General features: G+C 36.9%; 1 long non-coding RNA gene across 1 annotated transcript; it reads right to left on the bottom strand.

Moving 5' to 3' along the window:
• Positions 1 to 53,616: 53,616 nt before the first annotated feature.
• On the bottom strand, positions 53,617 to 58,960 carry LOC148131127 (uncharacterized). Its single transcript, XR_015748323.1, has 4 exons — positions 58,873 to 58,960; positions 56,713 to 56,813; positions 55,335 to 55,413; positions 53,617 to 54,173 (listed from the first exon to the last, which is right to left on the bottom strand). It is a non-coding gene; the product is annotated as an uncharacterized LOC148131127 (long non-coding RNA).
• Positions 58,961 to 72,089: the final 13,129 nt, after the last annotated feature.

The raw sequence follows: 72,089 nt of genomic DNA, 5'->3' as shown, positions 1-72,089 counted from the left end.
GGTCTAATCTGTTAACTGATCTTTTGTGAAAAAAGCAATAAAACCTGTCCAGTAACTGGAAACTGTGAATCTAAACATTGGCACATCAGTGCTCATAAGTAAGGGCAAGACCTTTCTGTCAATGTTCATGTACAGAACAAATGCTCGGGGGAGTATTCTCTGAGGAGCTGTAAATATTCCCATTGTACTAATGTAATGGGAATTGTTGCTCTGGGCTGCTGCCTGTTTTTAATTGGAATGCTATATTAGTGAAGTCAGAATGAACCAAACACCATCCCAAATATTTAATATATTTGATTATCATGTTAACAATGGGCTTGTTTTTCCTGTCACTGTTTTACAATAAAAATACAATTTGGACATTCATTGGTGGTTTCTTTTGACCCAAAGGGAAGAACTGTATTAAGATTAAGTAATTCTATAAAACTACCTGGAGATTTAAAGAGACAGGTTTACAGCATGCAATATGTTTTGACTTGCAGGTATTTTTAAAAGCGAAAATCATGTGCTTACACGAGGGAGAAGGCAAGTGGGTTTCTTGAAATTTTTTTGAATTACACGAGGCAGAAGGCCACAGGAAACCCTCCTGAAAATAGTACTCATATTTTTTCTAATAAAGAAAATAACATATGAACATAATAAACAAAAATATTCTTATAGAATCACAGGGCTAACAATTAACAACACACTTTGGTTTAAGATTATAGCATGTCTGAAAATAGTATTTCTCTAGTCTCTCCCAAATTAAGTGCAGTTTGGAGGCAGAGTGACTATACTTTCCATAATTCTCAGCCTTCTTGGTTAAAGCTACCAATTTTATAAAATGCTGTCTGTCAGTCTTTTCCACCCTTCCTTCCAAGCAGATTTCACTCATTCTACTTTGTCCCCATACAAATATCTATTCCCCACACAAATACAATATATCTATCTCACTATCTCATGCTTCTCTTTTGTAAATTTAAAACCTTAACCTATTTCCCCTTCCCACAGTTATTTTCCTGAACTTTTTTGAACACCGTGCTAGCAGATTTTAGCACAGTGATGTACAAACAACAGTGTTGTTTAAAAAAAAAAGACCAGAAGTTCCAGTGCTTATAAACAAAAATCCCACTTCGAAACTATAATGGGCTCATCAAGATTGCATGGATAACTTTCTAGCATGCAAAAGAGCTTGCAAATCTACTCTGCAGTACGCTCTGGGAGAGAGAAAAAAAACCCTGCAAAGATAGAGGAGGTATTGCTCAGCCAAGCTAATCCAGAGCATGTACCTGGACAGCTGGTACTTTTCATAGTGCCTTCATTGTAAAGCTATCCATCATGCGCTACGGAGGACAGCCGGGCCCTGAATTGCAGAACTAGTACCTTGGGAGTGTTCAGCTGTGAAACCTGAGTTGGCAGCACATATTTGCCATATGAAAAATGTTCTAAGCAGTCTTCTCCCCCACCCAACCCCCTGCCCCCAACCCCCTGTGAAAAAAAAAAGACTTCACAGGCTTCCAGAGAAAAGCCAAAGAAATGTACTTTTTGGCAAACACAGCCGGATGGTTGTATAGCCCAGCTGACCTCAACAGTTCTCACTATTAACTTTGAACTGTAAGGTTGGAAAGCTTATGGAGGTCAATAGAAGTGATGAAAGGGTTGCTGTTCACATTATTTTTTATGCTTGGAGCTTGGTGTGAGACTATGAAAGGAGGAATGACGAAATAAATCCCAGTTTAGTATACCTGCTTCTTCAATGAGAATCAACCTTGCTATTGCGCTCTCTATCCATTATTTTTTTCCTACTCAGCAGTAAATTCTTGTCCCTCAATCAGCATTAATAGCTTATTTAATCCATGCTTAATAGCAATTATGATTTATTTTAGATTTTAAAGAAATTTGCCAAGATGTTTTAGTATGAAAGTGGAACCTCACTATGAGTTTGCATTAAATCAAGTAAACCTTAAATGATTACTTAATTTTTCAATAGGCTTTTTTTTAGACATTCATTTATTTATCTATTTATTTATTTCACCTGTATGCCACCCATTTCACCTAGAGGTGACTCTGGGCAGTTTACAAACATTAAAAGCCAACAAAACTTTAAACAATAATAATAATAATTTACAATTAAAAAGAGGGGGAGGAAAGTAGTGGTGCTGGTAGGAATTTGGGATTGTCTTAATCTGTCAGCCATCTGATTTAACACTATTCCTTCTGGAACAGAGGTTTTCATGAATAATACTAAACCCTTGTTCACAAAGAATCCAAATCTCAACTATCATAAACAGACAATTAGATGTGTCTTTGAATGCCTTATTCTCTTTTATTTTATAATGTAAGAGTTGAATTGAGTTCAAATAAAGTTTTTTTTTAAAAGAAAGAAACCATGCAAAATATCTAAACCAGAGCAGGCAGTTGGACTACTTTTGAACACTGATTTAATACCATTTTAGAACAGATTAGGCTTAGAAGCATTATGAACGACAGACATCAAGTGAAGGGAGAATTGCGTTTTGAAGCAAAGGAAACAGAGCCAGCTGTCTGTCCAATGTCACCATGCAATCTCCAGTACTATCACTTGTCACTCCTGTTCAAACAGATCTCAGGATTCCAAGTCAGTGATGGGTTTGACGATCTAATAGTTTCAGGGGAGGACGCTGAAAGACCCAGGCTCTCCCATATGCCTAAGCTAAAGAGTTTTGATAGACAGGGTTCAAGGATCAGAGGGGACAGTGCATGCTTTCATCAGTCTAAAACGGCCAATAGGTAGAGGGCTAATACCAACCCATAGGAATTACTTGAAACCTTGACCACACCACTGATGAAATATGTATGATTGCAGCTGTGGCAAAATTGGATTGCTGTCTACTTGAAAAGGAAAATGCTAAGAGTAGAATAGCTAACAATATGTTACTTCAGGTCTTGGTTTGAGATGAGATAAAGACAACTTCACGAGGACATGGCATATCAAGAGTTACTAGGGCATGTTTATAGTATGTCGATGTGCAAGTGGGAAACAGCTCTAAGAAAAAAAGAGAAGATTGGTGTAGTGAAAAAAAGAAGAGACAAAGAGGCAAATAATCACATTGCACTATGTGGTCATAATTTTTGACTGTAATGAGTGAACCCAGACTATTGTTAGTCAAGAAACCGTACCTAAAGAAGCCATAAACCATCGTTAAAGAAACCAGTGGTGGGATTCTACCAGTTTCCCTACCGGTTTGATGGTCTTGCATTTCGTGTGTGCATGCGCACACCTAATGTGCACACGCATGCAACTTTCCAAACACCAGCTGAGGCTCTGCCGTGCCAATCAGCTGAGAGGAGAAAAAACAGAAAAGCACAAGGGCACTTTTTTCTCCTCTCAGATGATCGTCGGAGCTTTTTTTTTTTTTTTTTTTTTAACTACCGATTTGGCTACCGGTTCAGCCGAACTGGGCCGAACCGGTAGCATTTCACCACTGAAAGAAACCATGACTTAGCATCCTATGTGAACTTGCCTCTATCCTATCCTATCCTATCCTATCCTATCCTATCCTATCCTATCCTATCCTATCCTAGCCTAGCCTATCCTATCCTAGCCTAGCCTAGCCTAGCCTAGCCTAGCCTAGCCTAGCCTAGCCTAGCCTAGCCTAGCCTAGCCTAGCCAGGGCAGCACAGTGGTTAGAATGCAGTATTTTGGGTTAACATGCTGACCTGTGTAAACTGCTTAGAGCAGGGATGTCAAACTGGCAGCTCACAGGCCAGATGCATCATGTGCAGGCCACGCCCATCCCAGATCCGCAAATGGGAAAAATGTTGTGAAATGTCACACGATGGCAACATGACATGGTGAGTTTGACACCCATGACTTAGAGAGTGCTGTAAAGCACTGTGGAGTACTATGTAAGTCTATATGATATTGCTACCGCTATTCTATTGCTCATTGCTGCAATTGGAAATTTGGAGATCAAAGTCCAGTTTGGAATGATTTTAAATGTGTAAGTGCCTGATCTAGCATCCAAGTGCTGATAGTAGTGGTAATTAGAATTCTCTCTTCTATTTACCCTTCTCATGCCTCTTGGAATGGAAAGTGTCTTTTTTCAAACAGGAGATTGTTCTCTGAAAGCTTTTAAACAGGATAAATTCTTCTTTGAAATAACTTCCACTTCTGGTAATATTAGGAGCCCCTCTGTGGTGTTCTTAGGAAAAAATGGTTTGTTATTGGCTTTTTTCATTTTCCAGTCAAGTCAATATTTGTTTAATAACCTTGTGTTAGAGTTGTCCTATGCTTTAGATTTGGTGCAAAAAAGAGGTTTCAGGATGCCTTTAGGAATTCATACAGCACGTGTCTACAGCTGCTTAAAGCACTTATTGGGTACACTTGTTAGGGCTCAAAGGCTAAGTAGGATTGGGTCCACTTAAGACTTGAGTGTGAGACCTTCAGAGATTATCCGAGCTGTAAATTGCACTGGGAAGTATAAAACAATCCCAGAAGAATACAAAGAGACAAGTCTTCTGTAATCTTGCAAGAATGGGTTTGCCCATGAAGTCATCAGGAGTTTAATTAGACTTTAAAGGAGACTTTATTTTAAAACCTGGAATGGGTGATTTGCTGCAGCTCAGTTTAGATGACTAAACTCTAAATTGCAATTCCTGGTTCTTTTTGCTTCCATTAAGAATTTTAAAAAGTAAAGTTAGTCACATTTTTAAAAAGACCTTGATTCATATCACTTGTACCCGATTAAGTGTCATCAAATTGTTTCTTACTCCCAGGGACCAAATAGATATATTTTATGCATGATGATATATCCTTAAAGTGTTATTCAGGTCTCCAAAAGATGTACTTATTTACACTGTAGCTGAGTCCATCCATCTTTCTGTTGCTAATTCTTTTCTTCACTTTCCTTCATCTTTCCCAATATCAGAGCCTTCTCCAGTGAGCTAGGTCTTCACATAATATGTCCAAAGTAGAATAATTTGAGTTTGTACACATCCCATATAACCTGGCCTTAAACTTCTGTAAAACACACAAATGTTTATCCTTTTGTTCAGAGAGCCATCTGGAAAGCTTCAATCCCCACCCTGTTGTATGTCCCCCTTACTGACCAAGGAAACCAACTGTGTATCAAGGAAGCTGTCAGCTAAGGATTACTGTTGTTAAATCCCTCAATGTGTCTGAACTGGTAATTCTGCTTTAATCAGAATCCCCCATTCTGTAAATCCATGGGTAAATAAAATGGCAGCTATAGTTTATCATTTATTTATAAACCTATTTGTGACTCATGTTTTGTATATTAATTGCAGGTTCTCCGTGTAGTAATTTTGGAAAGAAAAAAAAAAGGAAAGAGAAACCTAAACCACAGCTCTTTTCTCACTGTGTGACTTTGCTTGCCCCTGGATAATAGGCCAAAAATTAGATTAGAAATAGCCTTATGAATAAATTAACCCATCCCATATCATGTATATATTTCAGTGAAGGTGCCTCTGGAGAACGTTGGAAAAAGCCACCACACTCTGGTTCCATCAGCCAGCCAATACCCAGGTGGTGACAGCACTTCTTGTTTAATTGGGAAAGTACCATTGAGCACCTGACATAAGGAAGACAGCTGAAGATGGTCTCTATTGCAAGAGAGGATTGAGAAAAGGAGACCCTGTTTTGAAAACAGCGTGGGTGTGAACCAGGAATTCTACATTTGCTCTTCTCCCCTTCAAAGTAAGTGGAACACCTAAAGAAATAATAAGCAAGGCATAGAAATTTTTTAGATCAAAAATTGAATGTAATTTATGTATTGTGCTACTATTCCCCTTGTCTTCTAAGGAGTGAAAGAGAACATACACGGGATTGTCCTAATTTTATCTTCACAATAATAACACTGCAGTGTCTGCATGTTAAAAAAAAAAAAGGCAAGATGGTGGCTGTGACCTTGTTATAAAAACTCCGATTTCTTTTAATGCATTTCATGTATTATATATTAAAAAGGGGCAGACTTTTGGTCATGGTGATCATATTCATTTTTTTGAAATTGCTAGACACCGCCCCCCTCAGATGCTTCAGAGTAATAGAAAGCTATTGGCCAAGTTAACCAGTGTCTCCATGGCCAAACCATAAGCTTCAACAACCTTGATGACCCTCCTTCCAAGGTCGGTAAAATGAAAACCCAGATATGCTGACTCTGAAAACTGCTTTGAGAGGGCTGTAAAGCACTGTGAAGCGATATACAAATCTAAGTACTATTGCTGTTGCTATTGCTATCTGTATCAGAAGATGTGCTTCTTTTTCCAGTGGAAATGGATTTGATAGACTGTTGTGTTTCATAAGGGAATTAGCTAACTTAGTAACAGAAATGGATCAGGGCCATTGAAAGGAATTCAGACTAATGTTGTCTGATTCAGGTAGCCAATTACAGCAACACAGAAAATGAAATGTTGCTGAGAATAGCTGCCTCTAAGACAAAGTTGCATTATTACTAAAAAAAAGAACTAATTTTATTTTGTTTGGGCTAAATTTGGAAAGAACACAGATGCTTTTTCAAGTCTAATTATAAAGTGCCTGCAATGCTGAGCTATTATTTTAAACAGGCTACTTCAGCAGAATTGCTAAGATTGGGATCCCAGCCACTATGAGATTGCTTGTCTTGTGGACTTGGCTTACATGTTTATATTGTAGATTAAAATGCACAATATTGCAATATGAACTCCACAAACTGCACAACATTATGCTAAGAGAGGAATATTGGCTCAGAAAGTCATGCCCTGCTGTTAATGTGTGCCATTCTCTTCAAACACATCACAGTGCCTCGGTTCAAGATTTCTTAATTGCTTTAGTCTTGGCTAAAGATTTAGCCTTTAGGTTAGGGAATATTGCCTAACCTGCCAAATCTTTGAATCTAATAGTAATTAATTAAAGTCAACAAGGTATAGAAAAATGAAGCATTTAATTTGAAACAAATTGGTGGGAAAATAATTCCTGAAGAAATTCATATTTGCATACATGCTTCCCTTTTTGAATATTGTAGAGAATGAGGGATAAGCAAACATGTTCTCCCTATTATGTCTCATTTTAAAAAAATCCACTAATGTTCTTATCTACAAGCTTCCCTATTGTCTAGCTTTTATCAGGACAATGCAGAGTGATCGCCACTGGGTTCTCAGTGAGAATATCTCTCATGATGTGAAGATAAATTCTATGCTTGAAATTAAATCTAGGCCCTTTGCATAAAATTAAATGTACATTTATTAAATATATATGTGCTACCATATTAATATTATTTCTGTTTAATACATAACCAATATTGTATAATTAGTTTAGGATGAAAGGCTGGAGGAAGGCTATAATGGCTCTACCGGATTACATTTACAAGAATAAATGGGTGCTCACTGCTGGAGCACCCCGAGCCAGCTGGTTTCGGGGCTAAGCCACCTCGTAGAGGTGGTGAAGAGCGGGGAGACTGCCAGCAGGGTTGAGGAGAGCCGCATCTCTCCTCCCCAGCTGGCCATTACTCCCTTTCCTGAAGGTGGTTGTAGCGGTGGTCAGAAATGGCTACCATAAAGAAGAACTCAACCGGAAAAGAATGTGCAGGAGGAAGATAAGAGAAGGTTTTGGTTGACCGGGTCAAACAGCAAAAGCAACAAATAAGGTACCCTGGAATCGAAACTGTTAAAAAACAATAGGGAACAATTGTTCCCTAAGAAGATTTTTAAGCTGCGAAGGAGAGAGAAAAGGGAAAAGATTGGGTTTTCTCCTTTTCCTGTACTGACAGCTAAGAGACTTAAGCAAGAAATTGGAAAAAAATCCACTTTGACATCAATAGGCATTTAATGCTGAAAATAAAAAGTCAAAGGGATAATAAAGATTTCTGGATAATTAAAAGCTTTTGAAAACAGGAAAGGAGAGAAAAAGAATAAAAGGGTAGGATCTGGAAGGGAGGAGACTGCCTGGAATTAAAAAAACAACTTACAGCAAAATCTCAACAAGACTTCCAAAAGATACATTCTAACTGAAATATCGCAACAAAAACCCCAGGAAGAGAAAGTTGAAAAAGAAATAAAAAGATATACCTCAGGACTATCTGGATTACTTGATGATTTCTGGATTCTTGGTTATTGTTTTGAATGACTAAAATCAATTGGGTGGTTGTTTAAAACTGTTTAAAATGGCTCCACTTTTAGAAGAACTGAAAATGGAACTTAAAAAGTACAAAGAAGATGCACAAGAAGGGAGAGGTTCTTTTGGCTTCATATTTCAGTTTTTAGAAATGGAGATTTGGAATTATGAGAAACAACAAGAAATGCCTGCAGAACAAGAAGATTGTGACAAAGAAGAAGCCATCTTTAATGAACAAGTAATCTTAGATGGGGGAAAAAAAGGAAAGAGGGGGAAAGAGAACGGAATGTTAAAGATTGGGAAAAACAAGTCCAAAAAAAAAAAAAAAATAGAGTGAAAAGTAAGTATAAAATCAGAAAGCAACAGAAGAGGGAAATGCAGAAGAGAGAATTAGAACTAGAGAGACAAGGGGGTTAAAAGGGGAGGGAGGAGATGAGAGGGAAGAAAGAAAGGAAAAGAAGTTATAAAGGACAGAAGCAAAATATAGAGAAACAGGGCCTATTTAGAGATAATGGGTGAAAACTTAATGGAAAAAGGGATTCTGCAAAGGTACATAAGATAGTATGGTTATATTAGAAGCAGAAATAATTTTAGAAAATATGAAACAATGTATGATTAAAATGTCTGATAAAATAGCTATCATAATTCAGTGGAATGCTTGTCAATAAATAAATGTAACAAAAGGTATATTTAATGATTTATCAAACATATGTGAAGGGAAAATTAATTATGGAGATTATATGTGTTTTTAAGGAAGTATGATATTTAATTGAAAAGAAGTGTTAAAGATGTTAAGATTTTAATGATTATTAATGATAGATCTGAACTGGAATGGAATGAGGGTTTATAATTACATATATTTACAATCTTTCTTTCTTTTTTTTTTAAAAGAATATAGTGCATATTATAAGAATGTACCAAGCAGAATTTGATTGGAAGTTATGTATTATGTATTATATTGAAGGTCATAACCTTAAGGTATATATTGAAGTTTAAATAAGAGTTGAATGGATGTAATTAAAAGATATAAAGGTGTCATACTCCAATTAGTAACTACAGGAGAAAATTTGTTTAATGAGAAAAGATAATATGAAATTGAAACAGAACAGACAAAAGTATAAATATAATGATTTGAATTGAGATGAGATAATCAAAATAAAATTGAGAAAATTAAAAGAGGGGAAAAACTATATAGAAAATGTAAAATAGTATAAGATATGGAATAGAATACAAAAAGGAGCATGAAATTGAATTTTGTGTCTGTATAAAGAAGTTCAACCTGGGACCATGCTATTTTCAAAAAAGATGTTTTACTTGTATTTTGTATGTGTGAAAACCCAAATAAAACTTTATTAAAATAAAAAAAGAATAAATGAATGTACATTTCACTTTTTGTTTGTTTCTTGAAGTAACTGAATGAGTACCTGTAATGGGTCTGACCCAAAATAGTTCCTCTGATTCTCTTTCTGGTTCTTGGATTGCCTATTAAGTCACATTAAATCCAGCAAGACTTATTTTTATGTAGAGTTATGTGGGACTGCATAATACTTGTGAACATTAGATTATTAACTGGAGTTTCAATTATTGTGCCTTCCACATAACGTTGCCATATGAATTGAAGAAATATGAGCTGTAGGAAATGTGTTTTTATTTCAAAAGTCATCGGGATTTTAGTTTCAGTCTCCTTTAGTAAACTGCTGGGGAGGGAGGTGGTAAAGATAAAAATGTGTGCCTGCCTGCCTTCATATTTGCAGGCATTTGTTATGGTTCCCAGGTTTGAAGTTTTGTTACAAGCACAGGCAAAGCCAATGCATCTGAGAAATTGCCTGCTGTTAGGTGCCAACAACTCTTGAATATATGAGCTAATTTTGGGCTGCTGAAATGTTGAGAACAATGTGATTTCTTGAAAGGTGGGAAGTGCTGGCTGGTCATGCACCTTTGCCTATGTTAGGAGTTTTACTGCTTGTTACCAGCTCCCCAGGTACCAGCTTTCACTCCTCTGTCAACATCTCCTAGAAATAATTACTTAAATGTTTTAAAAGGATCTTACTGTGTTAGGGAATAAAGAAAGAAAAACTCTTTTTAGTTTGATGTAAATAATTCCTTATTTTTAAGAATTGAAGACAGGTAGAAAGAACATCTGATGCCCAGAATAAGGGCATTCATTCCAATCATGAAAAGGTTTATAATCTACATTTACAGTATTGGATATACTCCTGTTGGCTGTGCTTAAGACTGGATTGGTAGTGATTGTCACAAAAGAGAAAAAGCTCGCTAAAAATGCAGAACTGTCCATAGAGATAATATGAAGTACCAACTCAATGTTACTAGTAACTATTGGGAAAAGACCTACAACTAAAACAGTAGTTTAGTTCGAAAACTAATGTTTAATTTTTGCCAATCACATTGGGTGTTTTAAAAAAGTTGTACATATTGAATGCATATCTGTTGTAATTATGTGTGATTGAGCAATCTAAAACAGGAGCAACTGATTTTGAATGAAACACAATAGAGCATGGAACAGATTTTTTCCCCTCCCTATATCCATATATGCATACGTATTAGATAGACAGGTTTATCAAATTATTTGAATCAGTCAAATAATACTAACAGATCAGAATGGATAATAAAGTTGCTAGACAGCAGGAAGTTTGACAAAAGAAAATATTTTTTAAATGTGGTACATAATTAAACCTTTCACTTCACTGCCATAACAATTTTCTGATGGCTACTATATTAAATGCTTTTTAAAAAGAATTACTATAAATTCATGGACGTTAGTGGTACTGGGAAAGTACCAGCCAGGCAAGGAGGAAGGATCAAGTGAGGAATTAGCCTTGAGTCATGCAGCTATAAGAGACCTAGGGCAGCCTCCCACCAAATTCCATGGGACCTTATATATTTGTTTCCAAGGGAATGCAAGCATTCTGTGGAGATTCTTGTTATAGGCAGGATGCAATAAAGTTGTCAGTTTGAACCCTACATGTGTAGATCTGTTGCTTGCCCTGACATGTAGATAGCATTTAGCTTTGGCGTCTGAAGGAACTTTGCATATCGAAGAGCAGTACACCTATAAGTATCAGATGCTGTGGACTAGAAAGAGACTGGTCTATTTATCTTCATGTTGCATTTGTGACTCAATGGATTTTGATCTGATCTACAAAGTGGTTTTGGGTTTGTGTTTTGAAATTTCTACATTCACTACAGGAATCAATGTACTATATTCTAGGAATAATATGGAGGCAGGCATTAGTTTCCTTTTTTAATGGATCACTTAGAAAATAAGTGGCACTTTAAGTGTCCATTAACTCTCATTTAACTAATGCTAAATTGCATTTGGGCACCTATGGACACACTTGCGAAAGCCATATTAGTACCTGATGAATTCATTAGGAACAGGGCTATTACTTCCAGTAGTAAATGAATTCATAATGATGGGAAATCTGAAATAAAGTGTTACCAAAAAAATAATCCATAGCATGTTAAGTGTCTATTAAGTACAGGGAAATGGCTCTCAAATGCCTGTGTGAAATATTGTACAAACATAACTGCCTCGAATAAGAGTCGTCTCACAGAATTATACAATACTTGTCTTCAGGAAGCAGGGAGTCATTCTTGACCTTCTATGCATGTTTCTAAGTTGCAGCAAGCCAAAGGAATCTGACTTTTAAAGGATTCTTATGATTTTTATTGATGTGTGAAAGGGTCAAAAGTGGGGACATATGATAACCTTGTGTTTTAAGATGAGAGACAGACCAAATATTAAAGAGGCTATTTTGAACCTGATAGGCAGGAATAAAATACTGTGAAGAAAGAGATAAAGTCTGTTCAGTCAATGTTATCACTTGTCTTGCTCCCATATGACCAGAACTGAGGAGCTCTTCCTCTGTATAAAATGGGACATAGAAGTACGGTGGGATTCTCTGCATCACAAAAGTAACCTTGACCCCTACATTGAAATCTTTCCTTGCTCATTTTTGAAGTCATCGCCCATATTTGCAGCACTTAAACTGGATCATTGTCTACTTATTCTCCTCCATAATATATGGGAATGACTTTGGGAGATGAGGGAAAAGACATACTGTCAACTAGGGAACAGTCAGATAAGAGAGGGCATAGCTCACAGCTACGCAATATGGACAAAGAGGCTCAGCAACCCCTCCCCCACAAGTTATCAGACAGTGACAGAGATGGTAGGAGTATTTTCATACATGCAACATTCTATTAATGTATCCTTACATAAAAGTAAAACGAACTTATCACGTCATGTTCCCTGGCTGGTCCACCCTGGAAAATTGACACATGGTTACTGCATGGGAAAGCAATCTAAGCCCTTAAAATGTTAACTTAAACCACATGTCCCAAGGGTTCTTTTTCAAGAGGCAACTGGCCTTACTGGGTTTTTTTGAAGACATTTTGCTTCTCATCCAAGAAACTTCTTCAGAAAGTCCAGTTGCCTCTTGAAAAAGCATCTTTGGGACAACGATGACCTGGATAACTGAGAATCTCCATAAACACTAAAACCACGTGATAATGATGAAAAAGGATAATGCTATAGCCCACATGCTTCCCCTGTCATGTCTTCTGATAGATAAGGGAGATAATTAGGGGGAGTGTAATTGTTTGACTGAATATCTTCTTCTTGTGCCATATCTGTCATCGGACATTAGCAATCATGTTGGCAATCCTATTTTTAGCATCAGATGCATGAAAAAGTGCTGCTGAGTTGTCCAAACCAGTCCCTTAGATTTTGAAGCCATGATGTTCTTCTGCCTGGACCTCATCTGCTTTCAATCTTTCCTTGGAGGATTAATCAGGACACCAAAAGCCCTAATCACACAAGGTTCAGTTTTATAAATAACTGTAACCATGTTTGCCTTGGACAATTCCATGCTCTCTATACAGTGGATCTTCCCTGAAAACAGAGGAAGGTAACAAGTAGAAACAAGCAGGGTTGTTGGATATGTATTTATTGCTCTATTAATGCCTTTAAAAAAACACCTGAAGATAATTTGTCCTTTTAGTAATCAAAATGATCAAATTCAGCATCAAATTCTGAATCATTTTGATATTTACATGTTCTGCTATCTTAAAAAGACCCCAAATTTCTGGTGACACCTGCATCTCATATGGGCAGGCTTGCAGAATACTGTATGTCTGTGTAATATACTTAAGGCACAATAAGAAACTGCTTACTTGAAAATAAAGAGGTCAGTTAGGCTGTCTTTTAATAATAGCACTATGAACGGAAGGGAATGCACTTAATCTTATATTTCATTTTAAAATAATGAATACTTGTGGGTAGACTCTACTTAGGTATTTTTAAAGTGCAATCATCCAAGTGTCAATCTTTATCCATATCTCACTAAGTCACCCCATGGGGATTTTCTGATATAGGATATGGGGATTATAGAAATGGAGGCTTCTACTTTTTTTTTTTTTAATGGGAATTGAGGAGTTTTTTTTTTTTAAAAAAATAAGAATCAAAATATTTTGATAAGATTCCGAATTGGTTGTTCTATGAAGCAACATTTTAAGCATCATTTCTATATGTCTTAAACGGTGATGTACCCTTATAATAACATAACCTATTCAAAGAAGAATCAAAATCATTTCGTTATAATAACATTTTTAAAAACCCTTCTTTTATAGCATATTTATGTTGTCCAGCATATTTATGGGGTGTGTGTGTGTGTGTGTGTGTGTGTGTGTGTGTGTAAATGCACTAAAATCTCCATTTCACAGGCTTATATCAAGTATTGTTTTGATCCAGAGATCCTCATAAAACAACCCATTTAATCCTGTACATATATAAACTGTCACTGGAAAGTTGGGAGGTGGGGTGGAAAGGTGGAAAGTTTGGCACCAACATAGGATGTTCCAGAGAAAATTGGGGCTAGAGAGGAAGATTAGGCACTTGGTAAAGAAGAATTGGGTTATATTTCATCTGTCTATCAGCCACATGGATTGGGAGATATACAAGAAATGAGTGCCTTGGCTGCAAGAAACTGCTACTGTTTCCATAACAGAAGTGGGGATGAGTGAATATGGATGTTAAATGACAAGGTATCTATAGCACTTATCCCAATCAGTTTGAAAGAACATGCATATACACTTACAGAACCATAACTTTTCAGATTTAATGGACACAGTTTTAATGGACTTCTTTCCCTGCAACGGTCTGCAATTAAGCCAATAAGGTTTAATTTTACCATATGGACTATCCTTACCCCATGGATAATTAAGGGCTAAGAATGTATATTTGTCTTGTAACCACTAGAAAGCTAAATAGCATGCAGTCCATTTTGTCATTTTTATCAGCAATAATAAATATAGAATGAATGACTGTTGGACATAAAGAACCCAATTTCTACAAATTTATCATTTTTTATGCATATAGAAACCATTTTGATGGACGTCTCTTTGGAATCTATATTTTGTTTTCCCAAAATGTTGCTGTGCATCACAATGAGCTGAGAAAAATTCTGGAAAAACAAAAATAGAAATAGAAACAATCCTTATAAGCTGCTATTAAATCCCAGAGCAATGCAATTTGATTTTTTGATTTATGCAGAATATACCATGAAGTAGAAGCCTTTTATCTAATTGCTTGTTTTCATATGCATTTTGTTGGGAAGAGTGGCTTCTTTGGCCAAGCTACGTCCCATTTGGGAGTCTGAGAAACATTGCTAGTACTCGGAACATGGACATTTTCTTTTAGGGTCTGTATTGCTAATGAGATTATTATTTTTTTCCTTGGCTGGCCAAAGAGACATAGCACCAGCTTGCAGTGACATAATGAGCTCCATCTTCCGTCTATGCTTCTCAAAGATGGTACCTAACATATTACTCTGCTTACTTGCTATTTCTCTTTCTTTCAATAGTACAGTGATGACATAAACTAGTCAAGATTGCCTTTTTCAAAGCACCACCCCTTATGGAATCAACCCTAGTTATTAATAAACAATAAAGTAATAAATGCCAATAAACTTTCTTGATAAAGGGCAAGCACTTCTGTCCTTTAGTTCTGAAATTAATTGTTTGGTATTATGCAAGAATGGAGCAGTGAACAAAGGAAAAATGTATGGAAATCATTGAGATGAGTTAGTGTGGATCCTTTCCAGTATACAGTTTTATTTAATTCTGCTGTAGTTCTTAATTTTCATCTCTGTCTATCCTGGGATGTCATCCAGTTTGTATATTGCAGTGTAGCTTTATTCTTGCTTCAGCATAATCATGGATTTGATTTAAGACTAGCTATCAGATACGTTCATCTGCCAACAAGGCATTCCACTGTAACTTATTTCATTATTCAAGATTTGGAAGAAGGGGCGGGTTTGCAATGCCCATCATTCCTTAGGAGTTTCTTTGTGATGTTGTGGCATGTGGCAGATGCAATTACTTATGAAGCTGAAGTTTCCCAGGCTCTCCACTATGGGCTTAAGCAGCTGTAAAAGAGAGACTAGAAAAGAATGTGTTGCATATATTGCAAAAATTCACACACACACACACACACACACACAGAGAGAGAGAGAGAGAGAGAGAGAGAGAGAGACGGATACACACACACACACACACACACAAACACACACACATGGACATGGACACACACACACACACACACACGGACACACACGGACACGGAAAAGAAAGCTAAAGTAAAAGTATGAACTCTCCCAGATATTAAAAGAAACCTCTGCTGCAAGAAACATAAATATAGTCTACCTAATATTATTTTTATTCTGAAACTTTGATAATGCATCTGATAGCGGAATATATGCAGTAAAGCCTGGGGGAGGTCACTGGGTAAGATCTGTAAAGTGTTAATCGCCTATTGAAACTGCAAGCTATGTACACCTGGATCTAAGTTATTGACATGCCTCCTATTTATTCCAGCCTACAAAAGCCAAGCTCTTTAGAACTGGGCTCTAATCAGTCATGCTTTACTGATCTCATCAAGAAACCCCAGTCGATAAAGGTGCTTTGCATCTTAACCTTTTGAAGTATGTAAACTTACAAGCAGGATTGATTCAGAGAAGATTCTTGAGGATAGGAAACCTTTAGATGTAGAAGCTCTTTTGAGTGTGTGGCATCCATTCAGAAAGTGCCAGTAATGAATATGGACAGAAACATAGTTGCATGTAAACTTGAGAAAGCTTTTTTACATTTGGGACTCAAGGGTCTAGTCATTTCAGTTTGTGTGCCTTCTGTGTATTTGTTGAAAAATTATCACGATAAGAATGGGTAATGTAGACATTCATTCCCAGAGTGACAGTTATCTTGGGGCTTGGTCTATCAGGAAAGTATATTTGCTAACCCCCAATCCTGTGGCTCAAGATCCATTAAAATGATTTACTCCTTAACACACTTTAAACAATCTGCTGCATTATTAATTGTGAGGAGGGGGTGAAGTACAATAAAAGGGTAAATATTCCCCAGCATTTCAAAGCCTGCTTAAGGACCATACAGGAATTTTCTCCCAAAGCTGCTGAGTTTAGAATATAAAAGATTAGATCTGGAAGTTTGTTCTGATTTTTTTTCCAGAAGTTCAGATAAATACCGTATATACTCGAGTATAAGTCGACCCAAATATAAGCCGAGGCACCTAATTTTACACAAAAAACTGGGAAAACTTATTGACTCGAGTATAAGCCGAGGGTGGGAAATGCAGCAGCTACTGGTAAATTTCAAAAATAAAAATAATTAATTTGGGAAACGATCTCACTATCATGAAAGGTTTAATTGATTCACTAACCCAAAAGAAGAAGATGATGATGACAGCGGGAGGCAGGAGTCACTCTCTTCCCTCCCTCGGAAGCCCCTGAGTCAGGAGTCACTACCGCCGGCGCGGCCCCAGTCCCGCCGCCTCGGGAAGGGAAAGGCAAAGCGCTTTTTGCCTTTCCCTTCCCGGCTGGGGCTGTTGGGAGTCGCTGCCGCCGGAGGCCGCGACTCCACACCATTTTTTTTTCAGAGGGGAATCTGACTCGAGTATAAGCCGAGGGGGATTTTTTCAGCACAAAAAATGGGCTGAAAAACTAGGCTTATACTCGAGTATATACAGTAGTTTTTGATTGTAGAGGGAGTGATATTAAGATTCATGAGATAGTTATCAGTGTCATCATCTGTAGCAGTGAGTTTCTGCGGGTCCCAGGAAAATGTTAATGGGAGTCCAGAACCAAGAGGAAAGACACAATGTACATCTAATCAATCAAAAATTCCCAAGCAGGATTAAGAGGTTATATACAGTATTTTCCCAATCAAAAAAGATGGTTGAATGCGTAGGGTTGCACTTGTCCATTCTTGTATGCTTCAGTAAGTAGATGGGGAATCCTCGGAATTTTGTCCTGCAGTAGGATTCAAGGAAGAGTGAAACATCTGGAGACCAATGTATATTTTGGAAGTTTTGCTTCTGCTCTTCTGCTGTAAAGTTACCTCAAAAGCAATAAACCCAGTGGAGGTGATGACAATCTTTCCTTCACATGATGGTTTTCTTTCACAAATTTTCTGCAGCTCTACAATCTCTGAGGCTTTCCAATAATGCCATCATATCTGGAATCTCAGGAGAACATATTTTGGAAGGAACAATGGAAGTATAGAAGTCTGGTTGTAACATTCAACACAGTATGGCAATCAGTTGGGTCCTATTTTCTTTAACTGTTTTGCGGGCTCCTGATTATAGTAATCATTTGTAAATGTACAGGCATGCATATAAATTAGCAAATGAACATCCACATCATCTTTAACTTCTTCTTGGTGACATCCTTTTCATAGCCATCTGTATCTTGCCATCTTCTGATCCTGAATAGTGGAAAGGAATGAAGACAAGGAGCATATGTCTCAGTCATCCCTTTAACACAAATTTCAAGGTATCTTTTTCTTTAGCTTTTTCTTTTCATACTGTGGCACAGATGTCCTATTTACCCAGGGCTAAACTCTTTTTAGTACAGAGAGAAGTGAAATTCTGAGAAAATGCACATGGGATCATGCAGTAAATCATCCTGATTAATATCCTTCAACTCTTATTTCATCAGGTGCATTTGTAGAATAAACATGTGAACAGTGGGAAGTCATTTCTGAAGTGCCAGATCACCCTCAAGGGCATGACTTAGAATATTCTGAGTATCTGCTTCAACTGTTTTCCATAACTGCTGGCATTATACAAAAATCTCTGGTAACAATTACATCTGTCTCACCACATTTCTGCACAAATTGGAAGATCTGTGTCCCTGAATAATCTAGCTGGTGATACACAAAGAGCTATGATAATACAGAGTCATTGCAAGGCTAAACTTAACTCTCACAGATTAGTACAGTATGTTCCAATCCAGGACTGCTTCATTTCAGTTAATGGCAGGAACAAAACAACACCAATTGGTTCCCAAGATTCAGGCTTAGCAGGATTTTGTTTAAAATATTTATTTTAAAGATCTGTATACTGTTTCCATTAAAAAATTAAAGGGGAATGATGAATATTTTAAATGTCTACTATGCTATGCTTCTCTTAGACTGCAATACTTATTTACCAGCTAGACATGTATTTGAGATATATATTAAAAGTTCTTCTTTGCATAATATCAGTGAAAATTTCTTACAAGGAGTACAAACAACTTCTGGAGGCAAGTTGTTCAGTAGAGTCTGAAGTTTTTAAGAAGATATTGGACAATCATTTGTCTGAAATGGTATAGGATTTCCTGCCTGAGTTGGACGAGAAGACCTCCAAGGTCCCTTCTAACTCTGTTATTCTGTTCTATTCTTTATGTCACCTGAGCAATTAAAAATTCAGGGAATCAAAAAATTAGATAAAAAAGTAGGAACAAATTATCAGAAAAAAACAGATTGTATAATTGCATATGCATTCAACAAAAAACGGCAAGAATTATCTTATACTGTATTGCAGAATTTTTGAATACTTTAGGCTAGTAGATAAATTGGACATTTTGTGATTCTGTCATGGATGCTTGCATAAAATTGTTGCCGTAATGAATATGAACTATCACGAAACACTTACCAAGATGTTCACAAGAGAGGAAAAAAAGAAAACTCAAGATGGCAGCCATAACTGCATGATTAAAATCTTGCCCCCACTTCTTAGACAAGGATTTCTATCTTCTCTCTCTCTTTCCTTCCCTCCCTCCCTCTGTCTCTCTCTGACTCCTCTATCCTCTATCCTCTATCATTGTCTGTCTATCTAACTGTCTATCTCAGCAATTAATTATTTTAATTTGTTATCAGATTTCATCACTGTATAAATGAATTAGTACTTTATGTCAATATGCATAATTTCTCCCTTATTTAACTGTTGTTTCAACAGCCTTTTCATAGCTTTGAAAGATCTTGTAGAACTCTTCACTGCTTTGAGTAACTTAAGTAATTTGATTTTTATCCATTGAATAGCTTCATTACTTCCCTCAACTCCAGATCATTTGTGAAATAAAAATGATATACAGATTCGTAGGGAACATTACTGTCTGTATTCCTCAATTTCAAGAACTACTTAACCTTTTGAACTACTGAGTCATTTATGAGGAATTTATAAAATAGTTGCCAAGGTAGGTACAGCTTGTTATAGAACACCAAAAAGCAAGCAAAGTGAGGGAATTAATTTTAAGTATTTTTATGACTAATTCTCCATTACCCATCTCTTGAATAGAAAACCTATTTTAGGAATTAGCTATATGCATTCGCTGAACATTGAGATACCTAAAATGAGACACATATCCAAGTGTAATTAAACAATATAAAATACTTTAAAATTATACTGACTAACTATAAAGGTTAGATTAAGCTATGAAGCTTTAACAGCCTAATAGTTATATTCCCTTGCTATAAATAGTCATGGATAAAAGACATTAAAATAAGGCATATTGGCATGACTTATGCATCAAACCACAGGGGAAAAAATCCCGAATCATTCTTAAATATACCAAGCAATAGGCCACCCAAAATATATACAGGGCTCATCTAATGGGATGTATATTGATAAGGACATCTATGAGCAGCAGTCTAAAAATAGTAATGGCTACAGTTAGCATTAAGCATATTCAAGAAAAGTGATTCATTTTGTGATGAACAGAACCTGTTGACCAAAGAAGATACTGAAAGTTTCTACATCTAGATAATTGCCAACATCTTGCAAAGAAGAAATCATATGGAAATACAATTGCATTCTAAAAGTGCATGTTTATAGAAAGGATTAATAAAGAATGAAGAATTATATTAAATAAAAGATAAAATTTATCTTTAAATGGTTAAAATACAATTTTATAATGTTAAAACCCATGCCTAATTAAAAGCTCAAACCTAACCAAGAAGTAGAGACTGGAAGGAATGAAGTGTCAAAATTAGCATTCAAGCATATCCAGGATATGCTTGGGATGTGAGCCTTCACCACAACATCTGGGCATTGATCATGAGGCCTATCTATCTTAAGCACATGGCCTATGGGCTGCCAACCTCAACAGCCAAAGGAAAACAAAATATTATAGCTCCTAAGTCTAAATCAAAATACCCCCAGGAACAAAAAGAACAGACATATGTAACACTACATACAACAGAAGACATAAGGAGTGTTGTTGTTGTATGTAGGGCTTCACTCCTCCATTTGCTGACTATATCAACAAATAACTATGAATAGGTTTAACATAGAAAAACACAGTCACCATTGTTGTTGCTTTCTTTCTGTGGCCATATCTATGTAAGAGAAGCAAGAAACATACAGTATAAAATTTATGGAAAAGAAAATAAATCAGAGCAGAGAAACTTAATGTTGGAGGTCAAATTGTATATAAATTGCAAGCAGAAGGCTAAGTCTATGTGGGATTTGTAAGGTTGCCTTTTTGATGGGGAAATATGATGCCTTATTTTTTTAAAAAACCGTTCTATTTCTCCCACTCCCCAATGTTTACAGACTCTTGATATGGCCACTAGAGAGCAGACTTAACCTAGTAACAAGAACTAATTAGTCTGTGGCCTCTTCATTTCTGTAGCCTTTCACCTATCTCTTCTGTTCCCCCACCCACCTCTACAGCCTTCTTACCTTTGTGTTCTCTCTCTCTCTCTCTCTCTCTCTCTCTCTAATATATAGACAAAAGGCATTTAGATGGTTCTTGGTTCTGTGTCTGATATTGCAGTAGTCTTAGGTCTAATTAAAACGCCACAGATGGCCTGAACTCCACATGAAAGTTTGATGGGGAATTGATCAGCTAAACAAACAAGAAATTTAGCTGGGTGAGTGAAGGTAATGTTTGTTCAAATATGTAATGAGTTCCATAGGGAATATTTATGGGACCACAGTGATGGCATGAGTGCTTTGATTTCCTTGATTTTCGTCTTGCTTACTTGCCTCTCCTTGTGAGGACAATATTCATAAAGGAAATACCAGGATGGCATCAAAGGGCTTGTGGATGTTGAGGAATTTGTCATTTCTAGCACATGTCACCACAGAGAAAGTGATTGAAGGATTTAAAATCAAACCAAATGGGGCATTAGTTAAAATAGAGCAATAGCTAGGAATATTACATTGATCTTTCACTGCATATGCTTTGTGATTTTTGCATATCTCCCGCATGTATCTGGACTGCTTCTTTTATACTTTATTTATTTATTTACTTATTTCATGTCACATCCGGGCTAGATTCATATTCCATTTCAGTCCTAAAGAGAACTGGATTGACAGTGTGTGTTGTGGAAATGTTTTTAAAAGGCAGGAAGAACATATTTTTCCTGTCCTTAATCCATTACTTAGCAAATGTGTAAACAAAGAATCCCAAGAGTACTAAGATGGTAATGATGGAGATGATGCAATATAATAACTCTATAAAGGGGTATGATGGCTCAGTGGTTAAAGACACTAAGTTTGACAGCCCAGGTTTGAGACCTGAACACTGCATGACAGGGTGAGCCCAGTTTCTGTCCACCTAGCAGTTCAAAAGCATGCAAATGGGAGTAAATAAATAGGTACCATTTCAGTGGGAAGGTAACAGTTTTCTGGGTGGCTCGAAGTATAGTTATGCTGCCAACATAACCATGGAAATGTCTCAGGACAACATTGTCTCCCTCGGCTAAGAAATGGAGGTAAGCACTGCCCCCAGGACACAACTGGACAGGGGAAACCTTTGGCTTTAATAACTCTGTAGAATACATTATTTGATTAAATATGTATATCAGTGATCCCCAACCTTTTTGATGCCACGGCCCGGTACCGGCATCAGCTGGGCGCCGTGGCCCGGTACCGGAATCAGCTGGGCGCCGCCATCTTTTTTTGATGAAAACGTGCTTCCGGTGAGCTTTCTACCCGGAAAAGCTCACGGAAGCACTTTTTCATGAGAAAAAGATGGCGGCGCCCAGCAAGCCGCGGCCCGGTAGGAGTTGTTCCGCGGACCGGTACTGGTCCGCAGACCGGTGGTTGGGGACCCCTGATGTATATTATTCGGAAACTACAATAATTGCTGTTGCGAATGCAAAGTATGTATTTTTCAGGTTGATTTGGGTGAATTGATAAACTTGGATTGAGTCCAGGCAATTTTTTTTTTTAATAAAGGTAAAAATGCATATGTTTATTTATTTTAGCTTTTTATGCTATTTTAGTCACAGATGATTGTAAGCAATATCATATCAGTAAAAAGAATTAAAATAATACACCACAGTATATATATACTAGCATCATCAATTGTATGGCATTGATGACAACACTGACAACAATATAAATAATGACCTACTATAGAGAGAGGTCATACTCAATAGCAGTGAGCGAAATGTTCTTGGAACAACAAGGTCTTCAAGGCTTTCCAGAATCCCAGCAGGATTGGAAGTGCTCTAATCCTAAAGCAATTGCTGTCCTAGAGAAGTGAATAGCAGCAATGGAGAATGCTATCTTTAAAGCCTTTGAAAGTGATGCTTCCTCAGAATGGGGAACGAAAGATTGACCTCCTTTTCAGATCTTACTGGATGAGCTGATTCTGTACTGCTGGGAACAGGAAATTATAATGATGCCCAGATCTTAAATTATGTAGGACTTTAAGGGTGAAACCAAATCTTGAGTTGCACCCAGAAGCTTTCAACCAATATATTTCTTGATGTTGTGAAGTTACCTGAGTGAAATGAACAGCCATAACTATTCAAATTAATCAATCTGCACCTGCTATAACTTCTGGATGGTGTTCAGAGCAACCTGTTATAAAAGAGAACAACTGAGAGGTGACCAAGACATGCATAACTTTGAGAAGGCTTCTAATCCAGGCATGATCATAACTGGTGCACCATATGGAATTGGCAAAAGTGTCCACCTGCCTTTGAAGTAGGAGCTATAAATCTGGGAGGATCTATAGATTATCAAGTTTCTGTGAGAATGTTTGAGAATCTGGCTGTGAACAAATGATTTATTATATTATGGAAGAAATACTAATGTACTCAACCATTAACCCAAGATGTTTTGAATTCTTACTATTCCTAGCTAAAAATAGCTAGTGGGATTCTGAGACTTGTGTTCAAAATGTACCATGATGCCATCCATGCCCTTCTATAGAATTGTAATTCTTTTGACATTTTCATTTTGCCATAATTCACTTATACAAAATGCCTCTACTTCCCCTCTAAGATGGAAAAAAAAATCCTAAAAGGGAATATTATGTGAAGTGTCATCTAAGCAACACTCTCTCTCTCTCTCTCTCTCTCTCTCTCTCTCTCTCTCTCTCTCTCTGTGTGTGTGTGTGTGTGTGTGTGGTGCACTCCCAGAAAAGGATAATGTGGCAGATTAAAATCCACCTGCTCAACTTTTGTTGGACTAAACAAACAGTAGGCAAACAAAACATAGAATGAGATAGGAAAATCTTACATTTATGGGATGAGAAGTGTTGACATTTAAGCAGCTTGGAAATTGTGTCCTTTGGTAGCAAGATCCTATCAATCAAATGGCAAAGAGGAAATTCTGTGATCCCATAATTTTTTTCTGGCATTTGGTTTGCAAAACAGATACTTCATTTCCAAACTCTGCTTTAGACCATGACACATGTTGGTTTTGGAGATGCATCTCAAAATAAAAAAAATCTGATAAATTAGCAACATTCAGAGTAGTTGTAATGATGTACCTGGATATCTAACAGAATATCTTCTGCTCTAAATAAGGTCTAGTGTGGACAATCTCTAGAGTTTGCACATTACCAGCAATTCACTATATGATGGACTATGTCAGATCTGCTGTCACATCGCTTCATCCCTGCTTCACTTTGATGACATCCTACCACAAAAAGGGATATAGGTTGGGGAGATGACAGGATGACAGAACCAGAGGTGCTAGCCCAAAATAAGAGACAACTGTTGGCAGATCTAAAGAAACAAGCATGGGAATGCAAATGCCCACCAAAGAGGTGTCAAACTAGGTGTCACCAAAACACCTAGTTTGAATAACATTGGACATTTATTAAAGGACCAATGGGGGAGAGGAGGGTCCAGGAAAATGGAAAATCACTGGGTTTACATAGGAATATTCAGTTCTGGCTTTGCTTTCACTGTAACCAGTTGGCTTTAGTAAAAATATACCTTAGGATCATTCTTTCTTAAATGTCTAAGCTGGGACAGCCTGAAATCCTTAGAAATTCTTGATGCAAGTTTCTACCTGTCTGGATACAATTGGTGCTAAGCTTTATAAACTATCTGCATCAGATACGTCCCATATTAAGCTGGAGCTGCTATTCATGTTTGTTTATTTTCATGAAGACTTGCATTTTAGTCTTTTATTTATTTACTTAAGAAATTTATACGCCACCCATTTCCTTAATAAGGCAACTTTGAGATATTTATGGTTTACTTTTGTTACTTTTAAAAATTGAAATTTCTTTTGTTTCTAATTATTTTTAATTGCTGATGAATTGTTTTTGAATCATTATCAATTACTGAATAATCAATTAATAGACTATAAAACTGTATAAACAAAAATATTTATTTAGTTAACAGATGGCAATAAACAAAAGTAAACATGTATTTTACATTTCAGGCAGCCACGTTCAAAACAGTGACAAATCTTTATTTGACTTAGAAAGTATGAATTAATCTTTAAGCAGTCCTTATACTGCTTAAAAGTGATTGAGTATAGTAATGGATGTAAAATATTTTTTAGAAGTAGAATTGGTTCCAATTCAATTGCTGTTATGATCTTTTAACACTATGACTGTCATAAGCATTAATTTTCCATTTAAAGGCAAGTTAAAGGCTCTCCAGCATCCCTTTAAACTCTCTAATAACTTGTACTGTCCATGTACCTTTAGGCTCATGAGAAGTTTTTTAAAAATCTGCCAGTAACCAAAGGATTTTTGAAGAAAAGAGTTTTAGTTTTAGTTTCTTTTTTGCCCTAAAAGTGATCTGACTGAAGCACTAAGAAATTGCCATCACCAATAGTTAACTATAAGCATGTTTAATGACAGGCCAGAAAAGATCAGCCCAAGGGCAGTTTCTGTCACTGCTGCCCCAAAGCATCGCAGTTTAAATTAATAAGCTTTTCATGCACCAGTTTTCAATTAGAGGAACGTATATCTTTCAGATTTGAAATCAGATCAGGCAGAGACATGTGGTAGTCACATAACAGCTCTCAGTTTGTAATTAAGACAGAGCAGTCCTTACACTATCAGATGTTCCCAAATAAATCTGCACAGTTATGTCTGTTGTATTAAAATAAGGTGAGAATGACCATGTGTCTTATTTTATAGAGGACAGTCATCTTTTAATAGCATTGCCCATTTCAAAAACTACAGGTCAAATGTTAATTTAGTAAACCTTAAGAAGGAAGACCAGAAACCTTGACAACAGATGTGTTTACCATTCAATAGAGGCAATCCAGTATCTGCTAGTCAGTTCCTATACTATGTATTCTTATTTTCATTTTAAAATGAATTATAATTTAGATATACTTCTCTTATTCAAACAAGCCCCTTCCCAGGGGTGGGATTTTACCAGTTCACACCTATTCGTTGTTAACATTCTAAGCAGTTTGGAGAACCAGTTGTTAGAAGAAATTACTGGCCTAATCCTGTAAGGAAGGCAGGAAGGAAACATTCTGGTGTTGCTTACAGAAACTGCCTCTCTATTAACCCTTATTACATTCTTGGCAGGACTAGACTTCCTGTCTCAGGAGTTTTTTTCCCCTCCTTTGCTGGTACTTTGCCTGTGTGGAGTGACCATTCAAAGTTACAATGGCACTGAAAAAAGAGACTTATGACCATTTTTCACACTTACAACTGTTGCAGCATCCCCACAGTCATGAGAGGCCAGGGGAGGTCATGCGTGCCTTGATGTGAGTGATAATGCCCACGCCCAGCCAATAACATGATCACCAAGCCATGCCCACCAACTAAGCCACGCCCACAGAACCGGTTGTTAAAAAAATTGAACCCCACCCCTGCCCCTTCCTGCCTTCCCTCTTTTTTTGGTGACATACTTAATTTAAATATAAGTCCTTTAAACTTGCATGACAATCCAACATTAGAATTTAAGTTGAATGTGGCTTTTAATTATGTTAAATAAAATAGAGAGAGATTGATTCTTGAACTAGCACAAGGTATGACTCTTACTCTTATGCATAAGTTCAAGTCCCAAAGGTGCTTTTTTGAAAAAGGCACTTGGACTTTTTCTTAAAGTCATTTTGCTTCTCGTACAAGAAGTTTCTTCAGTTCTGACTGAATTTAGAGAAGGATTTATATTCCTTGCAGTCCTGTAGTCATTAGTCCTGTTTCTGAGAGTTGTACTTGGAGGTTTATTTGTGCCTTCAGGGTCACAGAGTCACCCGAAGGTACAGATAAACCTCCAAGTGGCCTCAACAACTCCCAGAAAGAGGGCTAACGATCATATGACTGCAAGAATACAAATCCTCCCATTCTCCACTTAGTCAGAACTGAAGAAGCTTCTTGGATGAGAAGCAAAACATCTTCAAGCAAAATAAGAAAGTCCAGATGCCTTTAGGACAACTGTAACCTGAACAACTGAGAATCTTCATAGACATAAATTGAAGAAATCTCCAGGAAAATTTCTTGGCTTCTTGCTAATATAGTGATAGCTTTGCCATTAGTCAAGGTGCAGGGGAGAAGATCTTTAGCTCAGACACACCTCTTTTTATAAATAACATATTTGATAGTCAACCCACTAAAACTAATAATGAATTACAGTATAGGTCATTTCTTCTATCATTTTTAAGAATTCAAAGCAAGCTGCATGTCAGAATGAAAAGAAATCTCCTATACCAATGACAATGAAGCTAACTTTACAAAGCTCGATAGCCCCAGCATTACATCTAATTGATAATTTTGATGAAGAGTTGTTGTTATCAAGATTTGCAGCAAAGCAAATTTCATATTCCAAAACTTTCCTTTTTTAGACTATAATGGCAATCATAAATGTGTTGGGTTTTTTTTACGAAGAACCTTCACCTGCCTTGGAAGGACTCATCACTCAGAAAGTCTCAAGAGCCCACTTTTTGAAGCTCTTTGAGAGAGTTCTTCAGGATCCCCCAAAAGGTAAGGATATTTTTTGTATGAGTTGTCTGTCATTGCTTCAGGTTCATTCCTGATATGAAGCCACAAGGGCCCCATTCATAAAGCATTTGCAGATCATGATAGTATATGTCCTCTGTTCTGTAGACATTTCCAGGTGGCAATAAACCTATGCAAGAAAAAAAAGTCATTGTAACTTTCTAACTTGTGAATTTCTCGGTATCAGCTGCTTACATATTCTCCAGATGTGAATACCTATAAATAAATTTCAAAAAGGACACAGTGCAGTAAAGAACTTGTTCTAGTAGTTTTTTAAAAGGTTTTAAAAAATCAGATCTCAAAACAAAAATAATGAAAAGTGGATGGAGAATTGTATAGTTCAGTAGGTATATTGCTGAGATTTGACCAAGCAATGATAGGCATATAGCCCTATTGGAAATTTGCCTGGCTGGATTGCCATAGCCAGGTCCTGCAGCAGCCTAAACAACAAAGATATGGTGCTGTGATTGCTCATGAAACCTGAATGGCCATTAGGAGGAGATTGCCTCAGTCATAACTGGTTGAAAGTGTGTAGATATGGCTAGATCAACAGATTGGGGCTATTTATGCTATACTGATAATGTAATTATTCAGCAGTGGCCCTTTAGGAGATCATCTCACTATTGGTGTTGTAGTTCCCAAGACCTTTAATTTTCAACACCTATGCCCTAAGTGGGGGTTCTAATGTTTCCTAATATAGTTTCTATGGCAACTGTGAGACTGGTTGCAAGTGACTGTAGTTCCAACAGTTATGTATGCGCATGTGCTTGAGCGGGTCTTCATTTTGGAGGAGATGAGACATGATCTAAAATGATAGATATTAACACCTAAATTAACATTTAGCATTTACTGTAGATTGCTTCCTTCTACAGAAGCACTGAATCTTTGAAAGTGTGGTGGAAACTTAAAACAACTTCATCCCAGCTACCTAATAGAAGTTCCAAAAGTTCTTGAGGAATATCCCAATAATTTGGCAGGTAATTTGGTCTTGTGCTTTGAACACCAGTCCACTGAAAGGGATTGCTCTGATGCAATCTGCTCTGCTTTTTGGGACTATCATATACTCAACTTTGAGACCTTCTCCTCACCTCACATCCCCCTCGTCTTTTGCATTTCAAAATGTTTCAAATAGTGCCTTCACTGGAATAAAAGTTCATTTGATCTTCTGTACTGTTTTCTAGTGTCTCCTTAAATGCTATTGAAAAAGAAGGAAGGAAGGAAGGAAGGAAGGAAGATCTGCAAGGAAGATCTGCAAATGAAATCATTTTTCATAGTTTATAGCTGTTAATAAGCATTCTTCATAAAAGGAACATTTCTTTGAAATTGAGTTCTACTTCTAGTGACTACCTGGATATGTTATTTTGGTAACAATATAGACAGGGTTTGCTACTGTCATCTTCTAAGATGTTTTTGACTTGTATCTTCTTCTTAGCTATGGGAAGCAATAATGTCTGTGCAAGGTATCTCCAGCTGATGTTCCTCTGCTGTATGAGTGATGAAATATGAGCTAGACAACATAAGCTGCATGTATCTCATAGGCTGCAAATTTGAGACCCCCAAATTTGAGAAAGCGTATGTGTCCATGCAATGATACAATACTTCACCATATGATTGTTTTTACTTTCGTAAGCTACGTGATTTTTCTCAACAGTACAATAAAGAACAATATAACATAGAATCCTACAAATAACTCATGTTGCGGTGCAAGACTCGGAATAAACTAACACCACTGACACTCTCCAAGTTCCAAGAGCACAGAATAATAGAGAAATGTTTGATCTGTCAAACAAGAGAATCAAATAAAAGATGGCATTTTGGTTCTAGGGCTTTCCTCAGGCAACAGAAAAACAGGATTCCATTGAATTTGGCTATGTCCTAGTTTCTCAATGGCCTGAGGAAGACCCCCAAGCTGAAACATTACTTCTAATTGTTCTACAAATGACCTTTTTTTCTGCTCTGTTGCTCCAGATGCCACCTAAACAATTCCTTTTGCATTCCAGCTATATTCCAAACAGCCGCTAGACTTAATATATAGTATATCCCCTGATGTTCGAGAGATTTATCTAATTTTTCCACAGACTCCAAAGGTTATACTCAGAGAATTGGATAATAAGTAATTCTCTGAATAAAAGGAAAACTCTTCGTTAGTATATACTCTAAGCTCATATGTTTCTAATCTCCCTACCTCCATAATTTCATTCCACAATGAACAGATTCCTTTGATCTGCCTATCTTACCATGAATTGGATAAGGAGCTGGGTATTTATCTAATTACAGTCATAAAGTCTCTCTGACCAAACCTTTTGGTGAGGAAAGGCAAATTGATGTCTCATGGACAACATGAGACGTTATGGCTGAAAACTGTTGAATGCTGGATATAAGGTGCTGAAAACTCAATCCTGAGCAAGGAGAAACCTTGAGATCATACATTGGCTCTCCACACACCTATTTTTGTGTGTGAGTAGGTGGCCGAAACTGATGTTTTCAGAGTCCCTTACAAACAGATGGAAATTGTGGGACCAAGTTCAGAAATAATATTATTACTATTATTACTATTACTATTGTTATTACTATTACTACTACTACATCATCATCATATAGCATTATTACATTAGCCAGGAGACTACAATGCTAATGTAGAGTAGTAATTTGGCTGCCAGTTTACTAGTTCTGTTGTGGTACATGCTCACTCACTTCCCAAGATGCACCACAGGAGGACGAGCTAGCTTTGCACCAGATAGAAGAGCAGCTCTTCCTGTAGTGTCATTCAAGGCCCATCCTCCACTGGAGCCACCTCACAAATGGACATTGCAACTGAGAAGGTTCAAAGCTAGCAGGAATTGGACCACTTGCACAAAGCACCAGCTTGTCTCCCCACAAAAATGATACCTATTTATCTACTTGCAAAGAACATGCTTTTGAACAGCTAGGTGGGCAGAAGCTGAGGAAAGTGACAGGTGCTCATTTCATCATGCAGTGTTACAGTTTGAACTGTTGGAGCAAAGACCATCTTCTGTGTCATTAAGCCACCAAGCCACTGCACCTCTTATTGTGTTAAGGTTTGAACTAACATCTTCTATTTAATCACTTTGGAGTTTACTTTTTTACCCCTTTTACTACTTATTAAAGATTGAAAACCTTCAGAACCTCAAGTCTGGTTGTAGTGACTGGGTGAATTTTCCTTCTATCTGTTAAGAATGAAATTACAAAATTAAAATTTTGTAAGAACTTTCTTTTTTCAGAATATAGAGGGAAAGAATGATTACAGCTTTGATTTTAGAATGCTTTAAACAGATTTAAGGGCTCAAATGGATTTGAATTAAAGACAGACTTTGAAGTTAGTTAAAAGGACATTTTTTCATGGGAAATGTCTTTGTTTATACCTAAGTGTTGTCAAATCATGTATCATAAATCATGACAATAGTATGATGTTTGCAGTTTTATTTTTTCTTCTTGCTGATGTCGATATGGAATTTAACTCTTTAGATCATTTGATGCAAATCAGTCTTTTCAATGAGTTACCCATTAAATTATCCAACACAAGCATCTTTCTTTAGATAGTTATCAGACTTCATCATGAAATTCGGACTTTCAGTTGCATGAGCATAATTTTAATTTGCTTGTTAAAGCACATTTGCTAATTTAATAGTCATTTATTGACCATTTCACTGTTTCTTCCAATTTTAAGCAATCAAAATAATTTAGTGTCATCCATGAACAGTTATTTAATTGTCTTATTTCAACTGTAGATCATTTATGAAAACAGAAAGCATTCATTATAGGTTTTTGGGGAATTTTGGGGAATTTCCCTTCATTTCTTTTTTTTCTCTTGACACTTAATTCTGTACAGGCAATAGATTTTGTCAAACATTTTATATGTTCTGTATCACTCCTGTATCACTATTTCCTGTTTGCTAACATGTTGAAAGAACTTTAAACAGTTCTATTTGGTGGATAAGAGAAAACATGCTGATTCTCCTGTGGTAAAATTTGCCTTTCTATACATTTGATAACTTTATCTTTTATTAATATTTTCCACCAATTTACTCATGACTGACTTTAATTCAGAATCCCTGAAAAACAGTAATTCTAACACATCTTCTGAAGTGAAGACAGTCACAATTCTGTTATTTTACAATACTACTAGTTGCCTTCCCCAAACATTTCAGTTCTGACATCAATGGGAGTACCTTTTATCAGTTTAAACTGATATGCTAGACATGACTCTAAAACCAGGTCTCAATTACACATTCTTCAGTAATTTTCCAGTTGGATTAATTGCAATATATTTTATACAGACCTACCTTTGAAAATGATTTGGAAAATTATGTTTCTCTGAAACAAAGCCAGTAGATTATTAACTGGTAATGGTAAGGTCAGTAATGGCTCTCCTAGGTAAGGTACAGTGACTCCCAATCCATTTCCAGACTGCTCAAAATGTTGATGTTGACCTTTAAAATTTAAATGGCTTGGAGCCACTGAATCCATATGTAGTTGCCGGGACCCTTAAGTCATCTTCAGAGGTTCTTCTCTGGGGGTCCTGACAAATGAAATTAGGCAGATAGCTACAAGAAAGAAGGTCTTATCAGCAACTCCATCCATGGAATGCCCTCTCAGGGATTTCAATCCTAGATTTACAGCAAATTTTAATGCCTTTGGTTAAAATGTCTATTTTCATACATTTTATATTTCTTATCCTGATTGTTGTTGCATTTTACTATCTGTGGGGTTTTCTTCCTCTGATCTTCCCAGATATACTTTATTATTGAATTGACAAACAAAAGAACTAATATTAGGTGCATATTTATTAAGCTTTTATGAGGCTATTATTATGCTATGAGGAATATTATGAGAATTATGAGAGAATTATGTTAATACATGCAAATCAACTACCACTGTTGCCTGACCTTAACATGTTTTAACATTTTTAAAAAGACTTTGTAATGAAGGAAATGTCGTATCTACAAATCCTTGGTAATGGAAAAGTTGGAGACTATTATTTTTATTTTTTCAGTCCTTTTCTTTTGCTTTTTCCAAATTTTTCCACAGCAGCTTGTAATGACTTCATCTATATTTATGAACAAATTACTTTCCAGGTAATTTCTGCCAGTAAGAGTTTGGAAGAACACATTTCTTTCTTTTGCTTTCCTTATCAATATTTGCTGCAGAATACAGAGAACAGAGCAAGGTATTCTGCTGTTATTTGATTGGTTCCTGATTTAGTCCAGCCCTCACGTTATTTGTTACTTACTTCATTTTGGAAGGCTCAGAGTGGAAAAGTCAGAGAACATTTGATTACCTTACACCTGTTACAGTAAAACATAAGACATCCATAAATTTAACATCTGTTCTTTCCTCTGGTGGATCATCCATAATTCTTCCAATTATTTATACTAAATCAAGTTGCAAGGAACAATAGACCAAAGGTCTGGGAAGAGTATGAGGTCCAACTCACTATATTTAAGAAGTCCTCAATAAATAATTAGTTTCATGTAATTAACTCCCACTTGTTCTTTATTTCAAGATACTTAAGTAAGGCCGAGTATATATTATTGTGGGAGATGTCTGCAAAATTAGAACCATGCAACCCATCCAGAGAGTTGAGATAAGGTCTATTTGTGAAATGTATGGATTGAGAATAGGATCTGCTTTCAGCCAAATAAACAAACAAAAACTCTAAAGCCAAGATTCTTTCAAAAGGATCTAAAAAAACAAAAAACAAATTACCCATAATAATAAGGAAACTTCAATTAAAAATAAAAGATTGCTATGGCGTAAAAACAAAGCTAGTTACGTAGCAAACTTTAAAAACCAATACAACACCCTATGCCGACAGATAATGGCAGAATGAACAAATTACCATTGCAAGCAAGAGGAAAACCTCCTACATACAAAATCCACCCGCACCTTCTACAATTTTGTTAACACCAAACTTAAAGACTCAAGAACCATCCCACCCCTAAAAAGGACCAAATGGGAAAGACTGCAATGATGAAACTGTTAAGGCCAATCTCTTCAACACATTCATCAGTTCAGTCTTTGTAAACAGCAATGGTTCATGCCCCACTTTTCCTAGGTGTACCACAACTAACTGTAATGACCTACTACATATTGACTTTACAGAAGATAATGTAGAAAAGGCACTATGTAACCTAAAACCATCCCTATCTATTGGCTCTGATGGATTATGTGCATACTTCTTAAAAAAGCTTTCCTCTGCCATAGCAGAACCCCTAAGCATTATATATGAGATATAATTCAGAACCAGCTCCTTACCAAACCTATGGTTCTTAGCTACAGTCATCCCTATCTTCAAAAAGGTGACCCCAGCCTGGTTGAAAACTACAAACCAATATCACTGTGTTGTGTCACGTGCAAAGTCATGGAATCAATCATTAACCAATACATCACTCTCCACTTAGAGTCAAACAACCTACTCTCGAAAAAACAATTTGGTTTCAGGAAAAAATTGTCCTGCAATCTTCAACTCCTACATTGCAAAAACATATGGACTACTCTACTTGACCAGGGTAAAGCTATAGACACAATTTACATAGACTTCTGCAAAGCCTTTGATTCAGTGGTACATGACAAACTACTGTTAAAATTAAACTCTTATGGCATTTCCAGATCCCTTCATAAGTGGATTACTGCATTCCTGTCAAACAGGCAACAAATAGTAAAAATAGGGAGAGCTCTATCAAACCCTGCTCCAGTTAACAGCAGTGTCCCCCAAGGCAGCGTTCTAGGACCCACCCTCTTTATACTCTATACCAGGGGTCCCCAACCACCGGTCCGCGGACCGGTACCGGTCCGCGGAACAAGTCCTACCGGGCCTCTGGTTGCTGGGCGCCGCCATCTTTTTTTGATGGTGAGCTTCCGGTGAGCTTTTCCGGGTAGAAAGCTCACCGAAGCACTTTTTCATCAAAAAGATGGCGGCGCATCGCTTCGGTGAGCTTTTCCGGTAGAAAGACATTTCTACCCGGAAAAGCTCACGAGGAAGCACTGGCGCCGCCATCTTTTTGATGAAAAAGTGCTTCCCGGTGAGGTCACTGGAAGCACTTTTTCATAAAAAAAAGATGGCGTCACCCAGCTGATGCCGGTACCGGGCCACGGCATAAAAAAGGTTGGGGATCACTGCTCTATACAAATGACCTTTGTGATCACTTTATAAGCAACTGTGGAATCTGACATAAAACTATTCAACACCACCAATAATGCTACTATCCTTCAAAGCGACCTTGATTATGTGTCTGTGTTAGGAATCTATCCACCAATTAGTTGGGTTGGCAATATATAAACCAACAATGTATGTTTGTAGCTTTAAGACAAAATCACTGTATTGATTTATACTATATTCCAGTTGGTTGATTATATTGCAAATTACCATAAGAGGGAGCTAGAGATCATAGCTTGCTCTCTCTGACATTCTGTTGCTATCTAAGGTTCTCTGTTGCATTTATGCTGTGCTTATACTTTGATATTTTTGTTTACTGCAAATGACAAAGGCAACCGGTAAGAAGACTTTGTAATTGGATATTCTTTGGACTGTAAAACGTATATGACCTGGACCATTTATTGGACTGTGCTATTTCTTAAAGTAAACTTTAACTCAGTTTAGTGTATCTGTGTGTGGCTGAATAATTATTCTTAACTACTCTCATAAACATTTCCATGTACATATCCTTGTTACTCAAGAGTTATTCTGTACATATCATAACAGTCTGAATGGTCAAACATCTGGCAATTCCAAATCTCGACCAACAAATGCTCTGTCCTACAAATTGGTAAAAGAAATCAGTACACCAAATACAAACTAGGTGGATATGACCTCGTTGATGATCTTCACTCTGTCAAGGACCTTGGAGTTCTCATATCAAATGACCTAAGTGCCAGAGCTCACTGTAACAGCATTGCCAAAAAGGCATTAAGAGTTGTAAATCTAATCTTATGAAGCTTCTCCACCAGAAATATTGAATTGCTAACTAGGGCATACAAAACCTTTGCTAGGCCAATACTCAAATACAGCTCATCAATCTGGAATTTGCACTGCATATCAGATGTTAATATACAGAGCAAGTCCAGAAGTATTTCACAAGAAGAGTACTACACTCCTCTGCTTGCAACAGAATATCACCCTATATCACCAGGCTTGAGATTTTGGGCTTGGACAACCTTGAACTACGCCGCCTATGGTTAGACTTAAGCGTAGCACACAAAATTATCTTCTACAATGTCCTAACAGTCAATGACTACTTCAGCTTTAACCACAACAATACAAGAGCACACAACAGATACAAACTCAATGTAAACCTCTTCAAACTCAATTGCAAAAAGTACAACTTCAGCAACAGAGTGGTCAATGCCTGGAATGCACTACCTGACTCTGTTGTTACATCCTCTAAACCCCACTCCTTTAACCTCAAACTATCCACTATTGACCTTACCCCATTCCTAAGAGGTCTGTAAGGGGCATACATAAGTGCACCATTATGCCTACCGTCCCTGTCCTATTGTCCCCATTTATTTGTACCTATTTCCTGTATTCTTACTCATGTTTATACTTATACCTATTATCTTGTAAGTGATTGACAAATCAAATAAATAAATAAAAAATAAAATAAAATATGTATTTATGAGATATATATGGATAAGGGCTAAGGACAGTCTTAAAGTCTATCACCATCTCTTTTTCAGGTAGATCAAACATGGGAATTGACTGGGAGGATTTGGATGAGTAGGAGAATCTCAAATGATAAAATCTGTATCATGCATATGATGTGATCTATGCCTTTGTGTGAGATGTTGAGACTCAAACATGTAATGGCAGCCTTTACATGATGATGCCATGGTATGCATGTTGTTAGTATAGTATCTTCATCATTTAGTGTGGACTTCGCTGCAATTAGCTCTAATACTTTCTTAATTGGTAATTTTAATTATCAGTGAGAATATGCTCCTCTTCCCCAATTCTATTGATGTGCAGGGGGATAGGAAGGGGAATCTCTCTTGAAATACCTCTTCTAAACTGTAGTTCTAAGCTTGCTACAAATCAATCACTTCATTACCAATTGCATAGAATTGCACTGTTATACTCTAATTTTCAGTCTGGTAATCTAGAAGAGTAGGAGGGCAACGAACTCTTCTTCTTGGCTTTGTTGCTCTTCATATCTTTCCAATTACTTGTGTATTCAATTGTTCCAATAAGAGTCTTTTTGTTTTGCTTTAAGCTCTAAAGTGCACCGCTACTATTGTTGCCATTACTCGAGATGAATAAGTTAAATCAAACAATTGACTGAGCCGAAAATGCATAATGTTCTGCTGTGAATATTGCCAAACCTAGTTCTGGCTACACTCCAGTCAGAACACATTCCAAAATTGTGAAGACCTTTTGCTGATACCTAAGCTGCCAATCCTTTCTGTGCATAGAGTAGCTATTTGCAAAGTGCTTAGGAATGTAAATACAGGGTCTTTGGGAAATGCTGACTATAAAACATTATCATAGATGGTATAATGAACTCCCTGTGCACAGTGAATTTGGCAACTGATTTTACTGCCTTGTGTTAGTTCTATTTTTATCTTTATCACTGTGATAGATAAATGAATACATAAAGTAGGAGGAAAGGAATAAAAATGAGGTTCTGGCTGTAACATTTATATTTGGAATTGGCACATTCTCACACTGTGTTTGGCTGAATACCAAGTGGTTTCTCTGATAAAGAGAAATCCCTTCAATATAGTGTTAGAATTACTCACTGGCTGTAATCTGGAACCATCATAGACCTGGTCAATTTTATGGGCAATCAAAATAGGGTTATGGGTTTTCAACATGGAGCCTGTAGTCTGCCAAGTATCCATGGACTTATGCCTTGGAATCTTCTCACCCGATTTGATTTACAATTTTTAAAAATATAACCAAGATGCTAATATGCTGCAAGGCAAAATAGCAATAGCAATAGCTAAGTGCTTATATCCCACTTCACAGTGTTTTATAGCCCTCTCTAAGTGGTTTACAGATACAGTGGTTTACAGCATATTGTTTAGTTTAGTTTAGTTTAGTTTACTTTATTGTCATTTTACCTCGTACAATGAAATCAAACACCATCTTCAGTGCACATCATGACCATGACCATGAAAATAAACACAAACACACATCCTTCACCCTTCATAAATTGAAACGGAAACCCCTGACATCACACCAACACTGCACTGTACAGCAGAATTCAAAAAAGCTACTGCCCTAGGATAGAAGCTGTTTTTTCAGCCTATTTGTCCTTGTTTTTATTATTCTGTACCGTCTGCCAGATGGTAATAGTTCAAAAAAAAAAAAAAAAAAAGGTTCCCAGGATGAGATGGATCTTTGAGAATGTTTTGAATTTTCTTAAGGCAGCGGGAGCTATAAAGCTCTTCCAAAGAGCGGAGAGGGCAACCAGTGATCTGCTGGGCAATGATATTAACCCTCTGGAGTGCTTTCCTATCTGCCACTGTGCAATTGGCAAACCATACAGAGGTGCAATATGTTAAAATGCTCTCTATGGTGCAGCGGTAGAAAGTCACCAGCAGTTTCTCATTCAGTTGTTTTATTGCCCCAATAATCTGGGTCCTCATTTTACTGACCTTAGAAGGATGGAAGGCTGAGTCAACCTTGAGCCTGGTGAGATTCGAACTGCCAAATTGCAGTCAGCCAGCAGTCAGCAGAAGTTACCTGCAGTACTGCATTCTAACAACTGCGCAACCACAGCATTGCTCTATAAATATATCCTGGAGGCATTCTTAAAGCATAAAAACCATAGGCATGGAGACCAGTGCTTTGACTGAAACTATCATCCACCAAGAAAAAAAAAAGAGAAGTAAGTTGAGATGGTAGAGAGCAAACTTTGGGGAAATTTTTTCCTTTATTACCTAAAACTACTTATCAGAAAGTTTTATGAAACTTTCTATACCCTATACAGAAAAATAGCTCAGAAAAATTCCTTGGGCAACTTACAGGAAGCCATATTTGTCTGTCAATCTCTCTCTTTCTACCACCATCTAATCTAATCTAATCTAATCTAATCTAATCTAATCTAATCTAATCTATCCATCCATCCATCATGTAGCAAGGAAGACCATCTGAATAAGCATGTATTCTCTTCCAGAAAGCAAATAAGTTACATTCAATTGCAAAGCCTTTTTAAACTCAGGCTTCTACAAGAAGAAAAAGGAGTGTCAGAGGAAATGGCCTTTGCTTTATCCAATTGCAAAAAAATCTTGCTAATTTTGGAAAACAACCAAAAAGCCCTACATGGCAGGGATCCAGGTTATCTGAGGAGGTGTCTCTCCCCATGGGACTAGCCCTCCCCATTTGTACCAGCAGAAAGGCCTGCTACACCTTCTGCCAAGGAATACAGATTCAAGGGGAAGAGCCTTTTCTGCTATGACCCCATCCCTGTGGAAAACTCTACCACTGGAAATGAAAACTGATCTCACACTTTGGGACTCTAAAAGGGTATTAAAACATGGCTTTGCCAATTGGTCTGGAGTCCTGAGTGGCATGCACATTAATCTTAATCTGCGTAGTTTTAATGTTTTAATATTTTAATTATTTTTCTAACTTGTAAGCTGCCTAAAATCATCTTATAGGGGAGATGGATGGCATAAAAACAAATAAATAAATAAATGGAATGTGCTTGAGATCAACAGCATGCTGGTTGCTTTCTATGGTTGTTTTAATGAAACAAACAAAAAAAACTACAGGATTTTCTCCTTCTGTGGGCTGAGATATTTTTTTCATGATGGTTGTCTAGCCTGCAGTTCTTCCTCCTGTCTCCCAAGTTCATTCTCACACACAAAGACACACTCACTCATGTAGGCATTCTTAAAATGTACTTTGCTTAGCAATGTAGATTCCATGTCCATGGAAGGAAATTTCAAAATCATTCAAATTGATGAATTTAGGGCACTCTTTCAATTGTGAGGTGTTGCCTACTGCTCATATGCTTGCTTCAGACATGCAATACCACTTATGACTTTTTCACACTCACCCACAATAAAGTCCTGAATCCATTTCTTCTTCTTGTAGCCTAAAGATAATTCATTGAAGCTGTTCCCTCTCCCCTTTTTGATCTACCTCTCCACCTTCTAACACTTTCCCCCCTAAAAACACCATCAATATTTCATAAATGTACAGTGACAAATGCATTTTAATGTGGCCCACAGAGGACCTGAGATTGATTGGCCTCTCAGAAATATGACATCTTTCAAAGTAGGATATTCATGCAGTGTTTTAGTGCCTACATTAGTCAGAGGGAAGCGGCACCAAAATTTATCACACTTATGGCTTTCCTGGTATCTATTTTCTTTTTAGCTCTTGACAGCAAATATCTGAATGATCCTTATTGATTGGCTTTGTGACTGGGTCTTTGAAATGTAAAGGCTGTGGGAGGTTTTCAGATCAAATTAAATTCTTGCTTCCTGCAGCCTTTAGGTAAATGTAAGCAAACTAATTTCATTCACACTGGCTTTCATTCACAAGGATAGCAGTGTAAAGAGGGAGAGTGGTTATTACCTGGTAACACTATAAGTGAACTTGTTTCTTCCTGTTCAAAGTGAACTTTAACATTTCCAAGGAAGACAATACCGAGAGTGCTAATGGCTTCTGTTGTGATGCACATACAATTAGTTAATGGATACTTGATGGAAAATCAGAGACAGTGGAACTTTCAATTTCCTACTCCAAGTCATTAATATTCATGCACAACATTGTAATGTAACTGGTTTGCCAGTTTTGTCACTGGAAAGAATGTAATTGTAAGTACAGGCAATTTGTACAGAGAGTGTAATTTTCTTGAGAACTCTGGGGCTTGGAGAACCTAATTCTCTATGGCCGTCTTACAAATGAAGGACTCTGCCATCTTGGATTTCAGCACCATCCCTACCCTGCCAATTTAAGAGAGGGAGATGTGTCAAGGAGTCAGCAGATATCTACCAATGCCTGTTGATAAGAAAGACCCAAAGTGACCATTGTAGTATCTGGAGATAGCAGAAGAGAAGAGAAAAAGCTGGAGAAAAATAACAAAATACAAAGATCTGGAAATAAAGGCACAAGTACAACAACTGTAGCAAAAGAAAGCAAAAATAATACCAATAGTAATAGGCACCTTGGGTGCAATTCCAAAACGGCTAGAATACCACTTGAATACCATCGGCATTGACAAAATCACCATCAATCAATTACAAAAGGCAGCTTTACTTGAAACAGCTCACATTCTCAGCAGAGGTGGTATTCAGCAGGATCTGACCAGTTCTGGAGAATCGGTAGCGGAAATTTTGTGTAGTTTGGAGAACCGGCAAATACCACCTCTGACTGGAGATTTTACAGTATCCTTACTCTGCCACGCCCACCAAGTCACGCCCACAGAACCAGTAGTAAAAAAAATTGAATTTCACCACTGATTCTGAGACAGTATATCTTTACCACTATCAAACAACATCTGCCTATACCAGATTCTTGGGAAGGACTTGATAGCTGGATAAAAATGCCAATTCTAATCTAGACATCTGGCTGACTGTGTGACAGATCAACCATAATAAAATAGTATGCCTGATTTCTAACAACTCTGCAATTCCATTTTATGGCCACCTCCAACTCTAAATCCTGAAAAGCCCACCATATTAAAATGAGAAAAATAATTGTTGTTTCATTATTTCTCCAACATCATCTCTGGAGTTTTCTAAAAATTTTCACCTTACTTATATTTAGAGGTTTAGAACTTCTAAAGAGCAGCTGCCCATGAGAACACGAAGTGCTGAATTGGAAGAATGAGCAAACTGATTCATATTAAAACTGCTTGCAGATATTCTTAATAGAAGGTTATTAGTTTCAGATTTTAAAAACAGTATTAATTTAGTGTAAAGGCAAAGTATAATGATAAAAGGATGCTGACAATGAATTTAGGCATGGAAGAAAATACAAATATGTACACTTTAGTACTGTATATGGCTACTATATTGAAGGTGTAAAAATCTGGATGGCCACTATATGACAGCAAATGTGTGGAATAACATTTTCTTTATTCTAGTGATGGCCTAGATTTCTGCAGTCCCATATGGTTGCCTACTGAAGCATGTAGTACACACAGAAAAATGTAGTTCACCTGGTTGAGCAGAGAGCAGTTATGTGCTTACAGCTGTGTTATTTTACCCAGTCACACATCAAGAATCTATCATTTCCTTTGTGTCATGTACTATTTGCTTTCCCAATCAAAAGAAATAGCTCAGAGCACTCAACTGTATTTTAAATGAGATTTCTGTAAAAAAGACCCTGCCAAACACTTTATCTAAACCTGCTGCACAAAGCATACACATAGAATTTATTTCATGGAGCATTTGTTTTTTGTGAGTTATATCTAACATTTAGCAGGATGATATGACATGTCCACAGCATCCTGAGGAAATTGCACAGTTGGGAACCTATTTTACAGTAGCTAAAATAGTGAGTTAATGAGAAGACCCCAGTTTTAGATTAAGTGGTCTCTGACAGATTTAGTAAGCCGACTTAATAAAATCTGTTTGGAATTCTGTATATCAACTTTTTTTTTCTTATATCCCACTCTTTTTCCCCCCTTCCTCCTTATCCTTTCTTTGGAAAAGGTAGTTAAATAAAGTTTTCTGATGTATTCCCAACCTGCAAATTAAGAGAATAAGGCTTGTTTAGGATTTAACGTTGTTAATTATAGCTTGTACTACAATGGGTAACCTGGAGCAATATTAAGTTATCAGCTTTAGATCTTCTAATTTAATCTTCTCTTTTTTCTCTCTGCATCCCTAGAACCTGTTCAAAACTTCTCTGGAAGATCCTTAATCTTTACAAGGGGGTGTAATAGAATTCAGGACAAAGGATGAATAGTTCCCAACAGTAGAAAGCCAATCCTAGATTTCATCTTATTCTAATACCTAGAAAGACCAATTTGGGGGAAATGGCCAAGTCATTGTGAATGTAGCAGGAAAAGCATAGAACAAATGTTTGATTGGTTCTGCATATGAGTGTAAACATTAGCCATAGTACCAACTTGCATTCTAACATCTGATTAAAATGGTGCATAGGTGTGAGAATGAACTTCACTATGGATGTCTTGAATTTGCTAGGTGGAATTTTACTTGTAGTAAAGTCTTTCTGGATTCTTAGCTCATTAGAGATTTGAAAGGTAGAGAGTATAATGCTGTTTTGTTAGCATCAATATATATTGGGATAATTTCCAATCAGAAAACCATTATGGCTTAGAATTTAGGAAGTTGTGCTCTCAATATATATAAAGAGAATGCTGTGTTATGGAAAGTGAAAATAGAAGGACAGCGGTTTTATTTCTAACGCTTATTCTAACCCTTCTTTCCTAGGTTGCAATCTGCAAAGAAGGATTGAATAGTTCTTACTAGAAATTTGAAATGATCTCTTCTGTAAGAAATTGAAATAGAAGAGACACTAGTGGGTGGCTTTAGAAAATGATTAAGTTAATAAATCAGTCAGTCAATGATCCTATGAAATAAGTCCATAGGCTATAAGAAGTGCAAGTCACTTTCCCCTTATAAATATCCCTGGGCCACTGCTTGTCCAACAGAGGATAAATCCATACTGCTGTTCCTTCAGATCAATCTCACTGAGGTCACTTCTGGATTTATGTACTTCTTGCCCTGTCATCAGAAGTGACCAGCAAACGTTTCTGGAGAGCAGAAATGGATGTCACCCTCTATCGATCTGCCACTCAGCCCAAAAGCAACTTCCATTTGCATTTCTCAGCTCCACTAAAACTGCCCTTTTCCTCCCTACGTCAGTTTGAGCATTCCTGTCTGTTGGGGACAGAGGGCTTCAGTTTGCTGCAGGCTAACTGCAATAGTTCAGAAGCTACTTTGCAGAGGAAAAGTATCTACTGAGCTGATACTCTCTAGGCCTCTCCTTGCCAGCAATAAGGCCATGGCTGAATGTTTTGCTGACCTGAATTAATGTTGCCAATTCAAAACCCGCAGAACATTTATTTTAATGTTACTATTTTTTCTGGAGTATCCAGATGGCATTGTCATCATCTTTTTTAAAAAAAGTCTAAGGCCTTTATTTTTTTACCATTTTTCTAGTCCCCTAGAAAGGTTTCACCTAACCTTCCAAATAGTACAAACAAACCTATTGAAGGTCAAAGGGGACAGTTTCCGGAATGAGAATTATGAGATCATAACTGTGTCCTGTATGTACTTGAATGTCCTATATGTATTTGTGTGCAACCAAAAAAAAGATAACATTTGTGTGATGACTTCCTGTTTTGTTATATTGGGACCTTTATCTGGACCTGTTCTCAGTAAAATGGTGCTGTGAGTGTGGGAGATTTAGGAATACAACAGCCTCACTCGTTTACATTCTTCTGAATTTTAGGCAGTAACATGTGAACCTGGGAACTGGGAGAGCAAATTTCCCAGACATCTCTGCAAACTACAGTAAAAACAAAACACAAAAATATGGCAGCCATGATGGTTCAATATAACTCTTCTTGTTTTTATTTGTCATGAGTATGAAACAAATTAAAAGGTAGAGCTTTGATCACACCATTATGGCCGCCATTTTTTTAACTATACCCTGCAGACACCCCGAAAATGACAAAGAGATGAGTGAAATATATGAACAACATCTTCTCTATTATTCTATAAGCGAAATCCATCTTCTTCTTTAGATCATATATAAGTTAATCCAAAGTATTAGTGCAGTCTCTTCAGATAGATGCAACATCTTGAAAGCTGATCGATAATTTGGTTTTGCGAGATTACAACTAGTAGTGTAAATATTTTCACTTTCTATTCATTGTGACATTTTAGATCATCTTCTGCCTCTCACCCCCAACTGCATGTAACATATACATGCATACAACTCCACTTCTTCAAACTTAAAAAAGCTAGTACAACCAAGCAGGAAGAGCTATAGATAATGTGGGTCAGTTAAGCACTGGTTCTGCACATTAATTCTCAGTATCTCTTATTTATCGGATGGGAAGTGTTTCTTAATCATGCAACAAATGAAGTGATATTATTTTGACATTTTGCCAGATGGCAATATTTCTCCTTTCGATTGTTGCTGTGTTGCATGGAGTTTGGTTCAGGAGAAACTGAGAGGAAGGGTAGATCAAATAGGCTGAAACACTTAAAATCTGCATATGCTTGCCTGTTATCCATACATTTCCCCCCCCCCCCTCTGGCTGTCAGACAGGAAAGTGTGTATGGGAGCATGACAGAGTTGTGTTAAATGTCACTCATCTCCAGAGCGTGCAACAATAAAGTAGGTTTAAGTTAGAAGATTTGGAGGGGGGGAAGATGATTTTCATGTAGTCTTAAATAATTCATACACATTCACCTATTTTCCTATTCTCTGCATTTCAAGCGCGATCCAAACTGCTTTTGTAAGCACATTTTTTTCTTGTTGCAACAGGAAAGAAATAATCATTAAATTTAGTACTGCAAATTAGAATTATAAGCAAATTCTGATTGAATTAGAATTTGTGTTGAAATTTGAGATTTGCATCACTTTGTTATTAGTGTTAATTTTATGATCATCATAGAAGTAGCTTACTTTGGATAAGTATAATGCAACTTGAATTCTAGAGAATGACCATTCTATTAGATGTCAATGAACAAAAAAGCAGTACTAAGAAAGTCCCTCTGCAGTATAAAACTACAAAGCCAATGATGCAGTATTCAAGAAATAAATTTACATACATCTTTAAAAAAAAAAAAAGAATGTGAATCAATCAACTTTATTATGGTGAAAAAAGAAATTGATAGGTTTTGCATGCCATTTCTTCAAATATTCCAGCTAATTCCATTATTATTAATAATTAATTAATGATCCATCTGACAGAATTGTTAATCAAACTGATGGAACTACTATCCAAAATATCTGTTATTGTGAGATTGTGAAAATGGAATTTTAAATGTTTGATATTCCAGCAGGGATACAATCAAGTTGTTTTTATTATTCTGCCATTAGTTTTACCAGTGCTTGTTAGGCACTGACACTGAAGGGAAATTAAGAAGAAAATACTGCATTAGACTGCTTTGACGATTATTGAATAAACTATGGTTGTTAGCCAGATTTGCAGAACACTTATTAAACTCTAAACTGATTTACTAGCAACAGTGGCTAGGTTTGTGTCACATGCTCAGCCACAAACAAATCACTTTGTAGTTTAGCATTTTCTATGAAGATTCAGTTTGAAATAAAAATGCAGCAAAATAACAGTAAAACCCAACCAAGAAAGCAGATAAAGTAATATGCATTTTGGAGATGAAATAGATGAACAACAGTCCATATTCCCAGCAGAGGGCTGCTATTGCCAAACAGAATGCCTTGTACTGAAATACTGTACCTACAATGAAAGACAACCCTGCTTTCAATCCAACTATTAGATTGGTGGCAGAATTTATTGTGCAGTTTTCTTCTGCAGTTTAGTGTAATTGCAAATATGTGAATTCCACAAAGGCAATCAAACTTTAATTTCTTTTTCTTGGATGAGAGTCAATAGACAATTTCTAATTGTCTCAGAAATTGAAAATGTACGATGTAGAGAATATAGCTAGATTTTATTTGAATAAAGATTTAAATATAGACAATATAGATTTTATTATTTTTTCAAAAAAATATTCCTAAGGGTAACAAAGACATCTTAATGTTGATAAGAGGAAAAGAAGAAAAAAAACCCTCTGCATTTCTGGAGATCGATCTGTCTGTCTGTCTGTCTATCTATCTATCTATCTATCTATCTATCTATCTATCTATCTATCTATCTATCTATCTATCTATCTATCACCTATCCAATTCATATGGCTGCTCATCTGTACAAACAATCTGAAAATAAATGATATTAAAAGCAAAAAAGAAACTCAACTGAAGTGTCAACTGACACTTCTACAAAAATCTCAATCCCCACTAATCATATAGACCAGGTCTGTCAAACTCAATTTCATTGAGGGCCACATTAAGGTTGTGTTTTACCTTGTTAACATCAATGAGATCAAGTAGATCTGATAAAATGATGTTAAGATAACTCTTGTGAGTTATCAAAAGTTAATATTGTTGAATTTCTACAAAAACTGTTCTACACAACTTTCTGGGAACATACTTTTAATTCAGGAGTCCTTGGCTCTTCTTTTGTTGTATCTGTTTATTTTCTCATTCCCTTATCTTCATGGGGCATTGAGAGTGAGGAGATATACATTCATATAGAAGTCCCCTTATAGAAAGGGAACAACAGATGTGGACATCTGTTTATTGAAATACTTATGTTGTGATGCAGCCTTGTGTGCTGTTAGTTCACACCATCTTTTGCTCAGAAAATACCTACTAACTCACCCTGAATACAGCTGTGAGTGAAATATTTCCTGTTGTTTCAGTTACCTTAGTAGGAAACATTTAATTCAGGCTTGAATTTTATGTCTGAAAACCTGATTTATTAAAATATATATTATGCCTTTATGAATCTTTAATAAGAGGTTAGTAAAGTCTGCATAGTAGACTTATCAAGCTTGCATTTTAAGCTGTTTGATGAACTCATCCATAGATTTCATGTGGAGTGTGAAATCGATTTGGATAGAAGAATCCTTTTGATATAAAAACAAATGATGGATGGATTATTAATTGCCTTTGGTACAGAAAGCTGAGTCTGATCCAGCACCACTTAAATGTAAAGGAAAAAATACATGTATTTCATTCAATAGCCAGGCATCCTGTGGGAATATAGTAGGCCTCTGGGTCTGTTTGAATCCTAGGACACGTAGTACTTTCATTAGTGGCAATGAATACAGGTCCATGGAGGGCAGTTTTACATTTCTTTGGGGAATATATTTTCTTTACATTTTGGAAGTCTTTCAGTATGGGAATAAAATGAGTTGGAACTCAGCTACATAGTTTTGAAATAATCTGCCTGTGGTTTGGAAAATGTTTACTTGCTTTTTAAAAATATGGTGCTTTGAAAACAGAGTTGGAATGTTGTTTGACAGACTAATTCACTGAAAGGTTATTCAACATTACTCAGCAAATTGGTTTCTTTCAACAATTTAAAGAAATATGGCAAAGAGTACTTTATCTACAATGTAAGCTATTTTCTACCCAATTCCTGCTGTACAGTTTGGCCCCAGAGCAACAAACACATTGTCCATTTTCGGAAAATGCAGATAATTTGAATATGCACCTCTTCCAAAGGAGGCAAAGCTTTTTCATCCATGCCATATCATTGGGGTTATTAAAAAGCTATTTTGTTTTGCCTTGAATGAATATTGCATAGAGGAAAACTACACATTGTTACTTTTCACAAAGTAGAAGATGATTGTCAACCATGGATGCCTATTCTACTTCTGTAGGTATTATGCAAAGATTAGAAGCATGATTTTTATAAAGTTGTAAATTGAAGCAGAAGGTTCTTCTTTGACTCATGGAAAATTTGGTAGTACCTGTTTGTCTCTATTTCCTTTCTACATTACTTAAATGGAGAATGCAAAAGCTTGAACAGATATTGAATTAACATGTTCATTATCAGATAATAGTAAGGATGTAACTACTGTATCCCAGGTAGGATTACTAAATTGGACCTGAAGTATTGCTCTTTTCTTTTAGACCCATGGATGAAGCAGGAAATGAATCAGCTTTGGTTTCCTCTAGTTAAATAGCCCCCTGACAATTCTTTTGTTTACCTTTTTCATTAACCTCCTTTTGCACAGATAGATGTTGAAATAGAATGGTAATAGGAAGCAGTTGTGGAAACATGTGAACTAACCCGCTTTTGTTGTAGCATACAATAGACATTTCCCATGATCCAAGGTTGCCTGAATGTAGTGTCTAGGATCTGATTGGGTAGCCAAGACCACCAAGATTCCAGTTTTATTTCTTTTTTATTTAGAAATAGAGTTTGGACATAAGGTAGACCTTATCACAACAGACATTTTACATTGCAAGATGCAAGACTCACTAAACTATTTTGCATTCTTTTGTGAGTGATTTATTTGCATTCTATTTTTGTTAGCCAAGTAAGGAATATTATACTGTACTTTTATGCACTTCATATGTTTTCATTCTCAAGATGTGTATTTGTTTTGAAAAGCATTTTAACAGAATAACAGATTTGGAAGAGGCTACGAAGACCTTTAGTCCAATCCCCTACTCAAGCAGGAGATCCTATACCATTCCAGACAAGTGGTTGTGCAGACTTAAAAGCCTCCAGTGATTGAGTACCCACAACTTTTAAAGGCAGGCTGTTTCACTGGTTAATTGTTCTCACTCTTAGGACATTTCTCCTTAGCTCTAGATTGGTCCTCTCCTTTAATAATTTCCATCCACTGTTTCTTGCCTTGCCTTCTACTCCTTTGGAAAATAGGTTGACCCCTCTCTTCTTTGTGGCAGCCCCTCAAATATTGGAATACTTTTTAAACAAGCAAATCTTAACACAAATTTAAGCAAATCTTAAATCTGATATAAGCCTAGCATATGTGTGCTCTAACAGTTGTATATCTCCCCAGTTACTAAATACTAGATATATTCCTATTTACTACTCTAGATCTAAGAAAAAAGTTTAAAATCCATCTGCATTAGAACATTCACTTTCAGACTGAAGAGATAGTAGGTTGATGCATGTTATTCTTTGGCAGATAATTTTTTTGCCTATCTTAAATGAACCTTAAATGAACTGTAGGGTCATTTTAACCAAGTGTCTGACAATACTGCTCTGAAATGCTGGGGTGAGCCTTGACCCAGTCTCAGACACCATTCCATAAATCTTAATTAGTGTCAAATGCTCAGCCTATTTTTATGTTTACTAGCCAATGTTACTCTGAGTAGAATACACCACACCAACAGTGCATTCTTCAGCAGCAAGCAACTAGAGCTATCTAAACCATTGTAAACCAGTTTTAGATATCAGCCCAAATTCCCATTACTGAACTTCTTCCCTTGAGAATTCTCTTTGCTCTTGCCACCTAATGTTAGGAGTTTATAAGCCTTCTCTACCCAGTCCACATTTGGCTCATCCTTCTCCTTTTTATTTTGCCCATAGTTTTACTTAATCCTTTAAACAAGAAGATGAAAACAAACACAGTTTTTATCTTCCACTTATCAAACGAATACAAAGTAAGGGAAAAAAAGAAGAAATAAATAAAAGAAAATATAAAAGAAGCAAGAAAAGAAAAAAAAATGAAGAAAAATAGAAAAGAAAAAAGAAAGATATAAAGAAATGACTTCCAATATTCTTTACAGCAGTTATAAGTACAAATATATTTTATAGCTTATCCTTCTGTGATCTACAAGAAGCTAAGATATCTTCCATTCCCAGCTCCTTATCAGCAAAGTAAAGGACCAACATTTGTTGACATAACTTAATGGATTCAATGTTAGATGAAGAGCCACCAAGCAGAGACCGGATTCACAACAAGGCATACGACTGGCCAATATATAACTGAGCTCTATCATGAGCCATGGTGGCACAGTGGTTAGAATGCAGTTGTCAGGCAGTGCTCCATTCAAAATCCAAGAAAGAAATACTTAGACTCTTTTAATTAGAGAAAAGATATCTTTTACTGGAAATGAAGTGGTAGCAACAATAGAATTCTGAATCTGAGGGAATAGGCGCGTAAATCACATATACAAAGTGATGGAAACGTTCCCACCCCCAATAGTTCAAATGATTCTTCCAATTAAAAGTTGTGAAGAACATCATGTGGACATCTTCAGGTGGTGATGAAGTTTCTGTCCGTTGACCTTGGCATACTTTGATAAAGGTTTGCAGCTGCGCAGAGAAGAGATAGCTAAGCAAGGAATAGAAACCTAAGCAGGAATGCACTCTCCCCGCTCCTCATTTTATACAATGCTAGTTTATACCACCTCCAGCTCGCTTCCCAACTTGTCCCCCCTCCCCCCCCATTACTTATGGCAGCCGAAAGATGCAAAGCAATAGTAGAAGATCTTGAAGGCTGACAGCAGTACTGCAGACTAATTCTGCTGACTGCCAGTAGTTTGATTCCAACCGGCTCAAAGTTGACTCAGCTTTCCATCCTTCTAAGGTTGGTAAAATGAAGGCCCAGATTGTTGGGGGCAATATGCTCATTCTGTAAATTCCTTAGAGAGGGCTGTAAAACACTCTGATGCAGTAATATGTCCAAGTGCTATTGCTACTGCTGTATCTCTCTCTAGAATGCCTATATATTGTAAGTAGGGGACGGACATAGATACCTTTATTGAAAACATGGATAGCAGATTGGATTGAAATGCTTGGAGATACACTGCAGGAGACAGTCTATCTTTTCTAAGCCACTAACTTGTTCTTAGTCTTTTAAAACATAGAAGGGTGTGTGTGCGTGTGTGTGTGTGTGTGTGTGTGCGTGTGTGCGCACGCATGAAAATTAATAGGAATCCATACTCTATGTCTGGATCATAAGGCAAGGGGAGGAGTCAGATAAAAAGACCATGGGTGAGAAAAATAGCAGGTATTTTACTTGCCATTTCATCAGAGGAGTGCAAAAAATGATGTACACATTTAAACAGATCTACTTGAGGGTAGTCTGAGATGATAGCGCTGCACCATTTTAGACAGTACACTTTTGAAACAGTCATTTGTTCTTAAATTCTGAACACAAAAAAGAAATTCAAAAATGTGACACTGGGGGAAAATGTTACTGTACTATGTCAGTTTTGACTGGCTGGTAAGCTTACTTTTAATTTTCTGAACATTCAAGAAAGGGATCCCATCTGCAGTTTGAAAGGTTCCTCCCAAAGCACAAATCTCTTGGTTATATCCTAACAGTCCAGCCACAGTTATAACAGGTCTTATTTTTTTTAATCATTTGAATCATTTAGGTACTTAATTATTTTCTTGGCCAGAATTAAGAGGTAGGTTTCTGCAGTTTTAAAAACTGCAGGCAGGTGGTCTTTTGCACCCAACAACATCCAATCTAAATGGGGGAGATTTTAGGTACTCTTTGACACCTTACTTCCTTGGTGATCATGGGGAAGGGAGAAGAATAAAAAAAAAGGAAGCAGGGGGAAAATAGCATCCTTACCTTGGCTTCACCAGGAAGAACATGAGCATATGCAATTATAAGATAGCTGGCAGATGACAGAGTTAGTTAATGTAACAAGCCCTGTAAAGCATTTAGCCACATTCCAGTGTTTAATCAGCTGTGTAAAGTGCAATATCTATCTTTCAATTTTATGCCATTAAAGGAGACAAGATTTTGATTAGGTACTTAATCTGGCCAAGAGGAAAACAGGCCCACAGCAAGCCCACAATAGGCTGCAAAAAGGGGGCATTGGACAAAGAATTCGATAAACGGGAGAGACAGAAATTTAACATAAAAGAGAATTAGTGCAGCTCCTTTCAATTTAGTGCACAGGTTTTTTATGGACTAATCAATTAGAGGCTGTAGCTGTGCTGCTGGGAAGTGGTGCCGTGTTAGTGGCTTTGCCATATTAATTCTCTTCATTATGCTGAGGTCAGATGGAGTGCTTTGGGGGAAAGCCACCATCGTTGAACAGGTCACATCCCGGGCGTTTTTTTGGTGCATTTGGGACAAAGAAAGGAAGCTGGACATTGATGTGAAGGATTCAAGAAGCATACACCACATGTTATTGTAATTTCCTAGCCTAAGAGGGGCTGCTTTAGAAATGCATCTATAGTAAAAACAGCAAGCTTATAGAACTGGCTTCGGCGTATGTTGCTCTGTCTGTTCCTTTTTCTAAATTAGGGCTGGCTTAGATAGCTGGACTTCTAAATGCAGAACATTGCATGTGATAAAAAAACAGATCAGTGCAAATTGCTTAATTTGTATTAGTCACAAGCAGTGATACATTTCTAAAAAAAGGTGCTAGGGTTAACACTTGCCTTGCAGCAAGACATTCTTCTTTGGAAATACTGATTCCTCTTCACAGATGACAAAGAATGGATGTCTTGATGAAAGAAGGCAGCTTAGTTTAAATGAAGTAAATCTTTCTTTGTGGGACACAGTAAGAGAATGAGGCATAGAATGAGAACATCTGTCCTGTGAACCAAGAGAATCCCATTGCCCGACAGATATGGACAAATTTAGGGCCCAGATTAGGTCCAAATTGGCCCTTGGAAATTAAAAAGCTTCTGTGCAAAGATAAAATTCTTCTAAGAATGTTCTCTGCAGCTAGTTGTTCCCAAAAGAGAATATGGATAAAAGAGTCTTATCATAGAGAAAATAGTGATCTCTTCTAATTTTGGCATTGGTTATCTACTTTCAGCTTTAGTAAAATCAAAATGCCAGCCTTTGGTATAAATTCTCACCACCCTTTTCAACTGTCACTCATTTAAGAAATCAGGCAAATACTGCTCAAGGAGATTATTATTATTTTTCGTTCCCAAAAATCTCCTGGCAAATCAAGTAATTATCCCCCTTATTTTATGATTTTCTGAATCTCAGAGGTATAAATTTGGCTATACACCTATGGATTCTCAGTGAGGCGCATTGAGGCAAAAGTGCTACATCTCAAATCAAGCTCAGATGCTAGAAGTCCATTGGACTTGACAGCTATTTATAACTCTAGGATATCAACCTGATATTTTGTTATGGACAGCACATAAATTTGAGCAGCTACCTTGAGCTGTTGATGCACATCAGTCTAACAAGACCTTTTGCTGTCTTGGGTTTCCAGCATTTCCAAACTCTTGTGATCGAAGGATGCTGAAGAGTATTGAGAGGTCTCAGTGGCAATCTCTTTACAGGTCCAGGGAGGTTTGAAATGTGACATCCTGGATTGCCTACTCTATCTTTTCTTGAGAAAAACATAGATCTCACTTTGATTAGTGGTATATACCTTTTACTTAGAAAAAAAAGGGAAACTCAGCATTTTGATAAATGTATTTAGTTAGTCAAACAAGAAGAAAAATTAATTTATCTAGTAATGGCTGAAGTTGTAGAAATATGTGGAAGTAAATCCATTAGAGGAACTACAACTTTGCTCTGAGTGAACATGGATATGATTAAATTGCTAATCACAAATTTTAGCATATAAGGATTGAAAACAAGCTTGAGATCATCTAAGGTAATTTCCACTGCAGGAATTTACTTATTTATTTGTTCATTTTGGCTAGATAGCTACTTACCATGTGACTCTGGGCAGCTATTATCTAATTAAGATCACAGCAAAATAATCAAAACCAAAATTAAAATACATTGCACCTGAGCCATCTTATACATCCATAACAAACAGATCACTTAAATGTATACCACGACCCAATGCCTGAGTGAAGAACAATATCTTAACAGAAGACTGGTAGTGTCAAGGCCATGTCTTTCAGGCAGATGGAATGACAGAGGTGGCACATCTCTGAGGTCCCATCAAATGGCATTGTTTAATGATGGGAACATGCCTGCCTTGTTGGATTTTGTGAAATGGGCAGAAATAACTTCAGTTAAAGAGCTGGGTGCCATGAAGAGTTTGTAGCTGACAATCAGAATAACTTTATCTATCAAATGCTTCAAATAGTCCTCATAATAGCCTTGAAGATGTTTCTCAGGCCCCTCTCTCCTCAGGGTGGGCTTGGTCAGCTGAAATGGGGTTGCCAGTTGGCAATCTGTAGATATGAGAAGAATGGGAGAAAAGTTAACATCAGCCATTCTTATACCACAAGATAATAAAGGCTCTTACCTATGTTTCATTCAGTTTCATCTTTCTCTAGAATTAATCCAGGCATCTCTTTCTCTAGTTGCTATCTGACAGCTAGGTTCCCAGGAATCCATTATCTAAAACTATTGTCATTCTCTCTTTCCAAACACTGATCAGCACCCCAATATCACCAACCAGATACAGCCTCATATTTCCTCTAAAATTGAATAGATCTATCAGGCATCTGGGCCAAAGGAATGGGTCTTACTCCCCATGGAGTAAGCAATTAAAGAGTTATAATAAAAGACCACAGCAGGATTTCACAAGTATGGTATCCTTAATCTTGGTCATTCAGGCTCTATTAAACACCTCTAGTCAAGGAATCTCTATTACTTCTTGAAGAATTTTGTTGAATGTTATTTAGTTAGGATTTATTTTTGGATATTCACCCCAAATCCATCTCTTTGTAATATAAACACTTTGTTTCTTGTCCTGTCCTCTGGAAAAAAACTCTGAACAGTTCTGCCCCATAGCCTTTCAATTACTTGAAGAGAATGAATAAGCCTTTCCACTATTTTCTATTCCCCATGCATACTTAGCATCTCAAACTATTAGTTATAATTTTTCCTTCTGGAGCCCTTATTATTTTGGTTGCTGCCTCTGGACAGTTTGCAAAATTTTCTTCCTAAAACCTGATTTTCACAACTGACTGTGATAATTTTGTGGTATGTCATATGCAAATCTGAAAATCATATTTTCTAATACCTCATTTATAAATATATTGAAAATACAGAATTGTGAAGTTCCCAACTTGCATCACTCTCTTTGACATCAGGATTTCTGTCCAGGGAATCCTGTTTAGTATTTTTCTAAGCTTGTTAAAATAGTTCTCTTGAAAAAAAAAGTGAGCTGTATGCTATGCTCCAGTTCCTCTTTCTGTAGTATCTTTAATCCCCCAAAGAGACTGCAATCTCTTTTGATCAGGATCTCCTTAAATCTGGACCTTGAGACAATTCAGTTTTCTCAAACCTGATGCCTGAAAACTATGAGACTATAATTTTCATTGGAAGTTGGCCTTGATAAAACAAGAACGATTTAATGGAATTTAATAGCTTCTTTTGGACCGTACCTCTATATATGCAATGGTTTTCCATCAGAAGGCATCTTTTCCTTTGCAGTCTTGTGTGTCTCCTAACACATGGAGAGTCCTGTCACCCAGAGATGAAGTGATGAAACATAGTTTATGGTAAGCTGCCGAAAACTTGAACTCCCTGACTGTTCAATTTATGCATAGTTATGACAGGTTATGCCTGCAGGCTACAAGTTAGGGAAATTATTTTCTGTTCAAACATTTCATTTCTGTGCTACTCTATAATTTTCTTTCTCCTCTCTTTCCCCTCCCACCAACTTCTGCAAATTAAGCACAGTGATATAAAGCAGTTGGGCTTTTGATTATTTCTTTCTTGCATCTATACTCAAGACTGAGAAACAAGGTTACCTCCCCCCTTTGCTAACCAAGTGCATCTTAGGTAAACCAAAGTTGAAAAGGAGGGGGGAAAGACCAAAAAAGTGAGAGATGGGGCCATCTGTCTTCAGTTATCTTGGGCATCTCAGTATCTTGATACCTGGGAGGACCCCTAAAACAACCACTGAATGGGAGCCATACAGGGAGATTTCAATTAGTTTGCTAACACAATATTATGAAAACGAAGGAAGAGGAGTTTATAAGCAGCAGACAACATTTCTGGAAGTGGGAATGCTATGAGGGTCATAAGTCACTTTTTCATGCCATTATTAACAGAGTTGAAAGGGACCTTGTAGGTCACCTAGTCCAACCCCCTGCCCAAGCAGATCCTATACCATTTTTGACTAATGTCAGTCAAGTGTCTTCTTGAAAGTTTCCAGTGATGAAGCTCCCACAACTTCTGAGGGCAAGCTGTTCCATTGGTGGATTGTTCTTACTGTCAGAAAATTTCTCCTTATTTCCAGGTTGAATCTCTCCTTGTTCAGTTTCCATCCATTATTCTTTGTCTGGTTTTTAGGTGCTGTGGGAAATAGCTTAACCCTCTCCTCTCTGTGGCAGCCCCTCAAATATTGGAAGACTGCTATCATGTGTCCCCTGGTCCTTCTCTTCACTAGACTAGCCAGGCCCAGTTCTTGTCACCATTCATCGTAATTTTGAAAGGGTCACTGAATGAATGGTTGTAAGTTGAGGACCACATGTATTTTCAACCAGATCTCTGCCAAAGATCTTTTTAGGCCAGGGGTGTTAAACTGGCAGCACATGGGCCGGATGCATCATGCACACCTACCCCAGTTCCATAAAGGGGGAAAAAACATTGTGAAACATCACATGACAGCAACATGATGCCGCGAGTTTGACACCCATGTTCTAGGCACATTTAGCAAACAAATGCTCCTGTAGTTTTACTATTAAACTTTCTTAAAAGTGGCTTTTTTCACCTTAGCTTCTCCTGACATTTTATTAATGAGGGAAAGCTACTTACTGTAAGTTGCCAAGGGCTTGTGAAGGATAATTCCCTCTTGTCTTTCCATCCTTCCAATGTTTTTTCTAGTTTTCTGTTCTCCCTGTTCCTTCAATGCTCTCCTAGAAAATTCATGCATGTGTTGACCAACTAAATATCTAAGGAGCTTGAGCAGCTCTTATGCCTCTTTGCAGATCAGTATTTTTATTTCCAGGTAGCCCAATTTTTCTTGGGAAGTAAACTCATGATCTGCTTGAGCTTATCAAAAGAATTATTAGACAATTATTAGACAATTAGAATGATTATTTACTGAAAATAAAAATTTTCTTTGGGGATTACTTAAATAGACCCTCCATATTTTAGAACCATGTATCATGAGCCCCAAAGAATGGGTTGAGCAAACAGGAAAGGCACTTTGTTTTCCCCTTCTAATTGGAGTCTTTCTGCTGATTATTGCTGGCTTAAAAAGCTTCTTGCTTTCTTTTTCAGGGTTACTCTTATGCTTATGAACTGCCTGGAGCCATAGTTCAACAAAAAGCACAAAGTCTCCAGGGTCAGCTAAGTATTTACTACCCTCAACCCTAAAGAGAAATATTGGCATAAAGTATTCCTGCAGGGCATTAGATGTGAGTGGAGCTGAAGGAACACAGGAGAATACTTATTAAAAATAATAAAACTGCATGATAAGCTGTATAATCCTCTCAACTGTATGATACTCCATTAACATTATTAACAGCCCTATCTATTTTTATTGAAAAGATGTTTCATGGATCAGAATTTGCCGCTATTCCAGCCCATTTGTTAAGCCTGGAATAGCCAGAATCACTTCAGTCTGTATTTATTATTATTATTATTTGCAGGGTGAGTGCTGTGACTATTGGACTCATGGGGATTCAGAGAAATAAAGTGTCATCCTTCAGTCTACACATTTCCCCAGGGAGCAATGGCAAGAATGTTCTCTTTCTGTCTTTTCCTATTAGATTTCTCTCTAATTTCTATTAATGGGGTTCTGAGACCTGTTCTAGCACTTTGAAATTTATTTTTTCCATCCCAAATAGCAATATTTAACAACCTTTTACAGAGAGGGATTTTCATCCCTTCGTGCTTCAAAGCTCTCTCTGTGTTTGCAGTGTAGAATGCCAATAGATACTCACTAGCTACAGTTGTACCGGTACTTTAAAATAATATTTTTTTATGAACGACCAGATGTTTGTGATCCAATTATTTATTCTGCAATGGAATAGAAATATATTTTTATTTTACTCAAGCTAGCAAACATGCAGCATTCCAGGAAACCAGGTTAATAGGCCCATTCAAGCATTATGAAATGTGGACTATTTATAACATAAGTGTACCCGTGATGCCTCTGCCCCCAACTGATGTCACTTACATGATATCGCCTCCTGTGCACATTTGTGTGTTGAGTGTAAGTGTCTGGAAGAGAGAAGACTTTTCATTTCTTATGGTATGCATGTTGGCTTCTGTGTGAACAATTTTGCTGGCAACATTAGCAATTCAAGTGTTTATAGAAATCATCATCATCTCAGCCATGTTGGCAGGGATAGAGTGTACTGTTGAGATTTCTGAAAGCCTGAACAGGTTTATTCTTTCAAGCCAACAAAATGTGGAGGGTCTAATGGACTTGTGTGATTATTTCTTCCCTCTCCAGATATTCTCACATTTTTCCTTAGAAATAAAGAAAGAGGAGGAATGGAAGCATCTAAACATAATGCTAATCCAGGATTTTCTATTAATCATGAATCAGGCCGCTGGGTGGATGATATGACATCCCATGCCTCTGGATGACACATGATCAGAGGTGGTATTCAGCAGGATCTGACCATTTCTGGAGAACCGGTAGTGAAAATTTTGAGTAGTTCGGAGAACTGGCAAATACCACCTCTGACTGGCCCAACCCCCATGTATTGTCTGCCTCTCAAGTCTCAGCTGATCAGCTGGGCCTTCTTTTGTTGCCCTGCATAGGAGAACAGAGCTGGAAATCAGGTTAGTGGGGTGGGAAGGGAATGGGATTTGGCAGTAACCTTCCCCCAAGAGTGGGGAGGTTATGGAGATTTTACATTATTCTTCCCCTGCCATGCCCACCAAACCACAGCCACAGAACCGGTAGTAAAAAAAATTGAACCCCACCACTGAACATTATGTAGGGGAGACCAGAAATACCTGGAAAGAGAGTCATTTTCTATTCCACCTCAGGAAGAAAATCAGTCATGTGTGCCATTTCCCCTCCAAGAAACTTCCATATCTGAGGGGGAGAGAGGAAACCAAGTTACTTAACTTCTTTGTGGCATATCAAGGGCAGGGAAGTGGGAATAATCTGCCTTGGGTAGAGGCAATGTGGGGTGTATGTACATTGGACTGAACTGTGAGAGGGTTGGCAATGGGTGCAGAGTTCGGTCTCTGCTGCTGATGTGTTAAACAACTGTTTGGCAGCACTTCAATAATGACAAAGTGGATCTTAAATAATGATCTAGCCACAAGGTATACCACTGATAATTACCTTTTTGTAGCTTTTATCTATATAGTGTGTGATTGGACCTTTTGTGACATTGTCTTACGGTAGAAGTCTTCAGGAAAGAAACCTATTATATATAGCTGTGTTATTGTGAAATGTGCTTGGTTCATTCATGGGATTTCAAGAATGGTAAGGCTAGTCTGTTTAGGCAAAAAGAAACTGTACTGATCTTCACATTCTTAATAATTAACAATTTGTTATTTCTGATGTTAATGTTTATTGCTATACAATTGTCTGATGTTAAAATTACCGATTCAGCTGCAGGCAACTAAGTTGCAGTTTCATTGAGTCTGTTTGAAGTACGATTATATTTGGAACTAGTCTATTATAAGGTATTTTGAATACTGTTTAACAGTATAATCTCAAATATAGCACTGCCTTTGTTTAGGTTTGTTATTTTTTCTATTTATTTATTGGATTTTTAGGTCATCTGAGTCTAGGCAGCTTAAAATATCGAAAAGAATACATAATTTAAAAGGAACATAACCACCTGGATAAAATCACATAAATCACTTCGGAGAGAAAAAAAAATGCCAGGGGCTCCACAAGCACTCTAGTCTCAGACCTGGGAAGAAAGCCAGGTCTTAAGAGACTTCCAGAGCATTTGAAGGCTGGGAGCAAATGCTGCTCCAGAAGGCAGGAATCATGACAGAGAAGGGATGACTTCAATCTACTTCACATTAACTGGACCCTAAACGAATGTAAAACTGAACCCATACATGCAACCTTCTACAATGCTGTAACAAACCTGGAACTGGAACAACTAGTTACCAACAATACTAGACTTAACAACTGCCTCAATCTCATCTTCTGCAATAGTTTGAATTCAATTTACAGAATACAAATTAAAGAACCCTTTTCCAACAGTGACCACAGCATGATTGACTTTTGTCTCAACATACGTCCACATAAAAATCGATGTGTGGACGATGTGATTCCCAATTATAACTTCAAAAAAGGCAACTATGATCTTATAGACAATTATCTCTCATCCCTTGATTGGCAATTTCTATTCACTGGATGTAATACTGTTGAAGACCATTACAACATATTTTTACTTGAAGTCAAAAGAGTCATCAAACTATATGTACCAATAACAACTCCAAAAACCAGAAAAAACAGATTACCCATAACAATAAGGAAGCTTCAATCCAAAAAGAGATCACTTTGGCGGAAAAACAAATCTGGTCATGTTGCCAACTTCAAAAGCTGATACAAAAATTTATGCCACCAGATAAAGACTGAATGCACCAATTATCACATTAAACAAGAGGAAAACCTTCTACGCACCAATTCCATCCGTGCTTTCTACAATTTTTTAAACAACAAACTAAAAGAGTCAAGGTCCATCCCACCCCTGAAAGGACCTAATGGTAAAGACTGCAATGATGACACTATTAAAGCCAACCTCTTTAACACATTCTTTGGCCCAATATTTGTAAACAGCAATGAATCATGCCTAGTATTTCCTAGTCAAACCACAGACAACTAAAATGATCTAATACATATCCATTTTACAGAAGACAATGTTGAAAAAGCACTACGCAATCTAAAACCATCTCTATCTATTGGACCGGACAGAATATGTGCCTACTTCATAAAAAGCTATCCACTGCCAGAGCCGAACCTCTAAGCATAATCTTCGAAAAATCTTTCAGGACCAGCTCCTTGCCAAAACTATGGTCACAAGCCACGGTCATTCCCATCTTCAAAAAGGGAGACCCCAGCCTAGTTAAAAATTACAGACCAATCTCTTTATGCTGCATCACCTGTAAAGTCATGGAATCAATTATTAACCAATCCATTATCCTCCACTTAGAGACAAACAATCTACTCTCTAATAAGCAATTTGGTTTCAGAAAAAAACTATCCTGCAATTTGCAACTCTTACACTGCAAAAACATATGGACTACACAACTCGATCAGGGCAAAGCAATAGACACAATCTACATAGACTTCTGTAAAGCCTTTGATTCAGTGGTACACGACAAACTACTCCTAAAACTAAAATCTTATGGTATCTCTGGACAACTGCATAACTGGATAGAAGCATTCCTGTCAATCAGACAACAAATGGTCAAAATTGGGAGCGTCCTATCAAATTCTGTACCTGTCAACAGTGGTGTCTCCCAAGGCAGTGTTCTCGGACCAACTCTCTTCATACTCTACATAAATGACCTCTGTGATCATATTAAGAGCAACTGTGTTTTCTTCGCTGATGATGTAAAGCTATTCAACAACACAGACAATACTGCTACCCTTCAAAGAGACCTCAACTATGTATCAGAATGGTCAAACAAATGGCAACTTCATATCTCAACAAATAAATGTTCTGTCTTACATATTGGCAAAAAAAACAACAACAGAAAATAAAATACAGGCTGAATCAAGACCTTGTTGATGATCCAAACTCTGTCAAGGATCTTGGAGTACTCATCTCAAATGATCTAAGTGCTAGAGCCCACTGTAACTACATAGCCAAAAAGACATTAAGAGTTGTTAACCTAATCTTACGTAGCTTTTTCTCTGGTAATATTACACTACTAACTAGAGCATACAAAACATTTGCTAGACCAATACTCGAATATAGCTCATCAGTCTGGAACCAAAATTACATATCTGATATTAACACAGTTAAGAAAGTCCAGAAATATTTCACAAGAAGAGTTCTCCACTCCTCTACTCATTGCAGAATACCTTATGCCACCAGACTTGAAATTCTAGACCTAGAAAACCAAAAACTACACCGCCTTTGGTCCAATCTAAGTATAGTATATAAAATCATACATTGCAATGTCCTACCTGTCAATGAATACTTCAGCTTCAAGCATAACAATACAAGAGCAAACAATAGATACAAACTCAAGGTTAATTGCAGCAAACTTGATTGCAGGAAATATGACTTCAGCAACAGAGTGGTCAATGTCTGGAATACTGACTCTGTGGTTTCTTCCCCAAACCCCAAAAACTTTAACTTTAGACTTTCTACTATTGACCTCACCCCTTTCCTAAGAGGTTTGTAGGGGGAGTGCATAAGTGCACCAGCCTGCCTACCGCCCCTGTCCTATTGTTTCTTTTATTTTTCTTATATTTATCCATGTATTCATAACTATGTTTTTACTTATACCTATTATCTTGTAAACAATTGACAAACCAAATAAAGTAAATAAATGCTTCCTCAATTCTGCAAGATGAGTTTTAATTGAAGAGACTTGTAAAGTATCTACTCAGCCCAATTTTCTCCTGTTTCTCCCATCCCAAACAGGTCTTGTTCCTGAGTACAGACACGGGACTGGTTACGGGTGCATTTTCTTCTGTAAGGAAGTAATTGTAATATAATATCCTTTGCTTTTCTGTCCCCCCGCTTGGCATGTGCCATGGTCCTGTTACAAGTTTTTCACTTGTGGACCCCTTGAACTATATTAGGAACTCAATGAATCCATATGGCCACTGATTGAGAACTCTTCCTCTAGACATCTCTTTTTCTATTTCATTTCACAGAGCTCCTCAGAGAATGAAGATGTATCCTGGGTTGTCTCACAGGGAGAATGGCTGTCTCATCAGGGGAAATTGCAGATTCCCTTTGGAACTCAATTGGGTCCAGATCAAAGGCTTAAGGCAGGGCAAGGATCTATTTTTCCATGGGTATGGGTGATACCAGCAAATTGGAGGACATCTAGAAAATTATATGACTATGGCAATATATAATGCTAATATCCTCCAATGCCAGATTCCACCACAAGTGCCTGAGATAAAAATCAGATATAGAATGTAACTTCTGGTATTGTTAGACTTTCGACTAAGAAATCAAGGTTATGAATGCTAATGCTACATTATTTATTTATTTATTATTCAACTTATATGTCACCCATCTCATCTGGAGGTAACTCTGTATAAAATTACAATAACAGAATCTTTAAATCTGAATTCTGGTGAATATGCTACACTCCTTTGATTTAGCTTTCTGAGAACTAGGGAGGATTAAGGCTGAGATTTTTTTTTTTTGAAATTTTGAATCAACTTTCTTTTACCTGATTGTGGCTTTTCCTACTGTTTCTCAAGATTATTCCTATTGTCCATTACTGGTACTTGGGACTCAGAAATACTTATGTCAGAGTTTTGTTGGTGATTATGAAAGTGTTTGTTAGATTACTGCTCCTATAAAAGGAATGTTTATATTTGTTATTAACTAACTGTTGTTTATTCCTACTTGCAGACAACTGCATATTTGTAGGATTTGATCTTCTTCAAGTACACATTATAATCATGTAATTTTAAAGGAGTTTAAAAAAAGAAATGGCATTTGATTCTTTTATGGGTATATATGTTCCCCTTTATCATGATTGTGAGATAAATCAAAGTCAAGGTTTATATTTGCAAGAAAAATGTAGAATATACTTCCAGTTTCTTTGGTTGTTTCTTTTATATATATAAATATGGTATTCAGCTTTGTTCGGGTATTTTCCCACGTCATTATAGTTGTGCTTTTAAAGTTGTAGCAACGTTTCGGAAGAATCTCATCTGCCATCATCAGGCTTCTGTATTGTGTTCCTCTTTGAGTCAGACTTTTACAGTTGTTTCAGTTTTAAATTTGGGGCTAGCCTACTGCTGTGCCAGAATGGTTTTTTCTTCATCCTGATTGGTTGGGAGTCTTGGTCTGTGTTTATTGGTCTTGGAGTTTGCTGTGTTCTGCTTGATTGGTGTTTCTAATATCTTGTGTCTGTTTTGTGGTTTTTTTTGTCTTGGGTGGCTGGCAACATTGTGTTCTTGTATTGGAGGCTTTTAGTGCAGCTTGGCTCTGAGTAAATGGGTGGCTATCATTTGTTAGGAAGCTAGGTTTCATCTGGGTGCCTGGTTGGTGTGTGTTTGAGCTGGAGGTATCAGGGGGGATCTGTTTGTGCCCAGGTGTTTGCCTGGCTTGTGGTGTGGAGATTTTTTTGTTTGTGAGTGCAGGCTTCCAAATAATTGACAGTCTGGTGGAATCATCTCTTCTATTCATGCTTTCAGGTCTTTTTTCAATCTCTATGGCTTCTCTGATAATTCTGTGGCTGGGGTTTTCAATAGTGGCTAGGGTTTTGGTGCCATTGAAGTTGATGCTATGACCTGTGGCTTTCATGTGTTGGACTAGTGAGGAAGTGTGTTCCAGCTTTTTGACTGCATTTTTGTGTTCATCCAGGCGGGTACTTATTCTTCTATTGGTCTGTCCAATGTATGTGGCTGGGCATGATGCACAGGGGACTTCATATATGCCTTGGTTTTCCAGGTCAATTTTATCTTTCAAACTTGGCAAACTTGTGACCACCAACTCCAGCCAGCATGCTATATTCATACACTATATGAACATAAAAACAAAATATCCCTATTCGTCTAATAACGAATCATGAAAATTATTTACTGATTTTTTGGGAGAATTATTTCACTATATACAGACTCCAAACAAAGTAGGGAAAATGAACCTAATAACTATTTGTGAGTGGTGGATTGCTTTTGGTTATTATTATTATTGTTTTGAAACTGATTAAATCAAATGGGTCTTATTCTGATTTGAAGACTGCACAAACATAGGTTATTGTGTATCCTATTTTTAAAAAGCATTTGGATGAACTTGAACATGCATTAATTATTAAAATAAAATTTATGGGATCTAAGTTATTAAGACATCCTTAAGAGTCGAAAGACCTTCCAGATTGTGATATTCAAAAAAATATTTTCCCTTTGTCAAAGAGTCACACAATTTGGAAGACGGATGCACTATAACCAACCAAAATTTATGAATCCTAGTAAAAATGGATTATTGCTAAGGATCAAAATCTTTGGTTACAAATTCCAAAACAGTGCATCATTTAATGTTGGTCTAATTTCCCTTTCCAAAAGACACTTTCCAAGTTTCCAATCATTTGTATATAACTTTAATCAGTTGTTTGGTCTTTTTTCCCATTACTACTGGCTACACATTTTTGAAAAGAGAGAAAGAAAACATAACTTATGAAGAAGCCCAATATATTAAACATATAAATAATGCATCTTGTCACCTTATTCATAATGCAGCAACACTGCTTATAATATGAACGTTAGCTTTTCCATTGCTCTAATTTGACCCTTTATCACCAGACATGTTGCCTTCATCTACTTCCAGATATTTTCATTTACTTGAAAGGAGGTTGAAGTATCACCTTTCACAAAGCATTCCTCTGAATTTTTGGAAAGGACATCATGCACAAATGGGCTAGTTCTACTCACTAAATGCACCAATTTGCATCAATTATGTCTCCTTGCAGCAATCTGAAAGTAATACAAATTTCTGGTGGGAATGTGAAATGTTGCTTAGCAAACTCTTTACACTGTGTAGTTTAATGTTTTGACCAGTCTTAGGTCCTGGTTTATTTCTTCCAACTAAATCAACATTGCTAGATTTCAAATTCTGACTAGAACCAACAACCAGAATTCTAGATTCATAAGCAATGCCAAAATACCCATTTCTCATTTTGATGAAGAGTACAATGGAAGTACATGGTCTGCATGTACCCGTAAGTCATTATGGTAGTCCATAAAACAACATAACCTACCCCAAACATTCTAATCAAACCAAAAAAACCTAATGGCCAAAGAAGACAGAATAGAAATTATCTACAGCATACACCACAAGGATAGTGAAAACCAGTATATATAGCAAAAGGCAGAAAACTGAGAGAATGCATCCATAAATGTCAACATCAGAAGACACAATGAGAATGATTTAATCTCAAATCACATTGGCAAACTGAGTCACAGTTTCAACTGGGAAACTACAGACATCGTAGACCATGCCAATCAAAACTGCAAGATATTGATTTATCACTTGTATCTTTTATGTACACTGAGAGCTTATGCACCAAAGATAAATTCCTTGTGTGTCCATTCACACTTGGCCAATAAAGAATTCTATTCTATTCTATTCTATTCTATTCTATTCTATTCTATTCTATTCTATTCTATTCTATTCTATTCTATTCTATTCTATTCTATTCTATTCTATTCTATTCTATTCTTCCTAGAGGCATGATACTCACACATTGAATTGAGCTCCACATACAAACTGTTCAAGAAAAGAAGCAACCACTGATCAAGGAAAGAGGCAAACATACCTAATGACCTTTCCTCACCAAACATACCAGGTAAACAAAAATGATAAAAAGGAGACAATACCTCAATCCCAAAAGCATGTACATTCATGTTCATTTGTGAATAAATTATACCCCAATTGAAACTAATGGGACAAACTAGCAGAAATAAACAGCTAGCAAGCTCCATTTCCATAGGAAGCGATGATGTTATGCTTAATAAAATATATATTTGTAGGTACAGAAGCTATGTTTGACAGATTTCAAAAACCCAACAAGGCAGTATATGCTGGAATTACTGGTTTACCATGTTTAAATAGAAACTAGAAAATATTAGAATCCACATAGCATGTGTTCTACATGATTCTCAATACTCTACAACAGTGGCCCCCAACCTTTTTTGAACCAGGGACCGGTTTCACGATTATTTATTCTTCCACGGACCGGTACCTGAGTAACGCGAGACTCCACCGCCATCAGGACGGCTCTTTGTTCGAAGCCGCTTCGACAAAACTAAGGCGCGAGCACTCAAACGCCACTTTCCAATTGAAAACCCGGAAGCACTTTCCAACTGAAAACCCAGAAACAACCGAAAACCCGGAAGCGCCGTCGAAACAAGATGGCGGCGCCCAAGCTTTGCGGCCCGGTAAAAAATGATCCACGGACCGGTACCGGTCCGGGGACTGGTGGTTGGGGACCCCTGCTCTACAACTCATCAAAACTTCAGAATTTTAAACAATCTTAAAAGAACAATTGTAAATTATGCAAAGGCTTCAGTTTGCCCAGAAATTTTGCAGTAGGGCCACTGTACTTAAACTACTACCATTATGAGCTAATTATCAGGGCTCTGAAAATCTAGCAAGTCACATAGGCTCAGGGTGAGGAGACAGACATATTTTACAGAAATGCTCCTCTAGTTAAATTTATATTAAACCAGAGCTTTGAAGAACTGTCAGTTTTCTTTTCTTTTTTCTTTTATTTATTTTTGTCAGTTGCTTACAAGATAATAGGTATAAGTAAAAACATAGTTATGAATACATGGATACATATAAGAAAAATAAAAAAAATAAAAGAAACAATAGGACAGGGATGGTAGGCACGTTGGTGCGCTTATGCACGCCCCCTACAGACCTCTTAGGAAAGGGGTGAGGTCAATAGTAAATAGTCTAAGGTTAAAGTTTTTGGTGTTTGGGGAAGAAACCACAGAGTCAGGTAGAGTATTCCAGACATTGACCACTCTGTTGCTGAAGTCGTTTTTCCTGCAATCAAGTTTGGTCCGATTAACTTTGAGCTTGTATCTATTGTTTGCTCTTGTATTGTTATGCTTGAAGCTGAAGTATTCATTGACAGGTAGGACATTGCAATGTATGATTTTATATACTATACTTAGATCGGACTAAAAGCGGCATAGTTCTCGGTTTTCTAGGTCTAGAATTTTAAGTCTGGTGGCAAAAGGTATTCTGCAATGAGTAGAGGAGTGGAGAACTCTTCTTGTGAAATATTTCTGGACTTTCTCAACTGTGTTAGTATCAGATACATGATGTGAGTTCAAGTAAAAGAACACTAAAAAAGGACACAAAGGAGAGAAGGTGTATTTGAATCACCCCATCAGCAATTAGCATCTGGAGTACAGTCTGATCACCTGATTATGCTCTTTCCCACTTGCGTATGATGCATTGTATTTTTAGTTCCATTCTGGTAAATATTTAAATATATAAATTACCATATGGAAGCTTTAGGCAAATCTTTCTTTAGTCTTTTTTCAGGGAAATTCATTTTCTCCCCCCTTCCCCCCCCTCCCGCAGTGTTGCCATTTTAGTATTATTGTACCCAAAGCCAGCTCATTTAATTTTGGCACTTAAGCCTGAAAAACTCTACTAGTGTGTTTCCTTCTTCAATAATAAATGAAATAGTTGACTTTTTTTCCTGTCTTATGTGGCACGCAGAGTCAGCTTCCTGAGGCTCTGCCAAATTGAGGGGTCAACTGTACATTTGTGTTATTGAAGGTAAAATGGGGCCATAGTGACTGTGAAACTGTGCTCCAGGATTTTATAGATGCAATTAACAGAGGTGCTATTCAGAAGCTCTGTGACCTATCCTAATGGCCAAGAGGTATTTATTTATGTGTTTCTTTCCATTCAGTTCTCCAGGAAGCATACAACAGAGTAAACCACCCTTCTTTCAGCCCTACCTTCCATTCACACTTTTCATTCACATGCATTTATTATCTTTTCTAGATGTCACATGGCTGCTTGCTTTCCATTTTATTCTCCCAGCCATTCCATATAGTCAATCCCCTGCAGTGTGATGAACATGTCGAATTTATCCAGTTTGCTTTTGGATCATAGAATCATGGGGCTGGAAGGGATTTAGGAATTCTTCTAGTCCAATCCTCTGCCCAAGAAATTTGCTGTTCATTATTATGGTGTTCTCATGTAGAATAGATGTCATAGCATAGTAGTACAGATTTTATCAGGAAAATAAAAGACCCCAAGCTAGTCTTTGCTATTTTTCTGGAAAAATCTTAGTCAGCTGTTGCCAGTCAATGGCACCAGACAAGATCTGTGGGATTGTTAGCCTGCTCACTATGAGGCAGCTTCTGTGGTTTTTATAATCTTACCATAGCTTGCTGATTATGAGTTGCTATTTAGTAAGGTGATTGGGCAGTCATGAAAAGTACAATTTTGTTCTTCAAATCTCTTGTATATTTTTATCTACAGGATGGTCAAAAGCAGTGGCCAGTGATTCCTAAAGATCTGGGTCTGGATTCTAAGCCCATCTCCTGTCCTTCACCTTGTGGGTGTTTTATATTCATCAAATCTATTTTTTTTTTTCATTGTTGATTGACTCAGTGGGCAGGGGGAAATCCACAATAATGGAGTTCAGAACAGACAGGGGCTTTGTAGCTCTCATTTAAAGGCTATGGAAATTTGAAAGGAAAAGAAGGTGATGATAGTATCACCCATACAAAGACAGCAATTATAAGTCCAGGGAGGAAATGTAATAAAGCCTTATTGAGTTGAGATAACTGTGGTGGCTGCAGGGCCAGTGTTCTGGAAGGAAAAGGCTGGAGGAAAGCCTTCTCAGACCTTCCATCCTGTCTCTGTCATTCCCATACAGATTAATGAGCTCCAGGATGCCCTCAGCCATGTTCAGACCAGTCTCCGTTTCCCAAAATAGAAGACTCCATCTTGTGCCAATGTGTCATATTCCCAGGCTATCAGCGCCATTGTGTTTTATTGCCCCATTGTATTCAGAGGTTACTTCCGAACTTTTCCTCTTTGCTCCTTAATTACTCGTTTTGATGGTTTGATTCCCCGAGAAGAGCCCCTGAAACATCTGACCTGAGTCAGGCGTCCATTGTATATAAAAGAATGTGGCACAAAGCATTAACTCAAGGGTCATATAACTGCCAGCTGAATCTTCATGGAAGAAATTTCTGGCCAAGTTTGGTCTATCAAGCCTGTGTATACTTCTTGCAAAGCCAGGAAACTAGCTAGGTCTCATTTCTTGTAAAAGAGAAGTAATAATTGTTGACAATGAGTGCACTGATTTAGTCAAGTGGTTGGTTTACACAGTCATTCAGATTTGCAGATTAAGAAATCTGTTGAATTTCTGTTTCCTGTTCTGGTATTACAAAAAGAATTGCATAAGTAAGTTGGCCTTTGCTTATTTTATTATGCAGAACTGCAGCCACCTCACTTTTTCCAGGTAGTTAGAACAGAATATGGATTAACTGTACAGTTTCTACTCCACCCCCCATATTATTTCCTTCAAAATCATACCAGTTGGCAATGCCAGTTGCCTTCTTAAGATAAGTAACATTACACAATTTATTTTTACTGTTTTTCCATTCTGTGATGGTGATTAAATATTCTGAGGACCAAGAATGAATAGTTACCACTTATTTTCTCCTTTTAGCAGTGATAGAATTAATTCTGGTAAGGAAAGTGAATATGTGGACTTGCTTTCCCCTGGAAAAGGAAAATGCTACTCTTTTCAGATCAGTGAAATAACAGAGTGATTGCATTTCTAAATAGCTCTATTGGACAGAATGTAATTTTTGAAAAAAGTTGAATAAGATTGTCCTGCATATCACATTTCAGAGCCAAGATCAGTTTATTCTCTGAAACTTTAAATTGACTAGTTTAAATATTTTATACGGTGCATAACTGTGAATTTTGAATTCACATATACATACTTTCTTGCCCAATGCAAGAGCAAATAAACCATAGGAGCAATTATAGAAGTTCCATATTAAGATTTTTATAAATGAATCCTTTTAAAGATATTATATACATTTAGTTATCTTTCATCTTAAAGATTAAAAATGATTAACATATCTTCTAATGTGAAGGGGATATTACCTTCATTTTTTAAAAAAGGAAACTTACTAATCACTACAGAAAAAATAGGGACATGGATTTATTGAGTGCAGATGATGGGTTTTGTAACTGGTGTGCATGGTGCTGAAGAAGGTTGATACATATCTCTACAAAATGCATGTTCCACTTAGCAATAGTGGTTTGTCTATTATTCTTTTCAGACTATGCCAAATAATTTAATTGAAGAGCAACAAATATCTCTTTCTGCTGTTGTTCTGCAGCCTTTTTGAAATGTGATGCCATTTCTCTGCTTCAGTCCAGGGGAATTATCCATATCTCTGACAAGAGAATAGGTTACTAATGCACCAACACAGCTGTTTTGACACTTTTGATGAATAACATTCAATACTATTAATTGGAACAATTGCTTTTCATTTAACTAAATCACTAGAATTGCTAAACTAAATTGAAACGGAATGTAATTTTGCCTCACTCTCCTTTAATATGGGCCTCTAAATGTCTTCTCCCTGAAGGATTAGTAACTTAATCACCTAACAGTGATAACTGTTTCATAGCCCTCAGCTGGAAAGCTTTTCCTGCTAAGCAGAATTGCATGGGGGAAAAGTGTTATATGTAACAGGGATGGGGAAAAGAATTCCATTTCCTTTCTTTCTTCCCCTTTTTACTGCAGTATTAATCATATTAAAAATGATCTCCTGCCTTTTTCCCCCTCTTCCATCCAGATCTTTATGGTTCATTATAATTCCAGCCTCTCCAGCTTTCATTTTGCTTGTATCAATCACACACATTTCTCTGTGTGCATGGCAATTATATTTGTCCATTTTGCTAGAGAGATTTTCGCTGTCATTGATCAGAAAATAGGTTAGAACCTACACGTGTATGTCCCACCCCCACAGATAATTATACATTAGATACTTATTCCCATATAAACATGCTTGGTATTGTTCTCCTTGTCTTAAAAAACACAAGAGAATGGAGCAATTTCTTCTTTAATTTTATTAAAAAAAACCATCCTGCTTTTGTTTGATTTTCTCACTTATTTTCTCCTTTACCAGTTCTCATCCAGATTAATGCTGAAGTATGATATTATAAATCCTGAAATTTCAGATTATGCGCATTTACTTGGCTAACTTCAAATCTAGCTTGCCCAGCATCTGCCTTTACTATTGTCGTAATGGAAATTCTAATAATATTTTATTTATTCATCTCACATAATGACTTGGCCTAGCTGAACAAAATCTCACAAGGCTAAGTCATGAGTGTAAAGTAATTACTGCATGTCATACATTTACATAGCCCTTTGCAGAATGAGATAAGCCTCAAACAACAGTTAGCAGCACCAGGACGACCAGAGCTAAGAAACAGGAATGATAAAGACAAAGCAGGCATTTTGTGTAGAATAATGTTTGACTATTTTAG

The sequence above is a fragment of the Notechis scutatus genome, chromosome 3, assembly GCF_049901735.1.
Source record: "Notechis scutatus isolate UNSWTSFEM ecotype Mainland chromosome 3, rNotScu1.2, whole genome shotgun sequence".
Lineage (NCBI taxonomy): Eukaryota > Metazoa > Chordata > Lepidosauria > Squamata > Elapidae > Notechis > Notechis scutatus.
The sequence above is the reverse complement of the archived record's forward strand: the minus strand, read 5'-3'. Positions and strand labels throughout refer to the sequence as shown.